The 55,634-nt window shown below is 38.2% G+C and overlaps 4 protein-coding genes across 5 annotated transcripts in view; 1 reads left to right on the top strand and 3 right to left on the bottom strand.

The window, feature by feature from the left end:
• Window positions 1-4,354: 4,354 nt before the first annotated feature.
• Window positions 4,355-10,850, bottom strand: LOC133223251 (uncharacterized). Its single transcript, XM_061373790.1, has 6 exons — window positions 10,653-10,850; window positions 10,267-10,346; window positions 8,724-8,838; window positions 7,923-8,029; window positions 7,584-7,698; window positions 4,355-6,707 (listed from the first exon to the last, which is right to left on the bottom strand). Exons 1-6 carry the CDS (start codon window positions 10,717-10,719, stop codon window positions 6,520-6,522), a joined length of 672 nt encoding a protein of 223 aa, XP_061229774.1. The 5' UTR covers window positions 10,720-10,850; the 3' UTR covers window positions 4,355-6,519.
• A 2,568-nt stretch (window positions 10,851-13,418) lies between these two features.
• Window positions 13,419-30,146, bottom strand: MAT1A (methionine adenosyltransferase 1A). 2 transcript variants are annotated; one of them, XM_061373789.1, is made up of 10 exons: window positions 29,808-30,146; window positions 27,044-27,132; window positions 23,784-23,861; window positions 22,812-22,934; window positions 20,984-21,096; window positions 19,323-19,466; window positions 18,480-18,698; window positions 15,444-15,626; window positions 14,821-14,954; window positions 13,419-14,179 (listed from the first exon to the last, which is right to left on the bottom strand). In XM_061373789.1, exons 4-10 carry the CDS (start codon window positions 22,912-22,914, stop codon window positions 14,077-14,079), a joined length of 999 nt encoding a protein of 332 aa, XP_061229773.1. In that variant the 5' UTR covers window positions 22,915-22,934; window positions 23,784-23,861; window positions 27,044-27,132; window positions 29,808-30,146; the 3' UTR covers window positions 13,419-14,076. The 2 variants fall into 2 exon arrangements, with proteins under 2 accessions (XP_061229773.1, XP_061229772.1); XM_061373788.1 differs by lacking the exon at window positions 27,044-27,132.
• Window positions 30,147-44,610: 14,464 nt separating this feature from the next.
• On the bottom strand, window positions 44,611-49,784 carry DYDC1 (DPY30 domain containing 1). The gene is made up of 5 exons (XM_061373786.1): window positions 49,605-49,784; window positions 49,387-49,509; window positions 47,227-47,307; window positions 46,198-46,293; window positions 44,611-44,738 (listed from the first exon to the last, which is right to left on the bottom strand). Exons 1-5 carry the CDS (start codon window positions 49,749-49,751, stop codon window positions 44,697-44,699), a joined length of 489 nt encoding a protein of 162 aa, XP_061229770.1. The 5' UTR covers window positions 49,752-49,784; the 3' UTR covers window positions 44,611-44,696.
• A 2,357-nt stretch (window positions 49,785-52,141) lies between these two features.
• The window catches only part of EXOSC3 (exosome component 3), a 4,600-nt gene continuing 1,107 nt past the window's right edge, over window positions 52,142-55,634 (top strand). Inside the window, exons 1-4 of the mRNA XM_061373813.1 lie at window positions 52,142-52,411; window positions 52,534-52,683; window positions 53,597-53,748; window positions 55,169-55,634. The exon at window positions 55,169-55,634 is cut by the window's right edge and continues 1,107 nt beyond it. Coding sequence (XP_061229797.1) covers window positions 52,142-52,411; window positions 52,534-52,683; window positions 53,597-53,748; window positions 55,169-55,370 — 774 coding nt within the window. The 3' untranslated portion in view covers window positions 55,371-55,634. The remainder of the gene's footprint in view (window positions 52,412-52,533; window positions 52,684-53,596; window positions 53,749-55,168) is intronic.

Here is a 55,634-nt window from a genome sequence, read left to right as displayed (position 1 = left end):
GAGAGAACACGCTTTCCACTCCCAATATTTGTGTATTTCTTTCTCAAAAAAGGCTGAACTGATAACACACTAGCAAGAGAAGGTAAACACATAAGAAAGGCTGAGACTAGAAAGCCATGGTTTGACTGGGTAGCAGCGTCCAGTTCATTTAGCAGCCAAAAGGAACACCATCTAGAGTCTGTCTAACAGATTGCTAGCCTGCATCAAAGATCATCACTACTTAAATCCTCCATGATTTGTAACCAGACTTCTGGTGCTTCTCCTCACAGGCCACAACAAATAATTTACCTGAATGTGATTTTCACACTATTAAGCCAAGTACAAAATCGCTGGCAACCCATTAGCTTCCCACCTAATACACAAATTCTTCTACTCTCCCTAAATAAGCACATTACATCAACCCTGTTTCAGTCTTCTCCTTTACATAATGATCAGGATTTAATGATGGAAACAGTACGTCACCTGCTTTGAAAAGCAACAGACAAATCTGAGGTCTCCTCTGGTGAACTCAAGGCAAATTCCGAGTGACTTCCTTACTGCTAGAGCACAAAGTCAAAAAATTGTAATGGGAGGAAAAACCCACTCAGTTCATGACCATCTCCTTTTATTCAGTCTAACTGCTCTGGCTTCATTACGGCTTTCAGGTGTGTAGGTCCTGTGCTGAAGGAACTGCACTGAGCACTTAGACACACCTATTAACAGTTCTGTCTCCTTGTCTCAAAACCAGCATGATTTAACTCCTTACTAGTCTGTCTACTCTTTCTATTTCACAAAACTAAAGAGATGTATTAGCTCGGTTTCTCTTCTGCATGTATACCCCACTGCCTAGCTACTAAAGCTCTCTGAATCTTAAGCTCATATTTGTTTGATTAAACCATTTCAAATAGAAACCAGTTTTCAACAGAATTAACAGTTTCATTATATTTGTAGTCATTTTCAAAGCACATAATTCTTTATTGAGTGTCCACTGAAGCTCTCTGGTAAGCAAAGAGTTTCTAAAGCCTACTTTATAGGGGAAAACCGAAAGAGCTAAAATACACATTCTGATGGCTGTATTAGGTTTGCGTAGCAATGTTTTGGTAGCAGGGAGGGGACTGCAGGGCGGAGGGGGCTTCTGTGAGGAGCTGCTAGAAGGGTTCATCTTGAAGAAGTTCATGGAGGACCATCTCCTGTGGAAGAGTCCACAGCCTGCAGCAGGGGAAGAGTGTGAGGAGTCCTCCCACTGGGAAGGAACGAGAAGCACAGACAACATGTGATGAACTGTCCACAACCCCCATTCCCTGTACCTCTGTGTGGTAGAGATTTTGTGAACAAAGTTAAGCCCAGGAAGAAGAGAAGGATGTGGAGAAGGTGTTTATAAGATTTGGGTTTATTTCTCACTATCCTACTTTCTTTGATAATAGATTAAACTAATTTCCCCAAATCAAGTCTGTTTTTTTCTGTGATGGTAGTTGGCAGGTGATCTCTCCCTGTCTTTATGTCAACACAGAAGCCTTTTATTTTCTCTCCCCTGTCCGTTGAGGAGGGGAGTGACAGATCAGCTTTGATGGGCACATGGCATCAAGCCAGGGTCAGCCCACCACAATGGCAAATAACTTACAGTTCTTTCTTCTTTCCATCATATGCTTTTATTCTCAGCTTTAGTTTTGATACATGACAGTCTAATAATAACTTTTTGTATTGAAGTGAGAGGTGAGGGGCTTAAAAATAAAAATTTTAAATAGAAGGTGACAAAGGCTTTCCCAAGAGTAACAAATGCCATTTCTAAGTGGATGTAGTATCTTACATCAGCATCAGCAACTGCAACTGAGCCACATGGGAGAGGCATGATGATGCTCCATGGAGGCTCTCAAGGGGACAGTGCAGGAGAGGGGGGGGAAAGAGGAGAGAGAAGGAGCTCTTCTGGGGCCTCCAGCCAGGCAAAATGGGTGTGCTCTTCAGGATGAGAATAACTAGCCAAAGAAGCTGACAGCCCTATGCTGGCTAAACCAAACACATCTATACAGTTGTAATGCCTACTTACAAGAAAGTAATGCAGTGTAATTTTTGCTTTATAGCTTCAGACTCTTGACATGGAGAAGATCATGGTGGAAACGAACCTGGCCCCGTGGGAAATACTGCTGGTCATTTTTGCTGCCGTGCTGGTAATGAGTTTTCTCATGTTTCTGCCCCCCACTGCAGTGGTGATCTGGAGAATGAAGCGTGTACCACAGATCTCGCTGCATGGCTCAGTGTGAGCCAGACCTCCTACAAGCTGTAACACCACCGATCCCTTTAAAGAATGGTTCAGAATGATAACATCTCTCAGGTTCAGGCACTTTTACTGCCTAGGATCCATCCAAAAGGAATGGGTGTCCCAACCTGTTGCTGCTACATTCCTGTCAAAAGAGAATGTGTATAATTTTGTCTTCATGTACTACAGTTCTCAACACTTTGCCTTTCATTTTTTTGGCTACATTGTAATTACTGTTGTTGGCTTAGTTCCCAGACAAGACTCTTGTCTTGCATTGTAATGACTGAAAACAAGACTGAAAGAGAAGCAAGCATAATACAGCATTATTTTTGCTTAATTAATATCTGGGAAGACACTTTTCTATGGTTATGCAGTAAATATTACCAAAGCCTTTAGCTGAGAAGACTGATAGCTATGCAAGTGTACATGCCAAAAGCATGCAGTGTGTTCTGGGAAGGTAGTGCTTTACTCTGGTCGTAACATGAAATGTAACAAACCTGACAAGAATGGAACAATAAAAAAGCATCTTGCATTTCTTCTGTCTGATCTGCTAAACCTACTGGCCTGAAATATTTTTTTTTTTCATAGAATCACAAAATAGTTAGATTTGGAAAGGACCTTAAGATCATCTAGTTCAAACCCCCCTGCCATGGCCAGGGATGCCTCACATGAGACCATGTTGCCCAAGGCTCTGTCCAACCTGGCCTTGATCACTGCCAGAGACGGAACATTTACCTCTTTGGCCAACCTGTGCCAGCACCTCACCCCCTCACAGTAAAGAACTTCTTCCTTATATCTAACCTGAACTTGCCCTGTTGAAGTTTAAACTCATTACCTCTTGTCCTGTCGCTATGGTCCCTGATGAAGAGTCGCTCCCCAGCATCCCTATAGCCCCCCTTCAGATACTGGAAGGCTGCTATGAGGTCTCCATGCAGCCTTCTCTTCTCCAGGCTGAACAGCCTCAACTTTCTCAGCCTGTCTTCATATGGGAGGTGCTCCAGCCCCTGATCATCCTCGTGGCCCTCCTCTGGACTTGTTCCAACAGTTCCATGTTTTTTTTATGTTGAGGACACCAGAACTGCACACAGTATTCCAAGTGAGGTCTCACAAGAGCAGAGTAGAGGGGCAGGATCACCTCCTTCGACCTGCTGGTCACAATCCTCTTGATGCAGCCCAGGATACATTTGGCTTTCTGGGCTGCAAGCGCACACTGAAGCCAGCTCATGTTCATTTTCTCATCGACCAACACCCCCAAGTCCTTCTCTATAGGGCTGCTATGAATCTGTTCTCTGCCCAACCTGTAGCTGTGCTTTCTTTCCTTCCATGTGAATTTTCCTCTTTGCAAATCCTAAGTGCCAGAACACAAAGAGAGAGTGCGAGAACACAATGCCCTCCTCATCCTGAGGTTAGAGCATGAACATGACGGATGGCCCAACGCTCAGACATGCCCAGCCAGAAACCGATTTGAAGTTAATGCAAACATACAATAACTATTTGCCTGAATTACATTAGGCAAATTTACACTGGGAAATAATATGATTAAATTTACTTCAGTTTTTAACTGTGTCACACAGGCTTATTGGTTCAACTTCCCTTTCTCATACGTAAGTAATAACTTGGATGGTGGGAATAGAACAAAACTGCTTCTCCGCAAGTTTATGAAAAAACAAACAAACAAACAAGCCCAACAATGCAGTCTCCAGCTTAACATCACATTCATGCCACATCAAATGAAAGCTTTCCACCCCAATTCTTTTGCACTGTGGGACACTCACTAGCAGGATTTCTGATGCACAGATTTGACAGTTTCTGTTAGTTTACAAGAGCAATGGGCTTTATTTCCTTATGAAATCCAGTACTGGATTTCTTTTCTTTTGTTGGCTGGTTTGGAAAGTCATGAGAATAACCTAACAACTCAGAGGAAAATGCTTTTTAGCACCAGTAGGAAAATGACACTGGAACGTGTTTACTCTTCAGATACTTTATTTGAGCATCAGCTGATAATGAATTGGCCGGAAATCAAAACCTCAAAGATACTATAATTTCATGCGATAGACATTATCTGTTTGCCAGAAATTAAAAAATAAAAATAAAAAAAATCGGTGATTGAAAAAACATTTCTTAAGACTGCAGCATTTTTGCCTCCAACACAATGACCAGTTACTGCCTCAGTTTATAAGCAACCAAAGCAGCCAACTCATCCCTTTGTTGGTGTAATTGTCTGCTACACTCATCGTCATATTACTGTCTGGTTCTGGGCCTAAAAGCAACCAATTTTTTTTGCTTGTAATGGCTGGCATCAGAGTCTGAAAGATGTGTGTAGTTTTACATATCTGAATCATTTAACTGATTAATGAAGTAAAGGTCTATTATACATCATGCACCATGTAGTTATGATGCCTGTGTCTGAGATTCACAGGAATAGGGAAAAGGTGAAGAAGAGAAAGGAAACACAAACAGATGAGCTGGCTGTCTTCAGATCTATGGCTTCAGGGTTTGCTCAAGAGAAGAAAATTAAAACAAAACCTCAAGCACAGATTCCACTGAAAACCAAGTAAACAGTAACTAAGATTTTTGTTTAGATTTCCTAATAATCCACATGCACATACGTTTAGTTACTACAGCTCCACAAGTAAACTGAATCACCAGGGCTAAGTTGTCTTTTGTCTTAACTTGCATCAACTGCCAGGTGGACAACGGCTGGGATTTTCTGCCCTTCACACTTCTTACTCTGTGCCTCTGTTTTTCCAGAGTACACATGCACATGGGGAGTGAGGGGTGGGGGGGTAAAAGAGGGAGAGCTCACAGAGGAATGGGGACTGGAGTAGGAACAAATGGTCTTATATGCCATGAGAGGAATCAACCACAGAAAAAAAATCACTTGGATATTTGTTCTTGTTTAGAGCTGTTACAAATTCGGATGACCAGCTAAAACCTTTGCTAACTCTGGCAACAGCCAAACTTGCCCCAGATTAGACTAGGTTTAGAAATAAAAGGAACGGGGGAAAGTGAGGAGGATTATTGGCCAGATGCTGTGAACATACTGGGCTAGGACCAGCAGCTGCCCACCACTACGGCACTGAGACCAGAGCATCTCAGCAGGTTGCCCGATAATCAGTCCCTAGAGCTCTACCCTAAATATGGCCCATCCCAACTCTATTACAACCAGACCTCATTTGCTTTTGCACTTTACCTGTGAATCCAAGCCAGACCTTGTGATAGCTATAGGCTCCATATGAGGAAGGCGTTGCAAGTGCATGCATCACATACACCCAGGTTGTGCAAGGAAGTGTAAGTGCAGAAGAGCACTTGCAGCCCTGCACCCCACAGGGCAGACATAGCTGTTAGAACAAATCAAGGATCAAGAGAACTTTCTTGCCAGAACCACTGCGGTTTTGCCCCACAGGAACTAAACAGAGAAGACTGAAGGCAGATCCCTGGGACACAAATTACAGAGCTTCTCATGCAGGTCCCTCAACACCCACCACTTTCATCTTTTTGGCAGAGGAGACACGATGCAAATATCTGCTAGTTTAGGGCTAACCCACTTCTTACATGTACTGAACTGAGATAGTACATTTTCCCTGCCATTTTGCTCGGTTACAGCAAGCATATAGGGTGCTTCTTGACTCCTAGAAGTGCATTGCAGTATACCTAGTGTCTGTGTCTTTCTGTGGGATCTCCTCAAGATGATAAATACAGGAGAAACCCTAGAGTTGTCCCACCAGCAAACTACAGTGCTTTAAGTTTGTAGTTCGTGCAAATCACAGCACCTTGAACAGCTGTATGTACAGCCGGATTTAACCCCCAACCAAGCAGGTACATGAATAAAGAACTGTACTGCCTATGACCAGTGACTTGCACTGCTTTAATGGTCATCAGAGAAACAAATCAGTGATTAATTGGCACCTGTAAAAGCAACTAGAAGTAAAGTAAAACTAACACCTGACAGAAGATGATTTCCGGTAAAAATTACTGTGTTTAACTAATGACTGCAACCATGAAACAACTCTGTTTCTTATTTAATTCCAGCTAGATAAATTTAAGCCATAAAAGTGAACTTTCTTTGAAACACTTCTGCCATGAGCTATGAGATTAGGTTTAGCCTACATATCTGTATCCAAGAGCTGAGGTCAAATTAGGACTATGATCTCTAGTTCTTTAATCGAATAAAAGCTGTATGTTTACACGTCTTAGCAATGATTTCACTGATCTGCATCTCTTGTCAAAATGCCCATGTCAGATTGCAGATGGCTGGTTGGTCTGTAGCACAAGCATTTTTGGTGCTAGTAACCACAGATGATACAATCAGCATCCTTGTCACGGTTGGAGCCGTCAATGCCTTGCTCGCCAAGCTCTTTGAGGAACGTGTTTAGCTGATCAGTCTGAGTTTCAGTGAAGGCTAATGTGCGCAGACAGGTGCTGTTGGTGGGGAAATAGGCAGATTCAGCTCCACTGATGGCCATCTCAGAGGCTGGAAGATCAAAGATGATTAAAAAAGAAAATGAAAATAAAAACCCAAAATCCCCAAGGAGTTGACTTCCTTGGCTGAGATTTGTCCTGATGTTTAAACAAGCACCAGTTACCAGACTAAATAATTCAACTTGGAATAAAAGTGCCTAGATGATTGTTTTTGGTAACCCTTGGGGAAAAACTGCTCTAGCAAGAAGGCACTGTTAAAAATAAAATATTTTCCATTAACCATAGGAAAGACAGGTTGGTCCTTTTGTGTATCTGTACACACATCTATTTTTAAATTATCTCAATAATAACGGATTCCGACAGCCTGCTTCAGGTCACAGACTGCTCACTGGATGCAATGAGAGCAGTCTTACAACCCTTGGGCTGCCACATGAAAAAGGTAGCACTGCTGGCTGGAGACCAGCTGCTGTTTTTTATTGTATGTACAAACAGTGAATAGTGCAGGTGTTGACCCATTTTACTGAGGTTCTTCCAAGTACTGTTGCAAGATAAAGAGCAGTTTTATGTTTCACTGCCGTCAGGAGGATCACACAGACCTTGTGCAGTACAGGGGTTGTGTTAGGATGACACCTATTTACTGTTTAAAAAATAAAAGGTGCATCTCCCCACAAACATTGCTTACATGTCATGTTTGCTACCCCAGACTGAAACAGCAATGCTCAGGCCTTAGTGTTAGTTTTAAAGCTAACATGATTTCTCCTTCAGCAGTTTCCAGCCCAGCACTAGCTCCTACACTGTCACACAGGCCAAGGTTGTCATACAGGCCAAGGTTGTTACACATATCAAGAAGAGAGACTCTTCTTTCTTCCTTTCTTTAAACAAAACAGACTACCATCTCTGTGACTTGATGTGTCTGAGAAGTACTCACGGTTACAAACAGCCAGTGCCTTTTCCCCAGCAAGCTGTGTTGTCCAGGAAAAACCGGTTCTGTTGCCACATACTTCATACAGTCTACTCCTTCTGAGGAACTGGAAGTCATAACCCTTGGTAAGCAAAGATAAAAAAAACAAACGGTGTCTTAGGTTACATCATGGTAACTGTAAGGTGAAGAAACACTTAGCCAGTGAAGGTCTAGGCAAATACTACAACCCCTCCCTGCCCTAAGGGAGAAAAAAGTATAACAATGAAAATTATGCATTACACAATAAACACTTGTACATTAATGAATAGATGCAGCAATATATCACCAGTAAACCATGAATGTTACCTTGTTGCACATGGGTTTACAGTACTGAGCATTGTCAATGGTGACACACACCAGCCCGCCGTTTCTAGGGGGTAGTGGGAGCGGGCAGGGAGGAAGCTGCTTGCAAGCTTTTGAGTGGATTGAAAAGAAAAAAAGAGAGTGAAAGAACAACCCATCAGAGTGCAAGTGAGTATAAAAGCCTATCATCCCCCACTTCCCAACCAGACCACAGGCATACTCATTGACCCAGGCACAAGTGATAACTGCCTCACTAGCTGATTTTGTCAAAGTAAGCTTTTTCTTTTGTTTAAAACCTTTCTTTCTTTCTTTTTGGCAACACACAATTTTTCCATCACTTGTCACTGTGACAACAAAGTCCCCGTCAGCCCAAGTTACACCTTAAAAGTGGTATTTGCATTCACAGCACTGGCATTCAGTGCTACTGCAGACAAATTATCCAAATATTTCTTTGAAAAATATGACTGATGCCCACTGCCAGACACAAAAGAGGCTCCTGCTGGAGGGCAGAGCAGGTCTTGCTGCCTCTATGACTATGAGCTGTAGCTCAGCATTGAAAGCTGGGCTGTGGGAATGGTGGGACCCCACGCGTTGGTGCTGCGATGCCCCCCAGATGCCTGCCAGCCCAGTGGTTAAGCACCCTTGTTTTGCTGAGATGCCTTTTATCTTATTCTTTGCCCCCTTCAAGACATGCAGACACTTAGCTCACTCTGACTGTAGGTTAAGAAATTTTGTTAGTGCTTCTCCACTGCCACTTTGTTCAACACCCAGCAGAGAGGAGCATCGCCTCAAGAGGAGCCTCACATTTCTGTTGTACAGGGCGTAGAAGATCAAGCATTTCTTGCAGTGTCCAGACAAGGAAATTGATTGAAGATTTTTTACTCTCAGGGATCATTTCATGAAAACAGTTTGAATATTTCTGTGGAGTTAGGGAAGAAAACAGCTAAGTTGAAGAGGAAAGGCCTTGGAATTAATTCATGAAAGTGGCAATTTTTTCCTTTTTTTTTTTTTTTTTTATGCAGAACAAGAAACATCTTGAAAATGATCTAGCTGTAAGTAATGCTAATTACCCCACAATGTTTTTGGAAGAAATCAAGCAATGTTTTTTTACAACGGTGGCTATATAGGTTTTTTCCATTATATTGAGTTCAAGAGGGAGAACTGATGCGAGTTGTTTCTTTTTTTCTTATATATGAAATGGTACCTTTACAAACAATCGTATGTATCTTCTGTCTGTATGAAACGTTAGGTTATTATTCTTATCTGCTGAATGCTGATATCTCACTTTCTCTGTGCGTGTGTAGAAATATATATTTGTGATCACATTCCTATATTTAACTGGGTATTGATGTATACATGTGTAAATAGCTTTCACTCCATATATGTGTGCCTATACACATGTGCCTACTGCAGAGCCATGCTAAACTCCACAACTGAAACACCAGTGAATGCCATCATTATAACAGACACCAGTCACTTTGAACTCGCATGCAAGAAAAAGAGCAAGTCAAATTTTCAGTGACAGCTGCTGAATCAGTAGCCTGCAATGGCTAACTCTGATTCTCAGGCTGGAGCCTGAAGAATTATTGTTGAAAATGATGGACATCAGTCATAGAAATAAAATAATATAATTAAAATCTTGGGGGGGGGGGAAACTCAGACACACCTGGGAGAACACCTCCTTGGCAAGTGTTGTCCTCAGCCTTCCCCTCCCAAGTGATGAGAATGACACCACAGGCAGAAGTTCACAGCTTGTACTGGTACAAGGACCCAACTCCAGCCATTAGTTCCACATTACTGTTTTACAGACAAGTGGCTCGGCTGTGTGTGAACATTTTTTTATATACTCTGCTCTGGTGTTTCTTTACCATTTCTGTTGTATTCAAGGGTCATTGTCTGATCACTCCCTTGTAGATAGGCTTAGCCCATAGAAGACAAGGGCACTAACTCATAAAACATAGATGGCTTTATTTGCATTTAAAAAATCTAGCACTTTATATTTGAAACAATAAATAGAAGTATTGAAAACAGCATTATTCTTGTAAAGCAAAAGACATAACTGTTTATTTTCAAGTCACTTTTTATATCTGGAGCAAAGCAAAACTGGAAAATACACCTTAAAAGTGTGTATTTTTGACTAGCAGCAGGGCCAAAGACATAAGTGAAATGACACTGATCTTTTTTTGCTCATCCATCTTACTCCCCTCTGGGTCATGTACTGTTGTTTCAAACCATGTGTCACCAAAGCAATATGCAAGTTGTGCTCGGGTCCTGCTTCTTCCTACCACCACCACAGACTGTGCATGTAAAGCAGGACCTGGGCTGGCCGATGCAGCTACCCTCTTACCTTAAGACTCTCGTTGACATCATCTATGGTTGCACTTTTACATTCATTTGGATTAGCAAAAGCTCCAATTTTTGTAAAATCTGAAAGACAAACAGAAGCAGGTATGTAGCTGGTTTATAATCCGTCCTAACACATGAACAAACCCCAAATACCACATAACAGTACTTGTTTATGGCAATTGTGCAGTCCCAGTGCTACCTTTTCTACCTTTGGTGATCAGGGCTCAAATGTGAATAAACTGTACAAAGGCTGATTTAGCAAGCTGAGTGCCTGCCTGTTTGTGGCCACCCAGGGCTGAGTTCCCAAGTGGGATGCTTTATTTCTCTAAGAAAAACAGCCACTATTTAAATAACTGTGAGTCATATCACAGGAATAGCATATCTTACCTGCAAGAAGCACTGCTAAGCTTATAAAACCCAGTGTTTTCCAAAGTGGGCAGGAGCTGAATGGCATTGTTTTGCAGGAGACCAGGGGCTAGCTACTTGTTGCCTGTGGACCTTAAGAGCTGAAGCAGCGGGGGCAGGCGCGAGGCTGCATGTAGGTGGGTCACTGGTTGTTTACAGTGTGCCTTGCTCCAGGGCAGTGCTGTGATAAGCCGTTGGGGAGATACACATATTGCCCAACTTGCTGGGAAGCCAGCAGAGATTTCGACAGCATAGTTTTAGGAAGGCAAGGGGAGGTCTCTCAGTACAGCACTGAGGCTGTCTGGCTTTCAGATTAACCGGTTTACTGTAAACATATTTAGTGTATGCACACTCTTGAATGCTCTTGCTCTTTCCTCGCCTTCCCCCTTCTGTCTGTGTCTGTTTCTCTTTCTTACAAACACATTGCACATTCATATAGAGGACATAATTATGCCTTACCTACAGGACTCAACCCTGTATCTCTTCTCCAAGAAGAGATACATCAAATGATGGCTAAACTGACTTGGAACAAGGGGATGTGCTCTATATCCTGTAGAACACAGAATTTAGCTACTTGGTAAGGAAAGCAAGTTTCCAGCTTCTGGGTTATTAAATACAGATTAACCAAAGCAGCAACAGCAGCACAAAAGGAAAGGAGAAAAAAAAAGAAGTCCCAAGAACACAACCTACTTTCTATGTATATTATATCACCAACTGCATACCTGCTGTGTGCATGCTGTATTAGCAGCTGCATGGTATGTCTACTTGTAGGTTTGAGGGTTTTTTAAATGGCAGCACAAATCTCATTTGCTTATATCCATTTATGGGAAAAGCTGAATTGTCACGGAAGTTCAGTCATTTCTACCCTGTACATTCATTAGCAGATTAAGACAATTTCCCAGATAACGCTCATGTGTTCGGGATGTGACTGACCCTCTGTAAAACACAAGAGTCACGGCCTTTCACCCAGCAGCCTATCACACACCCCCTACTTTCAAGTCTCCACACTGACCTTGCATACCCACCAAACCAAAAGGACACACATGCTCCCTCTCCAACAACCTCTTCAATGGTTGTTATTATTACCAGCAGAACAGAGCTGCTCGCATTGTTTGCAAATGTTTGTTTTTGTTGAGATAGGACATTCTGATTTCATGCTATGTTATGGAACACGTTTATTTATACAGCACTTTTCCAGGTATCATTTATTTTTCATTCATTTGCTTCTGCTAGTTGTAGTATAACACATCATGAGCAGGAGATTCTGAAGAAGTGGCAAGGCTTCCATCACATCAATGAAGGTACGCCTTCTTATGCCAACTCAGGGAAGTCTTGATAAACAGGAATGTGTAAGACTGCAACAGTTCTACAAAACAGTTCTGTGGCGGTGTGTATGGTGGCTTCCCTATTGTTAGTAGTAAAATGCCTTTGTATATATATTACTGCTAGCTAAAAGTTCATTAGCAAAGGCAGTCTTTCATGAGGAAGGCCAAGGTTTATATTTCTAGGCAGACCAATAGGACCTGCTTCCAAGCAGTTTATATTTTTTAAGCTGACACACACAACTCTTTTTCCTTTGCAAGATGAGCAATATGCAGTAGGGAAAACTGTACCTAGGAAATTTTTGCCAACAAAATCTTTAAGATGATGCATCTGCACTTTAAGATATTTTTCTGCCAAGCTATATCCAGATGTCCAATGAGAGCCACTGATTAATGCTGTAAGTCCAGGGGAGGATTACACATAAACCTACTACTTGTTAATCTCCACTTACACATTGTTAATAAAGTGGGACAACTTCTGTTTTGAATGGAAGTCTGTGTGTTTGTGACATACTTGAAGAGAATGAATGGCAGCTTTTCTTTCATGATCATCACATTCATGCACTCTCCATCTCAACAGCTCTTTGGAAGACATTGTTCAAAGTGGAAAGAAACATGGGGTGGCAGCATTTCTCCAGTGTAAAAGATTTAACAGGATGCTGCTTACACCACAAAGCTAGGATTAGGTGACTTTTGGGGGCCACATGTATGTAACCCTTGTACTGCAGGATTGCATTCATCCTTTTTGCCTTTTGACAAACCAAGCTGATTAGAGAGGATGTGATCTCAACACTCTCCCAATTTAAACAAACCTGGGATTAATCCAAAGTCCTTTGCAAAAAGTAGTTGTCCTAAGTCTAGATCATATCCAATCCACTTATGCACGTCACTATCTGCATCAGGAGTAACAGGGTACTGGTACTCAAACTGAGTAAGCTGAATACCGGCAGAAACAGGGACATGTTTTTGGCACGAACTGGCTCCCACAGCTTTGGGACACACAGCCATCTAGCGGCTAGTTCTTTGGTGAGACACCGCTGGGCAGGATAGTGGTCCAAATTTTAACCTCATGCTATACATATTTGTTGATGTTTTGCAGTTATTTCTATGCACTTTATTTTATTCTACAAGAACATCAAACCCAGTAAGGCATGCAATAAACCTAGCAGTTTGAGAGCAAAAATTATGAGAGAATACTGAATAGCATAAACCTGAGAGTCAAAAATAAGAAGCTAATAATTTTTCACCAAGTTTCTATTAATCACAAGAACTAAACAGAGATCACACAGGTAGTGAAAGATAAATTCGTATCACAGTTCCAAAATCTAATAAAAGTCAATTACCTCGGTAAACTAAAGTCCTTCAAGAGTGTAAGAGGCTGAGTTGAGATGGACCTTAATATTAAAGGAATAGGAAAAGAGGCACCTTTACATACATGGTAGGAAAAAGCCTTTTATTCACCGATTGATATTTTAAATGAGAACACTTATGTTTCAAAAACACAGGTAGTTGAAACACAACGGTAACAGCACATATGCAACGAAGGTGGTTTAAATATTATATGTATGTTAACATCTTCTACAAAAGAGGCTGAGATACAGTTACGTGATATTCAGCCTTCTCCCACCAAAGCAACCCCCAGCTGTATGCAATGCAAACTCCAGAAAGGAAATTGGACCCCAGAATTTCCCATTGTCTAATTAGAAGCAAGAGATCTGCTGATCTTTAGTCAGAGTTGGGAAAGTCATCTTGTCTTTGCCCATGACAGGTTTGAGGTTCAGACGTTGGTTTGCGTACCTGAGTCATACTTTGCCTTTATCAAAAGAACCAACAGAGCAGCAATAAAAAGTAAACTGTATTTTGTTGTCTTATGCTGATTAAAATAAAAAACCCAGACTGTCTTTATATCTTAGATAATGAAAGACACTGAGGGCTAAAAATAATCAATTTCCAAGAAAATATCCTTTTGTTTCTTTGAATTTAAAATCTAAAATTCCTTTTGCTGAATACAAAGCTGTCAGATTTGCATCCTCATAATTAGTGGACTCCTCTTCCTTTTTGTTTTCAAAGGATGGCTGCTACTATCAAAACACAAGTTTTTTAGGCACCTCCCATGGGAATTCATTTCTTCCAAAGTGACCATAACAGGCAGTCTTCTGGTAAATGGGCTTTTTTAGGTCCAAATCCCTGTGTGTATAATAAAAAGAAGAGAAAATTCTTCACATTAAGATACTTCATGGTAACTACCATTAAAATCCTGATGTTTATTTCCATTTCACACCCTTAATCAAGCAGGCATATTCTGGAAATGCAAGCATACCAGTGAACGTGTCCAATAGAGAACAATAAAAATGACAACAAAACTTAAACGTGAAGTACTTTAGGCCTCAGGAAAAGACTTGTTAGGAATTACTAATTTTAATGGGAAAGATAAAATATTTTTCAGTTCCTTTTGTAAAACAAAATATATACTTTTTCACAGTAACTTAAAATTCTTGGAATACAAATATTATTCTATTTTAATTCCACATACTATATCAGGCCAAATTCTGAAAGTATATGTTTCATATGAAACTTGAAAAGTACATCTGCTTGATATGCTGTCTTAAAAGATCTGCTAACTTAAAAAGATCTGCTGTCTTAAAAGATATGGCACATCAGTAGATGCATGGAGTATCAACTGTGAAGACTGACAGAATGACAGAAAGACTCTTTTATACTGCATGAAACAATCCTATGCTAGTTCAAGAGAACTTCTACTGCTTTTGCAACAAATTGTTTCTAGGCTGTGATCACCAAGATATTTTCCTTTTTGTGTGTTTCTGTACCTGACAATGACTCCAGGCCGAAGATCAAAGTTTTTGTGCACAATGTCCAGCAGCTCTTTCTCTGTTTTTTTGGAAGTTCCATAAGTGAACAGTGAAATGGACAGTGGATGCGCAACCCCAATGGCATAAGAAACCTATGGCAAAAAAAGATAACATATTTAGCAAATAAACATGGCACCTCAGTGGGCAGTAGTATGCAACAGAAGAAAGCATTCATCTTAGGAGAACTAAGACCTCTCCACTTCCCACATTTGCACAATTTGTATTTGTAGGGAAAAAAAAGAAAAAAGATAAAACTCTGAAAATGCTAAGATCTCTGGGTAACTTTCTTCCCCTTTACCTAATCAACCCATGTTAATTTCCATGACAGTAAGTGTCAGAGGGTTTAAGGTTCCAGAATAACAGCCAATAAAATGAAAGCTAAATGAAAATTTCCAGCTTCAAGGAGCTGATAGGCCGTGACATTACAGTGGTCTTGAACCAAGCACATCAGGGTCTTCCTTTTTTCAACCCCAAGCTATCACCAAGACTGCTTCAACTAGTGCCTTGTATGATGTGTATTCAAGGTAAATTTGAAAAGGAAATATGTTTCTGAGCAAAGGAACACGCACGGCAAACTATACCTGAACCAGAACACGCCGACAGAGCCCAGCTGTCACGAGAGACTTGGCCACCCAACGGGCTGCATATGCAGCTGATCGATCCACCTTCGTATAATCTTTGCCAGAAAAAGCACCACCTCCATGGGCTCCCCAGCCTCCATAAGTATCCACAATGATCTTTCGACCAGTAACACCAGCATCACCCTGAATCCATAAAAGAATTTCTCCATTTTATAACCATTTTATTATAAGTCTTAAACAAGGTTATGCATCCTTCAGAAGACTACAACAACTTGTAAGTTTACCAAATATAGATTTCTGTGTGCTATCTGAAGGAATTAACTTGTCTCACCAAGCTACAACAGTGGCTATAAATGTTCCTTAAAGACGTATTCATAAAACAAACCATACACAAACTTTATTTGGTAATCAAGCGAATAGGTCTACACACAGATAGAGCATGCACTGCCTGTTTCAAAAGTAAATATTCCAGACAATATGGAAACTTTACTTTAGAATTGACATATCTAACACCTCAAAACAACAGAGAGTATTTTTAACAAACTACATGCCATGTAGGAACCACTGAGAGATTTTAAACTGTTAAGAAAAAATAAAATAATAATACATAGATAAATATCAGGCTTTCATGTCTTTTAACAAAAAACTTAAGTTTTGTGTATATTAAATAGTAGATGTCTTTTTCGTCATCAAAAGGCATGTCAGTGCCACATTATACATTATTACATAGAGGCCGGCATACAATACTTCCAACACCACTTCCGACCCCAAAATATCTGTAGTCTAATTTAAACTACACACAAAAGGTATGGGGTAGTAGGCAGTTATAGCTCATTGAGAAAGAAGGATTACTTTTCAAGAGCAGATACTTCTAGATGAATATTCTAAAAATATTAAACAAGGAAGTACAGATAACCTCCTAGCTGCCTACACAGCTGTCCTGATTGCTGCTCACAGCTACTTGATATTTTCATTTGATCTTGGTTAGCTGATCAGTACCTGACCAATTGTCCGACGCTCCAGTTTACTAAATGCTTGAACTTTCTGGTGTGAATAGAAACACGGCCACATTACAAATTCAGTCCCCACCTCTGCAGGCAGGTTTGAAATTCTCTACAGAATATCATGTCAGTAAAATTCAACTGCTGGAATTTTTGCACAGCAAATACAAGTGGAGAGTCAAAGCTTTTCCTAGAAAGACCGTGCATATGCACAGAAGAAAACCTTTGGCAATGTTTGTTCCAGTCTGCTAAAAGAAGCAGTGAGATATATATCTGAATTGCAGATAGTTGAGCTTGTTTAAACGATCCTGTCCTTGGGTTCTTCTACTTGACTCAGACCTTAATTTGTGATGAAATTCTGATGATAAATTTAAGGTGAAAGGAAAACACCAAACCACCCCTCATTTTAAAGTTGCTGAAAGAGCACAAATGCATTTGCAAAGTGTGTGGAAGCCACTTTTGTGACAAGCTGTAATGTCCTTACAGTACCAGCTGGTGTTGCTGTTGGGAAAACGGTGGTAGGAGCAAAAGGACTAATTTTACCATAGCCAGAATTCAAGGTGCCACCATGCTCAAAATCCGAAGTGAAATACATGTGTCTTCTTTAATGAACTGAGCTAGAGATTAAGACAGCCTTCTATAGCTGGCATTGTTAAAAATAAAGCTGAGTAATACTCTTCTGAAAAGAGTTAAAGATGGAAAAGATAAGGAAAGAAGTAGTTATTTTCTGTTTGCCACAATGCTATTGTAAATTGCACATGTGATGATAGCAGTTGTAAGGCCATGGCCACACAGGCAGATTGACCCCATACTAAGTAAACATCACAGGTTTAAACTGCAAATAGATTGCAACGTGCGTGTGTTTGTATGTGCAAACATGAGCAATATAGTTCAACTACAAGAACTGAAATTGTATTCCTGGTTGGCTTACCATATATAATCATATTACATTTTTAAATGCGTGCAGTTCAGTGCACACCAGAAAAATCCCATATGTATAGCCTTTTTTTTTTTTTTTGTATGAAGCTCTGATTTCTGCATTAGTTCGTTTGCCTCAAATTACAGTTCAAGTTTTCATCTCAATTTTCTGTAGTCTAGGATGTCAGTGATATACAAAATTACAGTACAATCAATTCAACTATGCAAAAATATATTTCTGTATAATCATGATTATAATGATTAATCTCAACACCCTTGTACTTGTTTAATGGCACTAATGTAAAAAAGACACAGCACCTTAGAAATATTTCTGTCAAATTCCAGTAAATGAACGAATTTGAACATCAAAGGAAAAACAATGTCTATTTTGAATTGTTGTGAAATTGGACCTATTTTCAGCAAGAAGCTTTGAAATTTTGCTGAGGTAGTTTTGAAGGGAACTGAAAACATTGGGAATGGTGAATTTGCTTTAAAAAACTAAATCTCATTAGTCCTGATCCTATAGAGAGTGGAATTTCTTCCTGACTTCTGTGAGCGCAGGATCAAATCACAAATCACAGCTCTCATGTTGTCTAAATAAAGCAAAAGAAACATTTATTTTCTCACCAGGAGGAGCCTATCAGGGGCTGATTTTCAGAACAGATGAGCACCCTCAGGTCTCATTGGTGTCAGGCAGAACAGTATGAGCTATACAGATATGAAAACCACATTCACTGTAAGAGAAGTAAAACTTGTGTCCGTCTCTCTGTAAGAAGTGTTTTCCGTGAGAAGGAACTGCATGTCTCAGTGCTGGACTTCAGAGGGTTTGAGGAAACTGAGAGCTGGGCTGTACTTTCCACATGCAATGTAAGATTCAGTTCAACTTGCCTGCCTAATTACAACACATGTATGATATAACCATGACCTTAAAGGTTCCTTTGGCATACAGCACATGAAACTCTGGGTGCTTCTAACACATAAAACTGCATTTCATACTTCCACTAGGCAGCTTGTGTCTTCCACCCTAGGACAGATGTGACAAAGAGGCAAGCATTTGTTTTAAGACACAGCCAATGACAAAGGCAAGCTGATAAAAGCACCGAAATAATACACAAACCTGGGGTCCTCCAATAACAAAACGTCCACTAGGTTGAAGGTGATAAATAGTTTTCTCATCTAAGTATTTTGCAGGGACAACAGCTCGAATCACACGATCCTTAAGGGTTCTGCGCATATTCTCCAGCGAAATGGTTTCATCATGCTGCACAGATATCACAATGGTATGAACACGCACTGGGATGACTGCTCCATTCTCCTGAATATACTGAACTGTGACCTGAATAGAACAGGGAGAAGGAGGAAGAAAAAAACAAAATTACTATAAAAGGTATTACTGCTCTACATCAAACACATTATGCTCTCCCAAGAACAAAATTGTAGCAAAATGTCAGTGCTGACATTATAAGCACCACTGCTCACACTGTTGCCAAGGTATGAGAAATAAAGCCTATTTTGTCATTCTATATTTTTTGTTCAATATGGACAATCTCATTTTCTATGAAGTTGTCCAAAATGTGTCTTTCATTTGGGATTTCCAATGAAACTCACAAGACTCAGAAATTTACATTCTCAGTGCCTCTGCAAAAAGGCCAGCTGAATCCCCTAAATACAAACAAATCCTTTATATCTCCTGACACTTTTTCAATGAGCACAGACCACTTAGGTCTGAAGGGTTAAATGTTTCTTCACTGATAGGTGGTTAAGTGCTCCTAGCAGTCTGATGCAAGTTAGCCATTTTCCAACAGTTAAGGAGACAGTGTCACAAGCAGTAGAAATGCTTTATCTGCTACTTGCATTTTACCCTGGTACTCTGAGCACCATCAGTTGCTGTCTAGAGAAAGATTTAAGAATTCCGGAAGGAAAAAGTATTAGTTTTCAACTAATCTATAGCAGTATTTACCTGTGTTTTGGAGTCAGGCCTTAGCCAAGGAAGTTCTCCATTACGCCTCAACTCTGCTAACTTGGTATTCAGCTTGTGTGCAAGAATAATTGTTAGAGGCATACATTCTTCTGTTTCATCTGTTGCATAACCAAACATTAAACCCTACAGGAGAAGAAAATATACTTCAATCATCATTAAAAGCACCACAACCAAATGCAGTGAGATTTCATCTGAAGCAAAGAGTAAACAATACCTTTAGGTTTACTTTCTACTGTTTTATATTACAGTGCAGGAAGCCTAAACTCAGATCAGGCTCCAACATGTTACAGTGTAATGAGAAACAAACCTCGTTTCTAGAATTTCTCACTGAAAGCCTGAAGGTTTACTTATTGAGCTGGAAACCTAGACAAAAACGCAGACACTTTTGTGAAGAAATCAGGTTCTTTCACAGGAAATAAATTTGTTACAGGAAAACAATTTCAGGACTATTCTGTCGTGGGAAAGGTGATATTAGCCTGGAAAGGTTATGGAGGCTTTTATGTATGAATGTAGACACACTTATACTGTAGCTTGCATTTGAAACTTCAGTGGAATGGGATGTGAATTCTCCACAGCATGAACAAGGTACCATTCAACAGTTTAAGGCACCCGCCTCAGATTTTTAATGCAACATGCTTCTAGCCACATCATCTATGTCTATTCAGTCATGTTCCATGCATCAGATCATCGTTTCTTAAAAAGAGTCAGCAGCATTTTCTTTCTCCTCAAAAAAAAAAAAAAAAAAAAAGAAAAAAGGCAGGAAGGTACTTTGATGTGATGGGAAGGGAGGTAATCAAAATGCCAAAGAAAGTCAGATATCATTTCATCTTATGTAGAATTATGTCCTCAAGACAGCATAAAAGCATTTTAATTTAGTCGTCGGGAGATTTTTGAACAATATTAGCTTGGCTTCTGGACTCTGACTATTGCCATTTATGGTTCTCAACAGCATTGTTATAAACTAGTTATTACTAGTAATACTGTAAATGGTAAACTCCCTCATACTAGCCTCAGTTAGATTATGGCATCTTTCTCTTGGGAACATAACATAATTATCTACATGTGCTATTGAGCTCGTAGAAATGCAGTTTGGACACCCTTAATTATGTGGAACATCTATTACAAGAGATGCCTTTGGGAAATAAGTGAGAAATAAAAGTACTGTAGTGTATTTGCTTTCACTGTACTAACGCTGAAGACCGTTGAAACATTGCCTAATTTTTTGCTGTGTAGAATCTCAAAAGCTCCATGAAAGTTAAAAGATCCTTTGTTTATTCCATCTTACAAAACAAGTCTGGATGCAAGATGAATGGTTTAATGTATCTAAAGATACTCAATTAAAAAAAATTAAATACAGTAGCAAATAATCTTTACTAAGTTCTAAAGGAAACACCCTCAGCTACTGCAAACTGGCAGAGCTTTTCTGGCTTGCATGAAGTGCTGTAACACCAGGCAAAAGTCTGCCCTCAAAGAACTTCCAATTGTTTTAATAAAAGTACGTTCTTCATTCTGGGGTAGCCCAAGATTGAAGTGTGGAAATCATTGCATGGGTTCTGAGTTAGAAAACAGGGCAGTAAGATGGGGTAAACTTTCCACTCAAACAAACAGCTTTGTTGGTTTAGATGTGATGCTATGTTTACCTGATCTCCAGCACCAACATCTTCTTCATCCCTGTGTAGATGAACACCTTGGGCAATATCAGGTGACTGCTGTTCCAGTGCCACTAAAACGTTACAAGTCTTGTAATCAAAACCTATTTGGAAAAAAAGAATAACAGTGAATTCGTAATCAAAACCTATTTGGAAAAAAAGAGTAGCAGTGAATTAGCCTTTTTCGTCACATTTAAGGAAAGTAACATGGAACCATATGACGAAAATTTCATTCAGAAGGGTATCACATTCAGAACTCAAAATCTAACTATTATTTTTAGGTTTTTTTTTTCGTCAACACAACATTTGAAACCTTTTGAGGGAGGGAGTGGAGTATATAGGATTGTCTTTATTGCTTCTTACTGCTTGTTTTCTTTTTCTTTGGCATCCTGTGCCAAGCTAATTCAAATTATGAATTAACTGCACAAAACTAGCAAAAAAAGTAGATTATGAGCCTCTGCCAAATAAACACTATTAAAAACCTCTACATAAATTCCAAGGAACTGATGTTTTCAGCAGTCGAAGGCTTTGTTCTCTGATACTTTGTTATACATGTGAAGTGGTTATTGTGCCTAAATCTCTCATGGAAGTTTGTTAGAGAGCCACAGCAAATCTGGAAGTGGGAATTTACTTTACATTACTTTCTAAGGTCAAAAGGAAGGTTTCTGAATTTGAAAGACTTACAGAAGGCAAAATTTTCTACCTGTTCCTAGGTGTGTTAATAATAACTTGCTTCTCTCCAAATACAGCCTTTCCTAGACTGTAGCTACTGGCAGATGCTGACCAAACTCATGTTCAGCCAATGAAACATATATATACACATCCATATGCACATGATCCACTTGAAAAATGCTCTTCACCCTCTTTTAAGTGGGCTATGTAGAGAAGAAAATTATATTTCCATGCACAATGGTTTGGTTTAGCTTCTCATTTTATCTCTGCAGAGAAATGTTTTTTGCTGGGTCACTGCATCTCCTCCTATCACCTTTGGCATTTAGAATAAAAAGAAGATTTACTACGTTTACTAGGGTTTTTTTTAAAAAACATTGCTGTTACATGATGATGGAAGTAACTTATAGATGTGCTACTATAATATTCTCTGTCCACAATCTGCATGTAAATCCAATAGCAATTAAAGGACTTCAGGAAACAACTTATTTTAATTAAAAGCTCTTAAAAGATACACTTCACTATAACAGTATATGTGAAATATTTGTAATGTATAAGGTATATGACAAATCAGAAAGTGTCTGGTATGTAAAGCATTTTGTCTTTTTTATCTTTTGCATGTTACACAAACTGGGTTTGGACAGCACTTTCCTCAGTGTAGGAGGTGTTGTTCAGAGCTAACAGACCACCTTGCAGAGTGAGAAACTGCTTTACACCTGGGAATTCTAGATGCTAACCACAGTACAAATATATAATGGTACAGTGAAATGAGCTATGTTTCTAACTCCCTCTCTTTCTCACCAAGATGCATCAATCAGCCTGCCAAATGAAGAGCAACATTCGAGTTCTCGCAAGTTTGGAAGAGTGGTAAATACTGGTGCTCAAGTTGCAGGTAAGTATTCTGGACTAGTACCACAGTTCAAAGTATGTTCTGCCTACACCCTCTCAGTTTTAAATAATACATGATGTTTCTTCTACTTACTGTTATAAAGCCAGAAATTGTATCACGTAGCACCATGTAAGCAGCTTTCACACAGGATATTCAGTTTTTACCAGGCTTGCTAAAGCCTATATGTGAAAGTGATGACAGACCTGGTTTGCAGTTGACTATTGCTTGCTCTTCAATGATTTAATGAGTTTTTCCACCAACCTTTAGCTGAATCATCATAGCCAATATGTCTAATTGCATCTCGGACAACTCGTTGATAATCCACAATAGCATGAGATGTGATCTCTCCACAGAGCAACACCATTCCTGTCTTACATACTGTCTCTGAAAAGAGAGATGAAAACAGGGTTACATCAGCAGAGTAACCCAGCCCACTAAAGCAAATAACTGTTTGTAATGATAGTGACTTTGAGAGATCTAATGAGTATATACAGTGTAAGTCCTTTATACCCATATTTTCCTTATTATTCTACAACAAATTCTTTCCCTTCCCTATTCACCGTATGTCTGAAAGAAAGGAAAATACGTCTTATCTACAAATTGGAAAGTCAAAACACTGAGCATGATTCAGTGATATGCATGGATTTTCAGCAAATACAGCATTAAATTCTGATTTCTAAATCTACTTAATCATTCAAAGATATGTACTGAGGCTAAATAAAAGTCATCAGCAACCAACTATTTTGAAGTTGACCTCTGCAGCCCCAGGAGGAAGAATCTGAAGATGGGGGTTAGTTACCCAACGCATGAGCTGGCATAATAACCTCAACGTTGATAGTACAACTCTTTCTGAAGAGATTTAAAAAAGCCAATCAGTTATGGGGACCTGGACTGAAAAATTAGTACTTTACTAAATATAGTATATGAACTTTTCAACAAAAAATACTCTTTCAAAAATCCACTATAACAAAGCCAAATCTATTTCTCCCAGGAAAATTCAGTCCACACAAAAAGTTAACTATTCTACCTTTCTACAGCCTGCTTAGGCTTCAGTCTTTATAAAAACTTTTTACTGTTTCTTCTCATGTCTCCTTCTTTTCAAGCCTGTAATAATTATGTGATTTTCTGAAAGTAAAATAAGTTAGCAAATGATAGCATCAAGTTCTTCACAAACATCATAAAAAAAGAACAGTGACAGGGTGATGACTTAAAGAAAAGCACCAAGCAACTTACCACAAGCAACCTTGGCATTTGGGTCTTGTTTGAGATGGGCGTCTAGTACAGCATCACTGATTTGATCACAGATTTTATCTGCAAAACATCAAAGTTGTGATTCTAAACCATAGCACTCTGTACAAAAAACATGGACTGTTTCCATTGCTTTGAATGGGTAGGTATTTCAGCAAGGAATTCTTTTATTGCTTATTAATGGAGTATATAAGCTAGCTAAATAGAAAGACAAATGCAACATCCTGCAAACCAAGTCAGTAGATAAAACAGATAATTTACTTACTGGTATAAAATAATACAGACTATAACTTTTCCTGCAGTTTTCTGCACTTAGGTATGCAACAAGTATGCTATGCATAGAATTACCTGAGAGGCTAAGAGGCTTTCCTCCCAGCCTTCTCCTCCTCTGACAATTCCAATATAGCATGCACTCCACATCAGTAGCATTCTAACATCAAGGTGATATTCCACCATAAACTTCCATCTTCCTGATAGAAAGTTGGAATATACCACACCAACACTGCTGGTAAAGCCTGAGAAAGTGTTTAGATTAATACATATAATCACCAGTCAAGTGCCTGTTTCTGGTTTGTGTCTTCTCACTGCTTCCTACCATCCTGCAATGCTGTCTCCTAATCCCTGCAACCCAACTAAGGCACAGAAGTAGCAGATGCAGAAGCAAGAAGGGGTTACCAACTGAAGTTTTCCTGAGGTAAATCTTGAGTAAGTGCATCTTCAGTTACATCCCAAATACAAAGGTTTCAGCTGAGGTGTATCATAATAATCTTTTTTTCTTTCTTTTCTTACTTTTTTGATGAATAATGAATCTCAGTCAAATAATGTAGCTAATTTAAGGAAGACAAAAGGGCAGCACCCATAACAAAGCTTTTCACACAAAAATGGTAATTTTCTCATCTATTTTAATTTGATTGTTCTTTAAAAAAGCTTAGTATTGCATACTGTGTTAAGATGTTGCCATAACATGCTGTGTGGCAAAATAAATTAATGTCTTTCCTTGCCATTTGCAGCACAATCTGTTGGAAACCAATGTTTTGTAAAAGTATGTCATTAGAGACTTTTAATATATTTAACCTCAAGTCAAAATATATTCTCATTTATTTTCATTAAGAAGGTGTATTACATTTAGCTAAGAGGGACTAATCGAAAACTAGAGAACTAATGTGATCCTGACACTTTTATCTCTCATATTAACCACTTCATCACAAAAAGAATGAACACAAAAGACGATTAGCAAATGAAGGCTGCATTGGAACTTTTAGCCTTGCAGGAACTGTGCTTGAATGACTAAATTTGAGATAATTATTACCAAACAGGAATCAAATGCAATTCTTGCCAATTTAGTTAAAGTCCAAATGAACATTGTTTAACAAGACTGGGGACAAAGGTGGCAAGAGTGATTAAAATGTATCTCTACTTGCTCTTTTCAAAGTTTCTGATTTTATAAGGAAATACAGCCATATTTGCAAGCCTAACAGCAAAAAATATTGACCAAAATATGCAATATTTGATTACCAGGGTGGGACAACACAGAAACTAGGATAGGATGATTTTGTTAGTGCAGGTCCAATGACCTACAGCAAACTCCTGTTGATATGGATTGCTTTGTAGTTTTTATTCACCACACAGAATCTCTGTGCCAGGAACAACCTTTAACCCTGTCCTTGCTCCACATGAAAAGTGTCTCACCTGCACTAGATGCCAGTGTCTCATGTTTGTCTAAGTTTCTTGTATGGCACATACAGGGATATTATATGCATTCTTTTCAAAACATTCAAGATGAGTACAGGTAATCTCATACGACTAATTCATCCTCACTTCTCCTTGTGGCACCTCTCTGGTACAAAGAACTTCATGTTCATTCTGAAATGTCTCAGGGAAGCATTAGGCATAGTAGGCAGTGAAATCAGTAAGAGAAGATTTGACAGGGTGTTTTCATATTGTTGTGTTTGGTTTATTTTTTTCCCTGAAATTCATTCAAGTAAAGGCATGAAATTTCTCATCTGAGCTGTCCCATTTCTCTTATCAGCTGCTAAATGTGACAGCATATGTTTGTCCTTCCTTTCTTTGTTACTTCTTTTTTTTTGGTAAATGGGGAAAGCATGATCGACCATGTCTGGTGAGGCATTACTATTTAAAAAATTATGTCATAGGTAGTTTATGCATACCTTCATGTAATGAATAGTATAAATATTGAAAAAGCTATGTCTAGGCTGAGGATTTCTTGACTGAGCAGGAAAGTATTAGATAGCCATGAATTTTTTCCAGGAAACCAAATCTTCCAACAGGTCCAGCCTTATGGCAGAGGTGCCAATTAGCCATAAAAAAGTCTCTTTCTAACTATAAAAGGGATTAGTCAGTCTGTGGGAGCTGATGATAAACCCTATTCAAATGCCTGGTTGTCGAATTATGAAGAAGGCATTCAACAACAAAAGTGATCTCCAATAATTAGAAAGAGTTTCACAGTTTTCCACATACTTGGACATAAGTTTGTTATGTGAATCTAGACTATGTAAGAGCCTAACACAAGCTGTGACATCTGCAAGGTCTCAGGACCTCCTCAGAGCACAGATACAGGCTGGGCAGAGGCTGGATTGAGAGCAGCCCTGCGGAGAAGGACTTGGGGGTGCTGGTTGATTAGAAGCTCACCATGAGCCGGCAGTGTGCGCTTGCAGACCAGAAAGCCAACCATATCCTTGGCTGCATCAAAAGAAGCATGACCAGTCAAGGAAGGTGATCCTGCCCCTCTACTCTGCTCTCGTGAGTACCTGCAGTACTGCTGAACTGTGCTGTATTACGATTTTCCTATTTAAAAGACTGGATGAGTGCTAATTGATAACTACAGTGGTTCTTCAATATTAACACTATACTGTTCAAATATCTTGTACATCTGTTCTCTTTGTTCAATACACAGTTTAATGAAGTATTGTGTATATTGTTAAGCATACGCAATGTTAGGTATCGTTAAGTATATATAATATTAGATATAAGACATGCAAGCAACAACTTGATGAAAGATCTGCATTTTCTGTTTAGATTTGGGAATATTTTGTTTATATGTTTAGTTTTGGGGTTTTTTGTTTGTTTGTTTTGGTGATTTTGGGGGTTTGGGTTTTGTTGTGTTTTGGGTTTTTTTCCTGTGAATATCCAGAAGATAAATATATGCATTTAGTCTGGTTGAAAATCTAAGGGTGCTTTTAGTAGATGTTTTCTCTTATATTTTAAAGAGGTCCCTTAGTACTTACTGGAAAACTGAATGACATTCTGTTTGTAGGCAATTCCACCTGAAGTCACACCATATAGGGGAAGGAATTAATCCTAAATGGTTTGGTACCTGTAAGACATTGTGTATCAAAGAAACACAATGCCTTTCAAAGCACAGTGAAACCATTGTGCAGCACAGGCAGACACTACTGGAGAAAGAAAAAAAGAGCAGTTACAAAAGACCAGCTATCTAAATAAAAATAAGTATTTCTCTTCCCTGTGCTGCTATCTATGTGCTTATGTTGAAATGTAGAAGTTATGCATACGTCTTCAGAGAGTTTGGAATTTACCCTACTAAATGCCAAGGTTAAAAACCTGGAAGCAAGTCCCACATTTTATACCCAAGTAATTTTTAATAATTTGGACTGAGAAGATAGAATAAACAGAGTCTTATATAAAGTCATTGGAGACCATAAGTAATACCTATATGTTAATTATGGCTAGCTGTTACTTGCATCTATGGAATTTGGGCTTCTTAGTGACACACAACCCTTAGGCATTGCATAGGTGTAAGGCAGTTCTCTGTGTACCTAAGTAAATAAGCATGTATTTTCCCCTGCTTTGTTTATTAAGAAGAAGGTCTCTATTAAGGCATTCAGTACCCAGCTAATATAATCAAAACAATTCAAATTTCCATCAGACAGAGATGTGATTTAGGGTCTTTACTTCACATAATGCCCTCTAGCAAAATTATACTATCACATGCAGAAGAGAAATAATCAAGAACATGCAGATTATCCATTTGGTATCAGAGAAACTCAAAACTCACAATAAAATTTTAGCGCTATTGATAATGTCAGAAGCCCAACTACAGCCCCAGACACTGGGTCCCATTTTAAGAAATAGCCTAGCTTTTCCTGGATGATAAAAACCTAACAGCATGTATACACCCCTCGTGTAAAACCAGGTAGGGAAAAGGGGGTTGCCTAGGATATAAGGGTGATCAATTTGCAGTCAGTAACTAGAGTTATTGCTGAGACGATTAAGACCTATTGCTGGGTTGTGTTCAGTAACAAGAATTTGCAGGCCCACCCAGAGTTACTTAGTTACTAATTACTTAGTTTTCTTTGATCTGGAAAATCTGTATCTTTCCTTTGTCATAGGCATTTAGGTTTTCAATCCTTACATGAAGACTTTTTAAGAAAGTATATCACAGTCTTGAGAACATCTGAGTAAATACCAGTTTTCCACTCCCTCTACAATTAGGCTCTCATGTTGCCACTTCACACCTCACAGTACCCAGACATCTGGCAACCTCTGCCATATGAGAGGCTGTACATAAATTTAACAAGCAGTAATGTTTCTCAAAGGCCTGCTGAGTATCCCAGTGAAGGCAGAAAATGCTCGCGGAACTTAAGAGAAGATCTGCTGAGGGCCATCGGAGGTCTAGGAAGTATTGGAAGTGTGACATAAGAACTGAAAAACCAGGCCAAATTCAAAAAACAAGAAACAAGACAAAAAAAGATAAAAGGGAAACCAAAGGACAAAGCTAAACCTACGGACTCAAATTCTTCCTGTTCTGATACCTACCTATTATTGCCCCAGGGTTTAATTATTAGAGTATTGTCAATGTGACCTGTCATCTTTGGAAATACCATCACAAATTTAAAATGACCATATTGTGTGATGTTATTTTTCCTATGAAACTACACTGCACTACAGATGCTGGATGTAATTATGTACCAATTTGAGAGGTGACCTGTGTCTGAAGGATCAAACGTGGCTGTCATTTTCTGATTGTGTTACATCAGAAAGAACTCCAACTGGCTTAACCTGATGTAGCTACCTTGACATTGTCAGCGATGTGCTCAATTGCATCAGCCATGGATTTAATTTGAAGTAATAAGTTAATATTATAGAAGAATATCAGAATTATAGATATGAAATTCTTACTGCTGATGTTTTTATTCTCTGCCCTGTCATTTCACCCATTTATGATTTACTCACATAACACGAGTACAGACCTGAAAAATTCTAATTACAGCAAAAGGTAGAGGATGCAAAATCAGCTTCTAAAATAAATACACTTTTCAGGACATCAAACAGTCTATTGTCCCCTGACCTCATTTGGGGCAACACTTGCTGTTGACACAAGGTACATGTTTATGGCAGATGAACATTTATTTTCAACAAAACCGAACTAAGCTCTGCTGACCATACATAAAGTTTAGCAAATAACTGTCTACTATTTGCTTAAGCAATTCCATATATTGCATCAGATGATGGAATGGGGGGAAAAAAGCAGTAACTTTGCCATGTGCAGCTGCTGCCACCACCGATTTTTAGAGGTTTTGAAATAGCCTGCTTAGAGATATTTGTGGATGACAGTTTTAGAGCATAGCATATGTGCAGGACAATTTCATAGGGCCCATAAAGATATGGAACTTGAGAAGCAATCCATGCATTCTTATCCATACGTGAAACTTGAGTCTGTGAGAGATACAGTAATCTCCCTACAGTAATACTGAAAGAAATTCAGATGAAAAGGAGCAGCAACCATAAACCCCATTGCCATCCTCAGTGCAAGACATGCTCTGCAAAAGCATGTAAACTCCTGTTGGAAGCACCCTAGTTATAGCCGTTCTATAGTCTATATGGACATGGTCCAATGGAAATAAAGTTAAAAGTGCCCTGCTACAGATAACTTCTATAATAAGATTAAAAACATATTAATTCTTCTTCATGTTTTAAAAAACATTTTAAATTATTATTCTTCTTATGCACTTGCCAGAGCTGGTTCCTTACCTGGGTGTCCTTCTCCTACCGACTCCGACGTGAACATGAAAGTCCCTTCATCATCCAGTGTGTAATCGCATAAACCATCCACTGGCCCATTCATGATTGTGATGCTTTTCCTGATGGATTATTATAAACAGTAGTTGAAGAGTTATACCTCTAGTGTCTTCTTTTAAAACAGAAGGTTCTTTATCAGCAGGACTGTTGCTGTCTTCACTTATTACTTCTTATACTAGCTTGAATGTCAGTGCATGAAAGCAGCATTTGCTTGCATCTGTGTACACATGCAAGAAGTATGCATGTGCCTGAAGTCTGTATCCCTACCTAGCCTGATCTGTCAGTCCCTGAGCTGCTCCTATATATGGAAAAGTGAAAGTGCCTAGATAATCATGTGAGGCAAATGGAAGAGCCCATTTCTTGGCAGGGGAGTTAGTTAACTTTAGTATATTTCACTAATTAACTCAGTTCTCAGAAACGTTCTGAATTCAACCCGTGCAAGATAGGTTATCTTAGCAACTCAACTTAGCATGAAGTAATGCAGACTACTGGTGATAGTACAGGTCAGCTGCTTCTTCAGTTCGAGTCTCCCCTAATTCTGGAATCTTTGCTGTGCTTCTAACTGTGTGTTGTGGTTTTACAGGCATAGATGAAAAATATGTAATTACATGTGTTTCCTAGCAAAAAACTGGAAGAAGTTTGCTCTGCATCATATGACTGTATTTTCCTTTTCCTTTTTCATCTCTTGAAAAGTAGAATTCTCTCCTGAAATATATTTTTTTCCATTTTCATTCATTCTTCTCGCACATTTGAGAGATGAAACATCTGATAAGATCTAGCATGACGAGTGCTTCTCAATTATGCAGACCTCTCCTTTCAGCCTTTGCTTTACTTTTCCTGTCCTCTCTTCTGTTAATTCAGATCCATCTTAATTCTCTTTTTGTATCACATTCTTGTATTATGTTCCCTAACCCTTAGAAATACACTAACTGCCACGTATGAATACTAATTCTGCTACCAAAAATTTCTTCTAGTCAGATGGCTCATGTCTGGAATATGCTGATGGTATGACAGGTATGAAGACAGGTGATATTTTGTGGATATACGTGTCCTGAAGTTAGTATACAAAAAACAAGTAAAGATACTCATGGAGCAGATCCAGAAAAAGCCCAGCACTACTGCACTTTATAGAAAAGTGTAACTATTAATTCCTTTCAAAACCATTCTAGTCTCAATCTCAGACCAAATCATTGGCCTACCAAATTAAAAATTTCCCTTGACTGCTACGAACACTGACTCATTCTCTCAATCATTCAAAGTGTACCTGATACTTGGACTAGAATGGGTAACATACTGCCGATTCCATAGTCCTTGCAAATTTTGACAGGAATGAATTTCTCATCACTCCAGTTTAAAAACTTAGTTTACTTCAAACCCTTGGTCAATATCATTTTAAAAGATCACTTTATGTGGCCCCTTGGGTTCAAATTTCTGCATTACTACAAATATATGCAAGAATTCGTTAGAATGTTCACTTTTTATCTACATTCCTGAAAACAATAAGCAATGCCTGCGAATATTCACCAGTAATCTGCTGTAGCATTGGCCCCGCTCTGATATCATCAACATTCATTTCAAAGACAATTTTTTGGTTTTCTGTTAATTTATTTAATTCTGTTAATTCATTTAATTGAATGAAAATCACTGTTTGCACTTAAAAATAAAGAATTCACACATCATATACACATTATGAGGCACAGCTTTCTCTGTAGTAAACTATCATCTCACTGACATGAAGATTCTAACCCAGCCTGAATAATTTACACATTAACACCATCTAGAAAAATAGAATTTGTAAAAACAAAACAAAACAAAACAACAAAAAACCAAGACTGAAGAGTACCTAATTCTATTAACCCTAGTTAATGGGTAACATTCAAAAATTATGTTAACTTTTAAAGAAAAATAACACCAGTTATAAGCATTCATTTTAAAATGCAATTTTTTTCGTCTGGGGAAACAAAGACATGATGGGAATGGACAAAACACCATTGACAAAAACTCTTTTTGTACATATAAGAGTTTTCATTCTAATTCTACAATCTTCCAGAAAAAAAAAACAAGATTCAATATTGTCAGTCTGAGTGCTCCACTCCCTCTTGCTCCTGGTTTTGCTTTTTCTTGGTTTTCAGTGCCACTTAAGTACAGAAATTGCAGTTTGGGAATCAGCATTCTTGTTTCTAAGGTAGCACTTAAAGAGAATGCAGAGCCAGACCTCAGATAATCCTCTTATCCCACATAAAAATAAAAAAACCCACCACAACCTCTTAAATGCTGAAGAGCGCAAGCAATTTGACATACAAGAATAATGAATCTGCAGGCTCATTTTTATTTTGCTTTTGCAGTTCCTCTTTTTGGACCCACTTCTGGCTAGTCAAATGCATTGGTTCTTAAGACCTTCGGAGGGTCACTCTTCATTAAAATAGGCTCTCTAGTAATAGTATTCTAGAAATGCTGCACAGCTGCATTTCACATAGCTTGTGTAAAACCTCCTGTTTGAACTGCTTCCAGTTGTGGTTTTACTATTAAGACCAACGCATTTGCTTTACAGCCATGAAGCCTTCCAGCATATTCTCTTCTAGGACATCTGTGACCAACTTTGAACCCCTGTAGAGTTAGGTAATGTTTAATTTGGCTTCTCTTCCCAGCCAATTTGACTTGTTAAATATTTGTAAAAAGGTAAGATAGTGCTCTACCATCATGTCTTTTTGCACAGGTGATCTGCCTATGCAAAAATAAAAGGGGATTATAGTAAAATAATTATTATCAGTTTTTCCCTATTCCATTTATTGATAATTACTCATCAGTCAATGTAACAGGTTTCCAAATTTTCTGTTAACTTTATTGCTATACTCAACACCTTTGTGGGACTGAGCCCTTAGAAAATCAGTTTATTTGCAAATCCTTTATAGTTTGTATATTGTCCATCATTGCATTAAGTACCTTTTGGCTATATTTCTATGACCTTTAACTCAGAAGATACCTAAATGGCAAAATACTCTCAATCACTATGACTCTTTGCTCTGAAATGAGGCTAAACACAGAGAAATTTCCATGTCAAAATAACACTGTCCTACTGTATTGCTCTAAGTACTTATTGATATTGACTATAATGTCAATCCCAACCACCGGAATAGCAATGTGAATCTATGCGAGAGTCTTCACACTTGGCACTATCCCATGGATTTTCTGCTTTCACCATAGCTTTTCTGCAGTTCATACAATGCTTAACAGCTGTCAGAAGGCATGGTTTTACCACAGCCTTGAGAAAGCCCTGAAAATAATGAAATGAACAAGATATAACTAAGAAAAGATTCTGATGAATGGTTGCCATTGATGCTGATGATTCTCCAGACAGATATGAGTAATAAATTGTCTTGACCCTAGACCTCTCATGACATATTAGTTTTACTCACCTTACCTTTCCTACCCTTATCTGTAGAAATGAGAAAATGAGCTTGAGCTAACAGCTTACAGCAGCAGGGGAAGGAAGTAGGTATCCTTAAGACCTGGTCATCTTCACCTCAGCTGCAGAAGAATCGTGTTTTCACTGGAAGCAGTAAAGGTTTAGACTCATTCATTCATACTGTTTCACCACCATGGCAACTTTAAGGTGACTTCTTTTGAGTGAGGAGGAAACTGTATCAAGAACTCTGAAGAACTTTTACACCACTAGAATCAGTCATGGGAAAACCATTTCAGAAGCTGTGAAATTTGTTTCACCACAGCTTTCAAATGCAAAGGACAATGACTTGATTTATAGAGAGCACACACTTCACAGTAACTTAAAACTACAATTCCATTATAATTAAAGGACCCAAAACATCTTAACTTTAACAGTATACAGAAATACTTCATGCATACAAATAACAGATAGGAGAGTGTTTTCCTAAATACTTCTGGTCTGTTCTCTCAACTTTATCATCAGGTAAGACTTTATTTACTAAAGTTAACAGTTTAACTAGCTAACAGTTTAAGTTTTGTATCTTGCTATTTTATTCTCACTTTGCAAAATCATGCAAGGAATTTACTTGTAATTTATGCCTGTGAAAATTAAAGTTTTTCTGGTGTTTACAAAACCAACTTCAATACCAGTTTCATTTGTGCTATTTACAAGGTCTAGTTCATATATAATACAAATAGTGTCTTTTCAAGAAGTTACTGCAGTTCATCTTTTTTCCTATGGAAAATAAGCCCATAAGGAAGATTTGTTTAGTTGGGTTTATTTCTTTTGCATGGAGAATGACAAGCCTAGTCAGAGCAACAGAGTTTGAACATCAGGAACTGAACACAGAACTCACACCTGTTTCAAAACTCTCACCTCTATTATTACCTGAAAATGAGAGTGGCTCAAGGCCTCTCAGATGTGCAGGTGTAAAATTTCACTGGCCCACAAACATTCAGGGCAAAATACATATTGTGAGACAGAAAAAACAGTTGTGATTGTAGAAGGAAAGGAGGTAGTATGTATTCTGACATGGGTGTTTATCACCCAGCATTTGCTTTTTCATATCACCTTTTTATACCTCCTGCAACCTCTGCATGCTACCATAAGGAATTCAGTTCTTTCATTCTTGAGTTTTCTCGTAGCTTTTTGAGTGAATATCAATTAAACTTCCAGCCATTTCCTGGTTGCATTCTTATGTAACTTATTCCATGGTTACCTCAGCTTCAGAGAGATCCTCTGCCGTGTCTCTCATCTGCCTTCCCTTCTATTCCCTAAGAAGTCTTTCCAGGTTCTTCCATTACTAACATCAAAGAAAATAATAAGTTTTGCTCCTCTCCCATGCACTTGTCCTCTTTGCATCTGTTTGACCTTGAATTCTTTATTCTGACACATCACTGAATCATAAATGTTTGAAGCTGGATTGTCTTTAGTCCAACTCTCTGCTCAAAGCAGGACCAACTTGAATAGGTTGCTTATGGCCATGTCATGAAGTAACATGTGCCAGAGCCTTATATATGAAGTAGCAACTTTGAGTTGTTTCTTAGGAAAAATTAAAGCTACTGTTGGGGCTAAATTCTGCTTTCATATGAAAGTCAGTTGTAGTCTTGGTACTAATTTTGTTGGGAGAATTATTTCCTCAGGACTGTGACACTAGTTGGAATTGAATACAACTTAATTTTCTGTTTATTCACTTAATAAAAGTCCTAGCTGTTTAATTCTCAACCCTAAGATCATTTCCCAAGGCTCTATAAACTAAACACCTCTTTACAAACACAGGCTTTTTTAACATCTCACAGAAAAGACACCTTAGTTTCTTGCACAATAACGATAAATAAAAACATATGTTTTCTAATTAAGTCTTCATAAATTAGCATTGTTGTACCAGAAATGGTGGGAAAATAGCAAGGTTAGATAAAATTTGAGGTTTTCCTTACACTGATTTGTTTTTATTGTGTCATTTAAACAGCATTATACCACACTAATATATAATTAGTTCTGCCTGTAGTCTTTGGCAGTTTTTCCTTTTTAAGCTAGAAGCTCTACAGAGCAATGTACAAGCACCTTTGTGTTACGTTGTTACATGGAGCCCTATTACAACAGAATCACAGATTTTCTGGGTCCTCCATAAATCATGAGAGTGCAGATGAGAAAGAATGAAACCCTATCACAACTTTAGCTCTCATAGCAAAAAGGTTTTTCAGTTTGCAAATGTAGCAGAGTATAACTTCCAGATTCAGCATTTTTCCCATAAACCATTATGCTAAATTAAATAACTTTACCCATTTATTGCTAAAACTATGATTTCAATGGGAGTGGAAGACTCTTCAGTTAGAAATGGTCTCCCTTTAACTTTACAGAAAACCATCACTGTATTCTCCCTGGATGTTTTTCCCAGTTACTACAGTCAGTTGTTTGGCTAGGGAGAAATTATCATCTGACATGTAACAAAGCACAACCCCTAATTTCAGTTGCGTAGGGTGTGACCACACAGACACATACACAGCCACAGTTCCTTTCTGGGGGAATAGTTAGGACTCCTTGCTGATAATGACAGGTCTGATCACCTGTCCAGACTAAACCCCATTACAGCCACAGATTATATCTCATAAACTATTTTGCAAGGGAACTTCAGCTGCCTTCCAGCAGCTTGCGTTCTGTACGATATTCTGCTTTCCCATTTCTTGTGACATTATTAGTGTATATATGTAAACCCTTAGGATTTCATCATTACCTTAGAAAACAGACTGATGCATTTAAACAGCCATTACCCAAGAGTTTTTGCTGCAGTGTTTCATAGATGTTTATAGTAGAGGTGGTCTTTGGACTTGGAAACAAATATTGACTCGAGTACATGAGGTCGAGTTTCAGCAACCTAACTGCAAGAGCAGTTGTGGAATTCATAAATTCTGGCTTCCTGACAAGGTACATTGGGTTAAATACAGACACTTTTGACTTTTTCTTGATACATAATGCCAGAAAAGACTTACTTTCATGTAGCATAGGATTGTAATTACTTTTCAAAAATAGTTATCAAAAACCTTCATAAGTCTACCCTATATGCATAGTGTATATGAAACAATAACCAATATTTGCAGATGTACATCTTCTATGCTCGCAATGAAAGTATTTATATACTTGAATTGCTTAATACAGTCAAACACATCTATTTACACACTCAGTACTAATCTAGTAAATAAGGCATAGCAGAATTTTACATTCATTTTGCATTACTGAAAATGACTGCACAACGCTGTTGTACAGCTATCTGGAGAAAAAGATGCAAAACACATCCAGCGACTTTTTTAGTTATTATTCCTATCCATGGGTTATTCACAGCATTTGCAGAAATGCTCCCACCATCATTGCTACAGATGTACAGATGTATTTGTGCTAGAGCACAAATACACTTGCGGTGCTCTGAGGTCTGCAGGAAACTTCTAACTAAATAATCCGACTGATCACATCTTTCAGAAATCCCCAAGCCTGACCTTATTATTACAGTTGGTTGGGGAAGGTTGCTACTCAAGTAGCAATTTCACTTGGACAAATATATTAGCAAACAGCAAGCATCATTATCATACATCTATGTCTGAAAGATTCCACTAAAACTAGTAATTTAGCAGTTTCAGATAAACAAGCCTGAAATAAAACATAGCCAAAAACATTCTTGAATATAGATTTACACAGGGGATATTAGACAATGGAAGAAGGGTATACTGGATCAATCAACACAAATATATAAATGGTACTAGACAAGAAGTTATACAGTAACCAGAACACATAAACATTTCTACAGATTCCCATTTGTAGATGGAATATGGAATGGAAAATTTCAATCTCACCAAAAGATCTTTAGGATTATAGACATAGTTGCAGTCTTATGGCTTCATGATGACACTTTGTTTGTTTGTTTGTTTTGTACGTCCTTAGCCTGAAATAGACTAAAAGTCTCAGGATTTTTTTCTAGATTTGTAGATATATAAACTTGGGTTCTTAAGGCGAATAAGAATCCAACATCTATTACTGTGTGCTATTGACATTTTAAATATCATTCCAGATATTCCATGGGTAGTAGCTCATAACTAAATATGTTCCAGAACTGCTTTTAAGGTAAACCTCCCTCTTCTTCCATTCCAATATTTTCTCATCCCTTGGTTCTTTTTCACTCCTCTAGCTTTTCCTACTGATGTATTTAAGGAGTGCCTTAATTTCCTAGATTCTTACCAATCATTGATTCTGTTTCCAAGGCAGAGGATTGTTTCCTGTTTCTGAGATTGACAGCTTACAGGGTTCCTGCTACTGCTTCTTTCTTATGGTCACAATCCACATTGCTTCTAATTAAACACAAGTGTTGCCTTTGGCCTCTCGTGTCAGCTAAGTCAACTAGAAACCAAAGAGCAGAGCAGACCTGCCATAACCAAGACTTATCAGCTATATTGTTCAACTCTTCAAAGAAAAAGCATTTGACCTATACTTATTAGAAGGTATAGACAGTGAAAGATCACATTTTCTTCTTTTGAAAATTGGTATTGAAATTGGCAGCAATCATAAACCAACTTCTCCATAAACCAACAACAAACAGCCTCTTTTCAATGCCTTTAGAAAACTTGGCTAACATGAAAACTAATGGCAGGTCTACAGTGCAGTTTATTATTAACCATTTCTTAATTGCTCCCAAGGGCTTAGTATCCCAACAACAACACTCAAAGAACAATGCATTTGGAGGTTTTGGTGATCAGCTCTATTTTGTTACCTCTCCACATGTGCAGTACCATAAAATATGTTACTTAGATTCTGTAAGTCTTTAGAAGCAAGGTCAGCAAAGTGATTTCAATATGTAATTATTTTTAAGACACATACAGATAACCTCACGCAGCTTGCACAAATGGAGCCCTGGAGTTTTATCAGGACTCAAGTGGGAGTCCTGCCAGTAACTTCAGTAAGCACAGGCATGATCTTCTTAGAAAATAAAGTATTCTCTACACAGACAGAAAACTAGAATACAACATTAATTTCCAGATTTTGAATTCACAAATATTGAAGCCTATTCAAAGCTGCAAATTTCATTCTTGCAGTGTTTATAACATTGAAATACTGTAAGCGATAAAATTTGAATTTATTTACTACTAAGAATTTAATTATCTTACCAAAGCAAAATGCAGAATAGCCACTGGATTATTTTTTTTTAAGATTACGTGGTCCTTTGGTTTAAAGAAAGAAGTGTGAAAAACGAATGTCCATTGCTCTCACATGCATGAGCTTACCACAGATACAAGTGGCAACTTTCTTGTAGTCACAGAATAGTGAGAAAGCTGTAGCTGTAGAGGCCTTTTAAGAAACTGCATGGGGGGGGGGGGGGGGGGAATACAAGTGTGTAGAAATATATAGGTCTGGCTGTAATTGCCTGATTTTTTGTGCCTAACAAAGCTTGGGCAAATTCCAAGACATTCATACATCACGTGAGTATGCTGATTGTCCAAGAGATAGTTCAAAAAAGCTAAGAAAGTCACAGAAGAAGAGTGAGGAGAATATGTGTTTAATAGTAGCCTACGCCTGAGCAGTGGTGAAAACATTTATCCTAAAGATAGATGGAGATCAGGTCTATTAAAACATGATCTATTGAGATAATAGTGTTTGAGAGGGATGACTGATCATAGTTCTTGAGAAGAAACCTTATTTAAAATATAAGCAAACACAATGACACTCAACCCAAGCCCAAGTGAGAAACAAAATAGTGGTGCATTTTTTCTACAGGCTCCACTTAGATACATATGCCCACTGAAAAAAATGCTGAACAGCTGTCTAAGAACTTCACAGCAGTCCCAGCCCTAGACATTTTCAGCTGTCAGTGCCTAAGGTTAACTTTTCAGTACAGCTAGGTTTACAGTGAAACAAACAACAGATCCTGTTTCCACGGTTAAAATTATCAGCTAAATAAATAGCATTTTTTAAACTTATCTACTAAACACATCAGTGGCAAAAGCACAATTGCTTAAGATAATAATGAACCAAATACAGGTGTGTCTGCATGCAGCCAGTCATTTCTGGAAGAAAGTATGTTCAGGAGGTGGGGTGGAAATGCAGCAGAATGATTGGAGAAGTCCAAAACACTCCCAGGAATGTGACTTGAAACAGCAAAAGGGAGCTACAGTGTCCCTTAGCTACAATGGGAATGATTTATTATCTAAATATTTCCTCTCTCCCACCCTTTCTGCAGCAATAATTGTCTTTTATTTGTGCAGTATCTTTCCCTACATGTAGCTTGAGTTAACCAATTCTCTCAAGTTTGAATATTAAGAATATTACAAGTTTAACATATAGGAGAGTGCTTCTCAGAGGTAGAACTCATGCTCGTGTTAGTAGAGAGCTCAATCCCCTTATGGTTTCAACCACAGCTTTTTCAGCAACTTCAATGAGAACAAATAGAACACCTTGGAAGACTACTTCCTCAGTGCACCAAAAAAAGTTTTGCTGCTCTGTTTGGTTTTCTTTTAAGTAAAACAACAGCAATCAGCTCAATAATAGAGCTGAAAATATGATTCAGTTCATTAAGAAAAACAGACTAACCAAGATACTGATCAAATTCAGATATACTTATTCCTTCTCTCTCAGAGAAAGCATATTTTTTTATCTGGAATCTACTAGACTACATCTAAATTATAGAGGAAACAATGAGCAAAATAATTTCTTCTGTCCAGAAAACAATTTGCTGAACTTGAACACCAATGGGTTCTTGCATCAAACTAAAATCACATATTTTTCACACTTTCCCAAGATTTGGGGGGGGGGAGGGATCCTTTTTAATAGCAAGTTTTGTTGACATCCATGGATGACTACATACAGAAAGTGGCAACAACTTGGAGAGTTTGTAAAAGGATTCCTGAAGCTTCTTAACACTCCTTAGAGAGGGTAATATTATTCAGATAGATAACTTTGGTATGATATTCCTACATGTAAATGCTTTTTCTAAATCAAACCCAAGCTTAAAGTACATTGAAGTTTTAAATTATGCCAGGTGCAGAATAACGGGGAAGTATAAACTTCTGCATCAGTACAGACACATCAATCCAGTCTTTGTAATACATAACAACTCAGGAAAGATTACCAAACCAGAAGCAAATTTCTCTACTTACCTTCTCTACTTACGACATTACTTGACTGTTTGCCTGTGGATTTACTTTCAGATAATAATACAAACTTGTTTGGCATTAATCATAAAATGGCCTAACATAAACACCTTCTTTTTTTCTTTTACCTCCCCCTCCCTTACCTCATGTCCATATAGTTAACAGACTAACCTAAGTAATTAGTCATCCCAATTTTTTCAAAATGGCTATTGGTTTTGGGTGCCCTATAACTAAAGACAAAATGGAAGCACTTAGCATCTCCACACAGGGCCTAGTGAATATAATTTTTCATGGTGTAGCATCTCCTAGAGTAACTTATTACAAATAACAACCAGTAATATAAACAACAATAAATCTAAGTTAAACACCAATTTTAGTTTATGATAATGAATCTACAAGATGCTGGGATGAGTTAACAGGGAAGATTCATACTATTTAAGCTGCATATAAATCCAAGAGCTCTCAAATTTTGCTTCTTAAAAAGTCTGCTACACTGTAACAGCATGATTAAATGCCACTTTCCTCTACCCTTCCTTTCTTCCACTATTATTAGCCTGAAATACCTGTATAAATGTTTATAATAGTATAGCTTCTTCCATCATATGAATTGAAATAAATACATGAGTATAAAGCACAAAGACTGCATGAGAGTTTATAATAATAATGCCAGAAACAAAAGTAAAAACACATCAAGTGCACCAGTAAGATGTTTTTAAAGATAGATCAGTCCAAAGAGTGGGTTTAGACTCTTTCTAGCTGTAGAAATAGACAACACTGCTCTTTATCTAACTAAAGTATAAGAAAAACTTCACAGCAGTAAAGCAATTAATAACTGACTTAAAACGTGAGTAAACTCTATTAGGAAAGTTCAGGCAAATTCAATTTTACATTTAATCCAGAATAATTCATTTGACCCTTCTTACCACTAGCAAATTATTGCATCAAGAGTTTGCTTACATAAACATAAGTTAGTTCCTTTAAACTATGAAGGAAAATTATCCATCATAAGAAAGGGGACCATGGACTTAAAGCCTACTTTGCTGAAAGCAAACACTAAAATGTACTTGCTGCAAATGTATTTCTCCTAGAAGAAGAGAAACTTCTTACATTGCAGAGCTCAGTTTCCATCTTTGTGAGCAGACTGATAGTTAATCTGATTCATTTTGTCCTATTCTGGGATTCATATCTGTTTTCATCCTTATGCTTCAGTATCACTGGAATGAGAACAGCTGTGAACGGGCACGTTACTATCAGCACATTCTCTGGAGGACCTGAACATGGTAGCAGTCTAAATAACTCTGATCCTATTCTGAAGAAAGGAGAAATTACAGTTTCATAAATCTTCTGTCAGTATTTAGCATCTTATTTTCATCAACACTTTCTATCACCTGCCTCTGCATTCCATCTTCTTCATTACACTAAAATGTATTCAAACAGAATGTAAGCTGTAGTTGAAGTTACATTATGTAATTGCTTCCCCCCCCCTCCCCCCCCCGCAATATAAAACTCTAGAGTTTATGCAGAGGTTAAATTGTGTTAACACATATGACATCACATCACATGCAGTAACAATAAAATAGCGTATTCTCCTCTGTTCTCTTCCTGTTCCAAGCTCTAGCTTGCTATATTCCAAAGGAGGCTCAAGTTCAGAAGAAGGCAGAGATTTTAAGCTGCCTTAATTTCCCTTCAGGCTTGGACTCCCAAGCAGAAGTCATCTTTGCTGTGAACTACATTTCCAAGTTACCTACAGGTTGCTTTGCACCTAAGAAAACACTGAGTCAAGAACTGTTTATCCTTTGGTCCCACAAGCAACATAATTCCTATAAAGCTATAGAAGGTGTTCAACACACCAGGTCTATGCACATCAAATCCTGAAAAAATGGGAAATCCTATAAATAACATTTGAACAACTTATGTCTTCTGTATACAAAATAACAGCAAAGGAACAGGGAAATTAGAATCTACCGTTTTATTTTGACCTTTACTAAGCAATTTTCTGATAAAAGTTCCCATCCAAAAATTCAGTTCCTACCTAGAAAAGGAATATGAATTGCAGAATCACAAAGAAAAATTCACAGTTAAAAATAAGCTGAAAGAAAAAGATGAACAAAAGTTGTTGTTTTCATGGGTTACAACTGACAGAGCCATCAGTGTGCTTATCTAGGATGCACTCTAGTGGACACACAACAAAATCAAAGATACAAATGAAAGCCACATATGGGAAGTAGCAATTAGAGTAATTTCCTAGCAGGTTTTAAAATACTGTCTTACAAATTGAATATATTTCCTAATTAAATATGAAGGCTGTATGAAGGCTGAAATTTTTCTCAGCATGACTGGACAGAAAAGGGAAATCAACACAGTTACTTATCAATTTTTGAAAATTTTAATCTAAACAAGATCCAGTTACACATACTGGCTTAAAGGAGAAAGTTCACATGTCTACCCACTTACTCCACCCCTTTTGAGATTGGCACAAGAAGCTGCCGTGCATACAGTGTATAGGTGTAAGAGGTGTAATTACAACTGTAGTATCTTAAAATGTGGTCTTAAAATTATACTATTTTGACTATTACTAATAAATATAATCAAAACCTGACAAAATCCATTTACTGGAATATCAGCACTAACAGCACGTTTATTCCACAGAAAGGGTTCTTTGCTGTCATAAAACTGGAAACCGATACCAATGCAAAATAAATGTAGATAGCAAAGCCTGACCACCTAGTTACAAAAGTAGTTCAATTTCTCGTTACTTAAAAAGTTATAAAAACATTTCTAAGTACTTATACCTGGAAAGTGATACTTTCCTCTTTTGATTTTAAGGATGTTTATATGTCATTAATGGCATCCAAAAAGCAATATGGCAATAAAGAGGGCAACAGGATTTTTTTAATAAAAAAGCTTTATTATTTTTAAGGGAAAAATAACATTACTATTTTAGAAATAAGTAGTGCTTACCTTTTAAAACATTGATAGGATTATGCCTAGTATGAGCTACATTAACAGAACAAGTTATTTAGAGCAGAAAAATATTTATTACACAATTGACCTTTGCCTGTTGGGTATATAGATATTTTTAACAGTTTGCCAAAGAGCAAAACCCTTAAAGCCAGCTATAATGCAAACAAATGTATACAAACAAATGAAAGTGAAATTATCCTCAGAATCTCTTTCATCCCAAAATTGAAGAATGCAGTGCATGCATCAATTATGCAGCACTGAATTTGTAATCTAGAGTATTTTCATTACACACTATTGGCAAAGACTTAACATTAATTTTCCAACTAACCTGTACTATTAGAAGACACTAAGATGTAAAGGCATGCTTAAGCCAAGAAGCATGTGATTTCTTAATGCTGGTGTCTTTTCCATTTATAATGAACATGGAACATTCTTGATAACCTGTACCAAGATATCAGTAATTGCAGAAATTTATTCATATATTTTATTACAAGTGAAGCTTTGAGAACTAGTAATGGTTATTTAGTAAAAACAACACTGATGTGATTTACTGGTTTGCAAATTCAAGACAAATGCAGTAAAGATTATTTTAAGACTTGAGTAATCAAAATTGATATGCAGACATTTGCAGCTCACCTAATACCACACAACTGCCAGAAAAGGTTATTGTGAAGCCTAAAGCTAACTGACACAAAAAGAACTTCAAGATTTCTTAGACACACAAGATCTTCTAGTGGATCTGTTTACTGAGTCACAGAGTTCAATTTATCCCTTCCATATAAACTGGGAAATCTTCTGATGAGATTTTTGCATCTAGTTTGACATGCAGAATTCTCTCCATCTTCTAATCTGCAGAGCCTTCTCTCTTTCTATCAGAAACCACTCAAATTCTTGGAAAATCCATTTTCAACATTTTGTTCTTTCAAACAAAAGAACCTTTTGTTCTTTCAATATTGATTCAAATTATGATATTGTAGCATCTACTCCAAAATAATCTTGACAATGCAATTGTATATATAATTATTACAGTTACACTTTAAGCATCAATGGGCAATAAGTACAAAATATATGTACTGCTTTCATTTCAATTGCAATTTTTTGCCTGAGTTAGCCAGACTAGCTAAAGTGGTTTAAGAACAAAAAGGAAGCATCACATGTGAGAATAAACAGACTTTATATAAACACCCAGAAAGCACAGAAACCAAAACAACAGGTATATAAATCAGTTCTATATGTAAAATACATAAATTAAGACATTGCACCTCAGGATCCGCAAGTAATGAGTAGAAAATATATTTACTTTCAGATCGGTTGGGAACTTTCTTGTTCTGCTTCTGTTGTGCTCTAACAAACAAACAAAAAATTTCCATCAGTTGCCAGCATTAACTTAACTTTTTAGAAGTAAAAATGAGGAAAAAATAAAAAGAAACAACTCACATAACAGATAAGTCCGTATTTATCAATATAATTATGTATTCTTCCATTCAGTGCAATACAATGAAGTTTATCACCATACTTTTATTATAAAATCCAGTGAGTCTGAATGAAGTATTATGATTCTGAGAGCAGCAGAGTTTCAATAGTACAAGTCTATACATTTTAATTTTATTGACCTGCTCTCAATTTGTAGTTTAAATCAACAAACATATCACTGTAAGACCTGAAATAGCATCACCAAAGGCCAATGTAATCCAAATTTAAATGACTTTTAGGCATGAAAACTTGGAAGATGGCACATATAAGAAGCAGCTTCTGGTTTTGAAATTCACTTATTTAAGAACAGAATAAAGCTGAAGGCTCAAAAATACTATTTAATATATAAGTATCTGAAAAAAACATAAAAACTGGGGCTGTATGAGATCTGATTCAGCTTAGTGAAAAAAAACCCCACCAAACACCTGTGAAAACCTGACTCAAAAAATAGTCATAAATATGTTCATAAATATACTTAGATAACACCTATAAACCAGGCTGTTATTAAAGTAACCCTAAACATACAGCATATTAATATCACAATATAAATCTTGAGCTAGAATTACACTACTGATGCCAGAAATCATGTGAGCAAATTATTAATGATTATTAATTATTAATAAAGGAAAAAGGGTTCTGATAATGATGTACTAAAACTAGTATTCCAAAATCTCAAGACACAACACTTGGAATACAGATATCAGCATCTTTATAACCACTGAATACTTGGGACATAGAAGATATTCAAGGATCACAGTATAGAGCCATAGTTGTACTGAAAACATTCAACATTCTTGTTGGCACAGAGCTCAAATAAACTGATTCTGAGCAGGTCCTAGCTTTAGTGAGCACTGTGTCCTTAGTATCTGGTGTTATATGCTAAATATGTGCAAAAGAGTGCATTCTGCTGCACAAAAATATACTTCACACCAACCAGAAAAATATAAATAACTGAAATCACTCAAAACCAACTAATCTTTTGTGATTTAGTACATGCTGTATAGGATTATCTTTTCACATAGAAAAGGAAGGCTGCCTCCTCTGATTATATTCATACTTTCATTTGTAACACACCTGAATATAAAAAGGAATTTTAAATCTTGAGAACTTAGCCAACACCACAGTGTCTTTTAGAATAGCTTAACTTATACCAGAGAACAGGCTATTGGAAGTTTGGAAGGTTATGGCCAAAATACCATCCCCCAAAACCACAGGAGAGAACCAGCATGGTCTTAACTCCAACAGTTTTAACCTTTGACATGTCAGCACAGAAAAGCAAACCTTTAAGAACCAATCATTTATAAACTCCCTGTTCTTTCTAAACACTTACCTCAAGCTGTTCATTCTCATCTAGCTCCTCAACACTGGTCAAATTAGACACTCCAGCTCTATCGGTAAATTCAGCTATCATCTTTTCATCGTTTTCCTGTGGTAACAAAAACCAGTCTTCAGTTAAAAGTATTCCATATCACAAATAATTATCTACAGAGAATATTTCAGATGTGTTAAAATGACACTATCTATTAATAGAGAATACTTAGATGCATGCTATAGAAATACGTTAGTATGTGAATATGTTTTTTGCATGCTTGTTAAGACGATTTTTATCAGACTTCTTTAAATAACAGGAATTTTGGTTTAAATTTCTATATATTAATTTTTTCTGTCACTTTTATATTGTCATCTTCTTAAAGTTATGTGCTCTCAGTATTTTAACAGTGCTCTAAAAACACATATCTCTAAAATATTATGTGCTCCATGTAAATTTAAGAGCTATTCATATTTAAAAGCTTTAATGAGATAAACATGCCAATCATCAGTGCATGTTTTTACTGAAATGGCATTAAAATACCATGCATTTTCAAATATATCTGTCTACAAACCCTTAGTACAAATTTCTATGTACCAGGAAGATCTCAGAATCAAGAAGCATCCCAGTTTCAAACCACAGCTCCTTTTCCAGGTACAGCAAATGGACTTCAGGCTGACACACTGTATAACATTACTGTCTAAATACTTAGAGCAGACATACTTAAATTATAATACTTTCTCACATTTCTCAAGGAATATGAAAGCATCAACTAAGCTGACCTTACGCTAAATTTTGCAATAAATGTATGCTCTGCTCTGATCATAAGCCAAATAAACCTAATAGAACAGATAAAAATGTAAGTATGAAAGCCAGACTGGAAAAAAAATGTATTAGAAATTCTTCCCCCATTTTCAATTTTTTTTTTTTTTTAATTATGTGTCAGTTCAACACCCATGGGCTTCCGCATTATGTTTTGGATTTAGTGCCTCCATCCGGAAAAGGCAGCTGATTAACAGTATTTTCAAACAACTAAGCTGTGGCTTAAACCTCTTGATCTTCCTGCTGCAATGACATTTTGCCTTCTTCATTCTGCAGTTCCAAATCCTTACGCTCTTGTTCTAGCTGAGCCTGCAGTCAGTTTGAGAAAGGTAATTAGAAGGGAAAAAAACCCCACATTCATATTGCCCACCCCATTGTTTACAATGTATTTCACAAATAAAATCTTACAAAAATTAAAAAGGAAGCATAAAACATAACTGCAGTGTTAATAACATAAAACCCTTCCAGCATCATCTGACTCAACACTTTCACAGGTTTTAGATTTGCATGGATAGAAAGTCTTTGCTATCAAGAGGATAAAGAAATAGACACCTGGTTAGCGTACACACTTAAGATACTGTTTTGCTCCACGTGCTGTTTATCAGTCTATATTCATTATCTCTTATGCTTTGAATTAAGCTCTTTGTTACTTCATATAGTACCTAGCACACAGATGAAGCCACATCAAATCAGATTTATATAAAACTTCAGTAAGCAACGTCATTGACATTAATCATCTTCAGCAGCAACCTTTAATAGAAAGGTTAGAAATTAGAAATACCTAATATCAGAAATTAGAAATATCTAATTAGAAATATCTAATTAGAAATTAGAAATATCTTATTCTTTGTGACCTTAAGTCCTACTGCATCAAAAATTAAGAAATTACATAATCTAAGTGCTCACATTCAACAACACTAGGATCTAGAGAATATTGTTTGTTGCAGCATTTTGTGAGCAGTCATATTGTAGTAAAGAGTTTCCACATTCCTTTTTCATAGATATAATCAAAACACGCCTGAGTATATGACTATAGCCAAAATCGGATTAGGTTAAAAAAATGTGTCTTATAATGTGAATATTGAATAATTCAACATCTTTCCCATAGTTTACATGAAATAATTTATATAATTCCCTGTGAATTATCTTTATACACAATCTCATATTCTTTCCATTTGCGATTTTATATGATTCATGAAATGCTATCCTGGTATCAGCTGGGATAGAGTTAGTTTTCTTCCTTGTAGCTGGTACAGTGATGTGTTTCTGCTTTAGTCCTAGAACAATGCCGATAACATGCTGATGTTTTAGCTGCTGCTAAATAGCACTTACCCTGATCAAGAACATTTCAGTCTCTTACTCTCCGCCAGTGAGGAGGGGCACAAAAAGCCAGGAGGGAGCAGAGACAGGACACCTGACCCAAACTAGACAAATATCCCATACCACAGCATGTCATGCCCAGTATATAAACTGGGAGGAATCACCTGGAAAGGACGGATCACTGCTTGGCTTGGGCTGGGTATTGGTCAGCGGGTGGTGGGCAATTTTGCTGTCTGTCACTTGTGTTTATTGGTTTTGGTGGGATTTTGTTGTTGTTTTTTTTTTCTCTCCTTTCCCCTTTTAGTTTTATATTCTCCTCACAATCCCTCCCAGGAAGTGGGGAAAGGGGAGGTCGGGGGAGAGGGAATGTGGCTGTGTGGTATTTGGTTACTGCCTGGGTTTAAGCCACAACAAATCCTTAGGCACATAACTTCAGGTCTGAAAATTAGTAAATTTCAAATTTAAAAGTGCAAGTGAAATAGAATAAATGCATCTTATGCTAGAACTGGGCTTAACAGGATTTGAAATTACCCTCCTGAGAGCATCCTGAAAGTCAGCCATATGAAAAAATCCAGGCAGATAACATCAATGTTATCATAGCAACACTGAAGGTGCTACATATCATTGATTCACAATCATTTTCAGATCTCTACAATTGTGTATACTTTCTTATTACCTTTGTTTGCATTACTGATATTACACTGAGAAACTTCAGACAATAATTGATTATCATTCCCATACCTCCTAACCGGCTTGTCAATTTTTGCAATGATTTCTAGCTTTATTTGCACCAGCTCTTGCTCGTAATTATTACAGAAGCCAGGTCTTATTTTAAGTTACTTCTTATGTAAGTTTTGGGGTTTTTTTTACATTTTACCACATAGTATGCAAGTTTTCCTTGCTATGTGCTGACCAATTCCTCCAGTTACTATTTAGAAAAGTGAGTTTAAAATAGGTTTATGCTGCCTTCTATCCAAATCATTATACAGAGATTAGAAATATACAGAGCTACAAGATGCCACAGCACCATATACTATTTATAACTGCCTACTACTAAATATTATTAACCTGACGTTGTTCTTCAAGTTTCTGCTGGATCATTAGTTCTTCTTCCTTCACTTTCTGTAACATTTCGAGTTCTGTCCGGGCTGCTTCCCGTTCCTGTTCCAGCTCAATCCTCTCCAACATTATCTATTTCAGAGGTAACAGAGAATCAATTGAAAAAATAGAGATTAAATAGCATCAACTATACTATCATGAATATTTTTTTACCAAGATGGATCCACCTTTTTTTCTTCATCTAAGACTCTTCTGTAATTGTAAATCCAGTGTGCCAGATATTCTATTGGATCTGCAGGCCGACGTTCTGCAATCTCTGCCAGTCCCTTTCTCAAGCAACTTCCCAGCCATCTCTTCAGATACTGAGACTCCATTCACATCTACTAATAACATAAAGACATTAGCCATCAATGTCAGAGTTAAATTACGGTTTCTACGAATTATTGCCCCAAGCACCAAATACTGAATATGACGTTACTCTTTTCACTAACCTAGCAAGTAATTGAAGAAAGTAATTTAAATTTAATATTGGTTTAGTTCTTAAAAGGTCCAGTTATATCAGCACTGCAGGAATAAAAATGCTTAAAATCCCCCTTACTGTTTAGTCATGTATAATTCAGAAACTGCTCAGAAATATGCTGGTAACTTTAGGTCAGCATGATAGAAAAAAAAAAAAAAACAAAACAAAACCACAGAAAACTTCTACACAGATAGCTGAACTACAGCAAAGTAGTTCTGTGAATGAGTGAGGGTAGATTTTAGTCTGAGCTAACAAAATTATTTTCAGAATATGTATGCAAAACCAAGGCCTGAAGCAATCACTCTTCACAGTTACGAAAGGCATAAACCTGTACATATGCAAGGTTTTACTAGCACTGTGACAGTATGCGCATAAGAAACTAGAGTTCTGCAATACTGAAATGCCCTTCATTGGCTACCAAAAGGATTGAATCCACCTCACATGAAGTGACACAGATACAAAACCTCTCTGACCCTTTATGTTTCCACTGGCCCCCAAGGTGATACGTCCATGACAAGGGTCAGGGCACATTAGCAGACCTCCGTTGTCCCGACCATTCTTACCTTGGGCCTCCAACTCACACACTCTGCCCTGAGCTCCGTTTAAACGCAAGGCTGGGGCTTTTATCCTTGCCCTGGATGATATGCCAGGCGGGCCTGCTCCTGTGGCGCTGTTTGGATTTCCAGAGCGGATCTGGCATATTACTCTACCTCACCCCGTGCTCAATGGACACTTTCTAGAGCCCGGTGCTGCCACCTCCCTGCTTCCGACGCCGTGAGGCTGCGAGCTGTCGCTAGGGTAATTATCTAGCCTGCTCCGCAGCCGACCCTGGCTTCCCCGCTCGCCTTCCCTCAGAGTAGCCGCATTTCCTCGACTCCCCGATATTACCTCCCGAACGCAGCCCCGGCACGGCAGCCTTGCCTCGCAGGACGACCCGATCTTACCCGGCCTGGCGGCTGCTCCAACGCTGGCACGGGCATCTTGCCACAGGACGCCTCACAACACGCCGGGTTGCTAAGCAACACCGCTCTTGGGCGCACTGCGACCTCCGCGTAGCCGATTGGCGGGCGAGCGCAGTGGGGAGGTGCCGGTCGCGGAGGCAGTGCTGGGGCAGCCGCGTCGTTCTCGGTATTGGGACGCGAGCGGCCGACGGGCGGCGCAGCGGGACAGCCGGCACGGGGGGGCCGCTACCGTCCCTTGGGGGTGCTGTGGGGTCTTCCTAGGGGAAAAAAAACATTGGAAACGCGTTTAATGCCGTCTCGTCATGAACGGTTTCCTTTCGTAACAGAAGGGGCTTCCACTAAAATGAAAGACATCTTCAGCCAGCCCTGGGTGCGATCAGCTGGCATTACAGATCCTTCCTGACAGGCTTAAGAGACAGAATCGTTCTATGCGTGCATGTATAAATATATTTATGCACACGTATATGAAAGGGAAGAAAACACTATCGCAATTTTAGCGTAAGAAACCCGCGCTAACACAGAACAAGGATTTTGTAGCTAAGCACAGGGCACGTTTTTAAACGAAGCTGGGATCTCCCGTGCTGGAAGTTTATAATCACAGCATCAACTAGGTTGAAAAAGACCTTTAAAATCATCACGTCCCAGGTTAGACGCCCAGCGTTAAAGTAAACTGATTGTTTCTTCTCCGTGAGAAGCCTCTTGGCTGCCATTCACCTCAGGTTTGGCCAGCAGTTTGTTTTACTGGCGACTTTTAACTGGGTATTTAAAAACCCTGCAAAGGATTAATTCCGTGTCTGTACCAGGTCTGAGGCTTAACTGCGCTAACGTTACCTTGATTTTTCCCTAGCATTAATGAAAGACTGAAAAATTAATTATTTCCAGAAAGAGAAGGGAGTCATGAAGCACTTGGCTGATGAAGCCAGCTTTTGAAATGTAAGAAACTAGCTTCGGTGTTTCCTGTGTAACATGGGGCAGATCTAAAACGCGCGACAAAAGCGGGCACCCCCGCTCTGGCCGGAGGATGTCGCTGGCGTTCTGCAAACGCCTTTCACAGGGCAGCAAAGGCGCCCCTGAGGCTAAACCCCACGCCGAACTACTGCTGCACGTCCAACAGCCGCCAGTAAAGGTGCTCCGCTGCCGCAGTACACATACCTCCTCCCCGCCCCGGAGGAGCAGGGCTCCTCAATCTGGCCGCCTTACCCTGGAGATCCCCGCGCCTGCGCGGCAGCAGCGGCGGTTGTTCCGCGCCTGCGCGGCGCGAGCGTTCTGCGCGTGAGCGGCAATGGCGGCGGTGTCGGCGGGGGGTGGCGTACCGGTCGAGGAGTGTGTGGGGCAGGTGGTACTGCCCGGGGACGTGCTGTGTCTCCCTACGCACCCCGACGAGGATGGGGAGCGGCTGCGGCTGGGCGCTAGCCCGTCCCCGCCGACCAGGCTACTCTGCGGGCCGGGCTTGCGGCGGTGCGACGCCGGGCTGCTGGTGACCAAATGCGGCCTGCTGCGCCACCGGCAGGCGGCCGGTGGTGCCTACTGGGTGGACTCGCAGCAGAAGCGGGTAGGGGTGAGGGGAGACCCGCTGTGTGCGGAGGGGAGCGGACAGGGAGGAGGCCCTTAGCTTGTCCACGCATTCCTGACCCTTTTGTCCGCGTTTTTTTGTCCCGCACACCGTATTTGCAGTATGTTCCGATCAAAGGCGACCACGCAATAGGAATAGTGACGGCCAAAGCGGGGGACGTGTTTAAGCTGGATGTCGGTGGGAGCGAGCAGGCGTCTTTGTCCTACTTGGCCTTTGAAGGTGCCACGAAGAGGAATAGGCCGAACGTGCAGGTTAATGCTCTTGTTGGTTGGCGGTAACGCTCTAGCGATGTCCCTTACTGGTGCTTCTGTTACGGTTTTGTGTTTTTGCTTTGTAGAACTTTTTTATAAGCCGCATGTAAAAGGAGGAGTGCGGATTTATTTGCAGTGATTTTTGCTGGGTGCACGATTGGGCTGTGAGTTTTCTGAGTTTTTTTTAGAGATCATTTAACTTAGTGTGGTTTGATATCTGTCAGATGGCAGGCTTTTTCACTCCTTGCATTTTAACTTTATTATAATATTGCCAGCAGCAGATACAGTTCATGAGTAATATGCATCTGAGGGGGCACTCCAGAGTTAGGGGTTTAAAACAAGCTTTTATATCATCCAGTACTCATAGAAAATGTTTCTCACAACACTGTTCTAAGCAGTTCTATGGCACATGCTTGCCATATCTTCTACATTCAACTGAGATATCATCACCAGAATGTAAAATTTGACTGTAAAGAAAACCAAAATAGGTTAGTGTGGTTTGTTGTGTTGTTTTTTTCTTTTTTTTTGGAGGGAGGGGTTAGTTGTGGTTTTGTTTGTTTGTTTGGGGGGTTATTTTGTTTTTTGTTATCGTCGTCATCCTGATAAATGACTGCAAAAGCAGATTGGATAATGTTTGGCCTTTAAAAAGAGGAATACTCAGTGAAATAAGGTTCTGTACTTTTTATTTTTCCAGTATCAGTAATGATAAAAGATAATTCTTCCTAGAGGATGCTGCCTTTAGTTGAAGTAGAGAAAATGAAAATTGTTACTTATACCAGTTTATTTTTGTCTCACCAGTATTTTAAAGCTGTTTTGTGGCCTTATGAGAGGGTCTGTAGCAACTGAGTATTGCTTACAAATGTGCAGTATGATCTTCTCTACTACTTTTGCTTTTTAATACTGCTTTGTTTAGGTGGGAGATCTTATTTATGGTCAGTTCGTTGTAGCAAATAAAGACATGGAACCAGAGATGGTCTGTATAGACAGCAGTGGAAGATCAAGTGGAATGGGAATAATTGGACAAGATGGCTTCCTCTTTAAAGTTTCCTTAGGTCTAATAAGAAAGTAAGTACTAAGGAAAGTAAGTAGTCACTAACATGCACTATGGTGGGTAGGATTCATGCAACTATTTCTTCTGAGCAGTGTGGGCAGTTCAGTAATCAGTGTGTAATTGTTTTAGTGCATTTATAACAGTTTTACTGAATAGGGTATGGATATTGGCCTAAGAGGAGGATTTATTTTCCCACTTAAAAGATTTATATGCTCTTCAATATTGTGTGTTGTGACCTGCTTAAACAAAGGGATTTGGGTGCCAGGGTAGCACGGAAAACAAAGTCGGTGACCTGGCAAAATAAGGTATTCAAGCTAGGGTTTCAGGTATGTATCTAATACCTTGGACTTTAAAAACTGTGAATGCCTACTGTCCTTTTTCTGGTTAATGGGGATTGTTGGGGAGGTATGTTTGGCTGATAGGTGATTAAAGAGCTCTTTCCACATCAATACATGCTATATTCTGACTTCCCAAGAAAAATAAATTGCTTTCAAATGTTGCTGCAGATAAAAAAAAAAAAAAAGTGGGATTTTCATTTAAAACCGACATGTTAATCCAGGAACTGTTTCAGAAGCTTTTTAATGTATCATGAACTTTGGAGTTATGTATGCTGATATAAACACAAGACTTCTGTGACTGTCAACAAATGCCAGATTATATGGTTAAATAATAGTTAAGCATTGTTGCTTTTGGGTGTTTTGTTTTGTTGTCCTTTGGAAAATCAGTCTGGAGGTGAAGAGCAGCTATTTCATACGTGGATTTTTAAAGTAATAATTTGTCTGATTACATGTCCCATCAGAAGTCAGCATGAACTTACATAAATATTTTTTCAGCCTTTCTGTATGTCTTCCAAATTCTGTCTGCATGTAAGTAAAGGAATAACAGTATGGTACAAGTGGTAATGTTTCTTTGAGAAAGCCTGTTGGATCTTTATTTGATCCTAGGTGTATTACAGTAATTCTTGATGCTTTTTTTCAGTGTTCTCTTACCTAATACAACTAAAATACTCTTATGTTTACTGCTGTTAATATTGTCTCCTGAAGGAGAAGGGAAGCTTTCTTTTGAAGGTACATCTTTGATTCTGGTGTTAAATTTATAAATACCAGGACTTTAAAAATGTCACTTTGTCAAACAGTAAGTTTGAGACTTATTAAATTGTGGAATTGTTATAAAAGTATGGATTCACTTTCAATTATCAGATATTACTTCTGACTCTAATTAGGAAAAAATCACACCTGTATTTTTAGGTGTATGTATTTTATATGAGAGCAGAATCAAAAATCTGGTGGTGTATTGCTGTTCTGGATGCATATATGCGACTTACTCATCTTACCTTTTGTTGGTGTTGCCTTCATAGCTCACATAACATCAGTACTGCAGTTTAGTTACTGATAGTGTGGTCTGTATAATGACTTTTTAAATCTTTTTTTACAGACTCTTGGCTCCCAAATCTGAAATAATTCAGGAGTTGTCACAATTGTACCCGTTTGAGATGGTGCTGGGAATGAATGGAAGAATATGGGTAAAAGCAAAAACAGTTCAACAGACTTTAATTGTAGTAAATATTTTGGAAGCCTGTGAGTATATGACTGCAGAACAGAGAAAACAGGCATTTGCCAAATTGTCAGGGAATTAGTAAAAGAAAGCCTTGAGATTTGTTTGAGATGACTAGGTGTATTGGTTATTTTTGTATTCAGATTTATATTAAAGTCCTTTTTTAAAAAAATGAAATACTAAACTTTGTTCTTCTTCAGTTCCCTTCTTCATCCACTCAGTTTATTTGTGCCTTGTGTAGGAACTTTGGTTTTACTCACTTCTGTGATTACGAAGTCCTGCTTACGTTTATGAATTTCTTGACAGATGGGGAGACAGTCTTTAAAGCTTCCAGTAGCTGTGAGTT

Source organism: Neopsephotus bourkii, unplaced genomic scaffold (genome assembly GCF_033783945.1).
Source record: "Neopsephotus bourkii isolate Nb327-2 ecotype Australia unplaced genomic scaffold, CSIRO-AGI_Nbou_v1 NB_1634, whole genome shotgun sequence".
In the NCBI taxonomy this organism is placed as follows: Eukaryota; Metazoa; Chordata; class Aves; order Psittaciformes; family Psittacidae; genus Neopsephotus; species Neopsephotus bourkii.
Note: the sequence above shows the minus strand (reverse complement) of the source record. Positions and strands in the feature narration are given on the sequence as shown.

Excerpts from the sequence above, each read along its gene's own strand:
- LOC133223251 (XM_061373790.1), bottom strand. The coding sequence starts at position 10,719 with ATGCCATTCAGCTCCTGCCCACTTTGGAAAACACTGGGTTTTATAAGC. Across the intron at positions 8,030-8,723 it reads ACGCCCTGTACAACAGAAAT|CTTGCAAGCAGCTTCCTCCC; the intron begins GTGAGGCTCCTC and ends TCCACTCAAAAG. Across the intron at positions 7,699-7,922 it reads GTAAACCCATGTGCAACAAG|GGTTATGACTTCCAGTTCCT; the intron begins GTAACATTCATG and ends TTGCTTACCAAG.
- MAT1A (XM_061373788.1), bottom strand. The coding sequence starts at position 29,901 with ATGAATGGGCCAGTGGATGGTTTATGCGATTACACACTGGATGATGAA. Across the intron at positions 23,862-29,807 it reads GGTAGGAGAAGGACACCCAG|ATAAAATCTGTGATCAAATC; the intron begins GTAAGGAACCAG and ends GATGTTTTGCAG. Across the intron at positions 14,955-15,443 it reads GTCGGCGTGTTCTGGTTCAG|GTTTCTTATGCCATTGGGGT; the intron begins GTATAGTTTGCC and ends TTTTTGCCATAG.
- DYDC1 (XM_061373786.1), bottom strand. The coding sequence starts at position 49,751 with ATGGAGTCTCAGTATCTGAAGAGATGGCTGGGAAGTTGCTTGAGAAAG. Across the intron at positions 49,510-49,604 it reads TCTTAGATGAAGAAAAAAAG|ATAATGTTGGAGAGGATTGA; the intron begins GTGGATCCATCT and ends CCTCTGAAATAG. Across the intron at positions 47,308-49,386 it reads AACTTGAAGAACAACGTCAG|GCTCAGCTAGAACAAGAGCG; the intron begins GTTAATAATATT and ends AACTGACTGCAG.